This window comes from Pseudophryne corroboree, chromosome 10, assembly GCF_028390025.1.
Source record: "Pseudophryne corroboree isolate aPseCor3 chromosome 10, aPseCor3.hap2, whole genome shotgun sequence".
NCBI lineage: Eukaryota > Metazoa > Chordata > Amphibia > Anura > Myobatrachidae > Pseudophryne > Pseudophryne corroboree.
In genome coordinates, this window is record NC_086453.1 from 52,543,198 (window position 1) to 52,615,286 (window position 72,089).

Here is a 72,089-nt window from a genome sequence, read left to right on the forward strand (position 1 = left end):
CATTCCCTAGGCTCTCCTTAACATACTCATTCATGGCCGCAGTTTCTGGCCCGGATAATGCATATAACCTTCCCTTTGGCAATGTGGCACCAGGAATTAGCTCAATAGCACAATCATAAGGCCGATGGGGAGGCAGAATGTCCGCATTGCCCTTGGAAAACACATCAACAAAGTCCTGGTATTCCACGGGAATGAGTTCGGGAATGGCAGCAGCTATTCTGACGGGAAACGTAATACATTCCTTATTACAGATGGTACCCCATTGTGAAATCTCCCCCGACTGCCAATCAATGATGGGATTATGAAAGGCCAGCCAAGGGTGACCCAGAACCACTGGAACTGCTGGGCAATGGGTAAGGAAAAACTCGATCTTTTCGGAATGAAGAGCTCCTACCGTAAGTAGTATAGGGGGTGTACGGAGGGAAATAACCCCATTGGACAAGGGACTCCCATCTAAACCATGCATGGTGATACACCTACCCAAGGCTAACTGAGGAATACCTAAGGCTTTGGCCCACGTTAAGTCCATAAAGTTCCCTGCAGCTCCACTGTCAACAAAAGCCGACACCGAAGAACTGAGGCTGCCAAAGGAAACTTTAGCTGGGACTAAAAGGGAGTTATTCGAGGAGATAAGCTGCAGACCAAAGTGAACCCCCTCACAATTCACTTGGTCGAGGCGTTTCCCGACTTGTTCGGACAATTACGGGCAAAATGTCCCCTACCCCCACAGTACAAACAAAGACCAGAGTTTTGCCTTCTGGCTCTTTCTTCTGGAGACAGCCGGGAGAGACCCATCTGCATGGGCTCCTCTATGTCCTCAGGAATGGAAAATACACATGGAGTAGACCTGACAGGTGCTCCTTTTTCAGCCCTCCGCTCTCTGAGACGACGATCAATCTTAATAGAAAGCTCCATGAGTTTATCGAGAGTCTCAGGAGCGGGATACTGAAGGAGACTGTCTTTTATAGACTCAGATAAGCTGAGGCGAAACTGACTGCGCAGGGCTGGGTCATTCCAGCCACAGTCGTTCGACCAACGGCGAAATTCTGTACAATAAACCTCTGCAGGATTTCTACCCTGTCTGAGAGCGCGTAACTGACTCTCAGCGGATGCCTCTCTATCAGGGTCATCATACAAAAGCCCTAAAGACCCCAAAAAGGCGTCTACTGACAACAATGCCGGATCCTCTGCTTTTAAACCAAAAGCCCAGGTCTGAGGATCCCCCTGGAGCAAAGAAATAATAATTCCGACCCGCTGAGATTCAGTACCTGAGGAGATCGGTCTTAAACGAAAATAAAGTTTACAGGATTCTTTAAAATTAAAAAACTCCTTCCTATCACCAGAAAAACGGTCAGGCAAGTGCATTTTTGGTTCAGGGACTACCCTCGGGGAAGTTCGTAAAAGATCTTCCTGCGACTTCACCCGAAGGGAAAGATCCTGAACCATCTGAGTAAGTTCTTGAATCTGGCTGACTAGGAGCTGGCCAGGATTTGGCCCTAAACCTGTGGGATTCATGAGGCCGATAACTCTTACAAAACTGAATAAGGAAAAAATCAAACCCTGTTTAATTTTAAGTTTTGGTATGGCCGGTAATAATGTTATGATTCCAGTACTCCTGACCGGAGGAGATCTAATGACAATGGCCAGAGTACTGGAAGGGGAATGCTCGTTACGGGAGCTAGAAAGACTAGTTGCCCCTGGCGCCCTAACTCTATTGTCTCACCCGTGCTATCGAAAATCCCTTGCGAGACTATGGTTTCTTGAGCCCCTGGCAGCCACGTTTGAAAGGCGGATTATGTCTGCCCAACTCCGGTGCCCCCCGGTCTTAGTGAGAGACAAAGGGAAATCCGAGGCAGGATGATGACAAGAGGACCTCTGACTGACAACAGGCCAGGGGCAACAAGCTAACTAACCAAACCAGAAGTATGCGCGGAAAAACCGCCAGATAAAAGGACAACCAAAATCCACTAGTCCGTTACTCCTACCCAGCACCGCTGGATACCAGAGTGGATCTGTGGGAGCGGAATCCTCCGCAAAAGCTCCGGAACACAAATGATAAATAATAAGTAATAAAGCGGCCAAGCCGCAACACACGGCTACGCCGTGACTCACGACCACCACTGGATGTTTAAAGGTGCTCAGTCAGGACTCCAGGAACAGATGACGACTTCCGAGTACAGGACAACTGAGGACAGGAACGACCGGGTACAGCAGGACTGGAAACACTCTCAGCAAACAGATACAGCATGCAGGAAGCTATTACCGGCGTCTGTGAGAAGCCCTGGAAGTGTACTTAACAGGGAGTCCTCCAATCAGCTGTTCAGAGGCTGATTGGATTAAATGCCGTGCAGCTGCCTTGCTGCACGGCCAGGAAACAGGTGCCCTATTGTCACGATCCGGATACTGAGACACCATTTTCATTCTGGATGTATGTCCTCCATGGGCCTCTGCTGCCACTCCTGTCTCGCTGACCGCCGCGCGCCACTGGGCGCATGTTATTCTGCTACTGCGGCCTACATCGCAAGTGTTGCACCTTCCCTATAGTACTTAATTCCCCTTCTTTGTTTGTTCATGGGCGCAGTCATGTTAGACTCCAGTCACATGACATTATTCCTCCTATCCACGGTGCTGGAGCCTTGTCATAATTGCTCAGCCAATCCCTGCTATGCAGCAGGTATAAATATCCGGTCCCAGCTCCCAAAAGATCGTCAGTGCTTCCATTGTCATCTGTGATTCCAGCCTACAAGCATCACTACAGACTTTCTCCTGCAAATCCATTCTGCAGATCAGCCTGACTTCCCTGGTGATTACACTCTGCTGTGTAACCCGACTCTCCAGTGTTAACCCCCTACAGCCTACTTTGGATTCCTGTGTTTGAACTTTTGCTTTGCAGTAATCATCCTTCATTCTTCAGTTCCTGCGCACTCCAATTTCATTCCTCATCTTCCAGCGAACCACAGCTTCATTCCTCATCTTCCAGTGAACCCCAGCCTCATTTATTGTTTACAGGACTTTCTTCCATATTCCAGGTTACTGGCCTTTTCCGAATGTGAACCTAATTATCACGTGTGACTTTCTATTATTCTTTTGCACGTTATTTGACTTTTTATTTAATAAAAGCACTTAAGGAATTCCCAGTTGTCGTGGTCACGCCCTCGGGCATTCTTTGCTGCTGTCAATACATATGTCCAGGAGTCACATAGCTCCTCCTAAATTTAAGTACCCGTCAGCCCCTACAACTGAGGCTCCCAGTCACGGTCTCCAGCCCTCAGTTGTGACAGTAAGCACTGACCAAATGGATCCAGCCGGAGACCAGGCCCAAGCGCTTAGGCTGATTCAAGAATTGGCAACCCGCCTTGAACGTCAGGAGGCTGCTCAAGGCCATGTTGTTCGCTGTCTCCAGGATCTCTCCTCCCGGCTGGATGAAATTCAAGCGGCCCTCCGTGGATCAGGGGCGTCCAATGTGCCGACTCCAGCGCCTCCGGTGGTGTCCCCACCCACCATACCTGTTCCTGCTCCCTATCTTCACTTACCGACTCCTGCTAAATATGATGGATCCCCTAAAGCCTGCAGGGGTTTCCTAAACCAGTGCGAGATCCAATTTGAATTGCAACCCAGCAGTTTCCCTACTGACCGCATTAAGGTGGCATACCTTATTTCTCTACTCACTGGTGCCGCTCTAGACTGGGCCTCACCTATATGGGAAAGGTCTGATGTCCTGTTGTCATCCTATGCTAACTTCGTGGCAACGTTCAGACGAATTTTCGATGAGCCAGGTCGAGTGACATCAGCTTCCTCAGAGATCCTTCGACTGCGTCAGGGGACGCGAACTGTCGGTCAGTATTTGGTGCAATTCCAGACCTTGGCATCTGAAGTCTCCTGGAATGATGACGCTCTTTATGCAGCCTTCTGGGGAGGGCTATCCGAGCGTATCAAAGATGAGCTCGCTGCTAGAGACTTGCCTTTAACTTTAAACGAGCTCATTTCCCTCTGCACTAAGGTCGATTTACGGTTCCGTGAAAGGGCTGTTGAACGAGGAAGATCCACATTTCCCAGGATTCCTACTGTTTCCATTCCTCGTCAGCCATCTCCGTCTCGGGAGGAACCTATGCAGATAGGTCGCTCTCGTTTATCTCAGGCAGAGCGTAGTAGACGTCTCGCTGAGCGTCTCTGTTTGTATTGTGCCGAATCTTCTCACGTCATCAAGTCCTGTCCCAAGCGTCCGGGACAACCTCAAGTCCTAGCCCTCCAAGGAGAAGGTCAGCTAGGAGTGACGAATTTCTCTCCATTTCCAAGTAACTGCAATCTCTCAGTTTCTCTGCAGGTGGCTCCGCGTACAAAGAATCTAACTGCCTTATTGGATTCTGGAGCAGCCGGAAACTTTATTACAGAGAAGTTCGTTAAGCAGTGGTCTCTTCCCACTGAGAGACTGTCATCACCGATATCTCTAACTGCTGTGGACGGCAGTAGGATTCCTGAGGCGGTGATTACCTCCAAGACCTTACCTATCCGTCTGAAGGTAGGGGACCAGCATACAGAGTTGATTTCTTTCCAGGTTATCCCCAGGGCCACCCATCCTGTGGTCCTAGGCCTTCCATGGCTACGTCTGCATAATCCTCAAGTTGATTGGAAGTTGACCCGTATCCTGGCATGGGGTCCTTCCTGCTCAGAGACCTGTCTCCAAAAAGAGCTTCCAGTTCGCATATCCTCCTACAAGTCTTCTGATGTCCCGTCTCCTCTGTGCCAAGACTCCAAGCTACAGTTTTGTCCAGGGTCACCGAATCACAAGGCTGATGCCCTTTCCCGCTCTCGGGAGCAAGAAAATGAGTCTGAGTCTACTGACAAGCATTGTATTGTTGATCCAGTGGCGTTCTCCGCAGTGAGTATGGACTCTATGCCCCCGCCAGGGAAAAATTTTGTGAAGCCGGCTTTCAGGAGGAAGCTCTTGCATCGGGCACAGTCCTCTCGCTTTGCCGGACACACGGGCATACGCAAGACCTTAAAATTCGTCTCCAGGTCAAATTGGTGGCCGACCCTAAAGAAGGACATTGCTGAATTTGTGGCCTCCTGCCCGAAATGTGCCCAGCACAAAGTATCCTGCCAGTTACCCACTAGGCAACTGGTTTCCTTGTCTGATCCTCATCGTCCGTGGTCTCATCCCTCGATGGATTCTGTCATGGATTCCCCACTTCCGAGTTGGCACAAGTCTTCATCCAGAAGTTCCATTCCAGATGGCCAGGTAAACTTAAGAAGTGTCCTGGGGCCACTCCTAAAAGGGGGGGTACTGTCACGATCCGGATACTGAGACACCATTTTCATTCTGGATGTATGTCCTCCATGGGCCTCTGCTGCCACTCCTGTCTCGCTGACCGCCGCGCGCCACTGGGCGCATGTTATTCTGCTACTGCGGCCTACATCGCAAGTGTTGCACCTTCCCTATAGTACTTAATTCCCCTTCTTTGTTTGTTCATGGGCGCAGTCATGTTAGACTCCAGTCACATGACATTATTACTCCTATCCACGGTGCTGGAGCCTTGTCATAATTGCTCAGCCAATCCCTGCTATGCAGCAGGTATAAATATCCGGTCCCAGCTCCCAAAAGATCGTCAGTGCTTCCATTGTCATCTGTGATTCCAGCCTACAAGCATCACTACAGACTTTCTCCTGCAAATCCATTCTGCAGATCAGCCTGACTTCCCTGGTGATTACACTCTGCTGTGTAACCCGACTCTCCAGTGTTAACCCCCTACAGCCTACTTTGGATTCCTGTGTTTGAACTTTTGCTTTGCAGTAATCATCCTTCATTCTTCAGTTCCTGCGCACTCCAATTTCATTCCTCATCTTCCAGCGAACCACAGCTTCATTCCTCATCTTCCAGTGAACCCCAGCCTCATTTATTGTTTACAGGACTTTCTTCCATATTCCAGGTTACTGGCCTTTTCCGAATGTGAACCTAATTATCACGTGTGACTTTCTATTATTCTTTTGCACGTTATTTGACTTTTTATTTAATAAAAGCACTTAAGGAATTCCCAGTTGTCGTGGTCACGCCCTCGGGCATTCTTTGCTGCTGTCAATACATATGTCCAGGAGTCACATAGCTCCTCCTAAATTTAAGTACCCGTCAGCCCCTACAACTGAGGCTCCCAGTCACGGTCTCCAGCCCTCAGTTGTGACACCTATTAATTTAAATGGACCCAGCAACGGGGAACGCGGTCCGCCAGTGGCGTCCCCGTTGCTAGGGTCCGTGCGGCTCCGTGCGCCCGGCGTCTAGCGTTGCCAGGGAGCCGGCGGCTGTACGCGCACGGCGTCCCTGGTTGCTAGGCGCCGGGCCGCACCGACGAGCGGACCCCGGCGCCTAACAGAGTGATCATCTGCATCTCTTCTCCAGTCTCCTCTTGAAGTGGAAAAATAAAAAGCTGGCAAGTATGATTACAGGGGATGCGTGATGCATTGCATGGAGTGGAATTGTATGGAAGCCGCTGTGCTATTTTGTCTAATTAAAATCCTAGTGCAGCAGAAGGCATCTGTAGGAGATAGGTTCCTCCTGTTTGCATTAGCGAGGATCCGAGTGTTGTGTCTGAGGATGCTGCCTCACATTTGCTATGGTTACAACAAGCAGTGGTGGCTCTAGAGGTGCTGCTGCAGCGCAGTCTATAATTCAAACACGGGAACCACACCAACTACCAGTGAGTCCCGGCTTTTGATGTTCAGCAGTGTTCCGAGTGGCAGTTGGTGGCTCCCCTACTTGAATTTTGGACTGCGCTGCAGCGCAATCTCTGGAGCCGCCACTGGTTACAAGTACAGGCCGGCCTGTATAAGCTGTAGCTTACTGAGGTTGGTTGTCGGATCCAGACACCGGGGTCCAGGAAGTCTGCGTCAATCATGCCTCAGCTGACGGGGCTGTGAGCGACATCACAAGACCCGTTCTGCACATGCGCAGAGCGGTTCTTGTGCCTGTGCAGACCCCCAAATACAAAGAGTTAGCAGGGGCAGTGCTTAAAGTGGTCCTAGAGAGGTGGTTGAACTCCCCTCCCCCGGCGCCCATGCATTAAAGGTATTGCGTGCGCCGTTGGGCGTACGGCCCAAAAAAGGGGGCTTGGTCGCACAATAGTAATAATGCCAACAGTAGTAGCACCCCTAATACACATAATTCATACAGTAGTAGCACCCCGTAATAGACAATGCCCACAGCAGTAGCGCCCCTTATACAATGCCCATAGTAGTAGTGCTCCTTATGCAATGTCCACTGTACTGGTAGTGCCCACAGTGGTAGTGCCCTTTATATAGAGCCCATGGTAGTGGTGCCCCTTATGAAGTGCCCCATTTACATTGCCCTCATTAGTAGTGCCCCCATTAGTAATGCCCTTAATGGTAATGCCTCGGTGTAGTATTGCCCCCAGTAGTAATGTCGCCTTTAGTAATGCCCCCAGTCATTTAGCCCCCTGTAGTTTAGCCCCAGTAGTTATGCCCCCAGTGGTAATGCACTTGTAGTTATGATCCCAGTAGTTTACCCCCCCTTTAGTTTAGCCTCCCAGTGGTAATGCCCCCTGTAGTTTTCCCCTGCAGTTATGACCCCCAGTAGTAATGCCCCCCAGCAGTTTAGCCCCATGTAGTTTACCCCCAAGTAGTAATAGCCCCAGTAGTTTAGCCCCTGTAGTTATGCCCCCAGTAGTTTAGCCCCCTTGTAGTTTGCTCCCAGTAGTAATGCCCCCACTAGTTTAGCCCCTGTAGTTATGCCCCCCTGTTGTAATGTCCCCTGTAGTTTAACCCCTGTTGTAATGCCCCCCTGTAGTTATGCCCCCAGCAGTTTAACCCCTGTAGTTATGCCCCCCGCAGTAATGTGCTCCAGTAGTAATGCCCCCTGTAGGAATGCCTCCAGTAGTAATGTCCCCCTTTAGTAATGCCCCCAGTAGTTTAACCCCTGTAGTTATGCCCCCAGTAATAATGCCCCTGTAGTAATTCCCCCAGCAGTTTTGTCCCCTGTAGTTATGCCCCCAGTAATAATGCCCCCCTGTAGTAATGCCCCCAGTAATAATGCCCCCCTGTAGTAATGCCCCCCTGTAGTAATGCCCCAGCAGTTTAACCCCTGTAGTTATGCCCCCAGCAGTAATGTGCCCCAGTAGAAATGCCCCCAGTAGTAATGCCCCCTGTAGTAATGCCCCCAGTAATAATGCCCCCCTGTAGTAATGCCACCAGTAATAATGCACCCCTGTAGTAATGCACCCTGTAGTAATGTGCCCCAGTAGTAATGCCCCCTGTAGGAATGCCTCCAGTAGTAATGTCCCCCTTTAGTAATGCCCCCAGTAGTTTAACCCCTGTAGTTATGCCCCCAGTAATAATGCCCCTGTAGTAATTCCCCCAGCAGTTTTGTCCCCTGTAGTTATGCCCCCAGTAATAATGCCCCCCTGTAGTAATGCCCCCAGTAATAATGCCCCCCTGTAGTAATGCCCCAGCAGTTTAACCCCTGTAGTTATGCCCCCAGCAGTAATGTGCCCCAGTAGAAATGCCCCCAGTAGTAATGCCCCCTGTAGTAATGCCCCCAGTAATAATGCCCCCCTGTAGTAATGCCACCAGTAATAATGCACCCCTGTAGTAATGCACCCTGTAGTAATGTGCCCCAGTAGTAATGTGCCCCAGGAGTTTGCCCTCAGCAGCTTGCCCCTTGTAGTTAGCCCCCAGTAGCTTGCCCCCAGTAGATACACACACATAAAAAAAAAAAAAAAAACACCATACTCACCGAGCCGCACTCCCGCGTCCGGCCGCTGCTGTCCTCTCGGCGTCCGCTCCTGAGCACTATGAGAGAGACGTTATGACGTCTCTCCCATAGCGCGCACTCACTGAGCCGGAAGCCGGAGCTCAGTACTGAGCTCCTGCCTCCGGCTGCCGCTGTGAGAGAGAGAGCCGGGCGCCCGCTGGTAACACAATCTCAGCGGGCGCCCGGCATCTCCCTGCGGCGGCGGCACACAGCGGGTTAGGTGAGCCGGAGGAGACGGAACGCAAGTGGAACTGACGGAACGCAGTTCCGCCCCGTTCCAGCTCACTTTAACCCATGAGCAGGGGATTTGTTTATTAATAAAACTCTGTATAGGACACGTGGGCACTCACTGAGGCTAGAGCAGAGAAAATTCCGTACACAACGTAGGAAAGGGTTCTTCACAGTAAGGGCAATAAGGATTTGGAACTCCCTGCCGGAGAAGGTAATAATGACAGACTCTGTAAATGCATTTAAAAACGGATTAGACAGTTTTCTAGCTGAAAAAGGCATGCACGGCTATAGCATTTAATATATCGACATTATGTATATGGAAGTGATACCAAATATAGTTGTCAATAGGTACAAAACCATTATTTTGGTTGGTGCATTATAGTGTGCACTGCTTAATACGGATACAGGTTGAACCCGATGGGCATTTTGCCTTTTTTCAACCTCAGTAACTATGTAACAAACCATCGGGTATGCATGCAAATATCAATCAGACCCTGCATAAATAATTATTAATAAATAAAATTGAAAGAAATTATACCAGGAAAACCAATATTTTTCCTTGACATATACAAAAATGACTTGACTTTGCATGCTTTATTTTTTAGACAGTCCCGCTGTTACAAAGAAATCATTACACTGTATATTCCCTTATCTGAGACTTTATTTTGATTTTGCTCTCATATTCAGTCAATGTTATCACAAGGTCGGAATAACCGAACCATTGACTTTACACCTAAAGATGTCTCCTTTCTCTGAGAGAAGCCATAGGTAGCCATCATCATAGGATACGTGTCTGAACTTGCTACAAAAATCCAGTTTTGTCCATGATGTTCCGATAGGATTCCTAGCAGAGATGCTCTCCCTGAAATAGAGATTGATTATAGAACGTTGACATGATTATTGTAATAATAATAATAATATGATAGTTAGCTGTATATATAAAAGTAAAAAGTATGTATATATGTTTCTCATAAGCTTCTACGTGGCTTGATGATCTGGACCAAACTTAGGGCGCAATTCAGACCTAATCGCTGCTAGCGGGCGAACATCGATAGACTGCGCATGCGTATGCACCGCAATGTGCACGCGCGCCAGCAAACAACAACAGGCATCGTCGGACAGTGACAGGCTGGTGCAAAAAATTCAATCGCACAGCCATTCGCATGCTGAGTACCAGGAAGAGGGCGTTCGTGGGTGGTAACTGACCATTTTCTGGGAGTGTCAGGGAAAACACAGGCGTTCCCAAGCGTTATCAGGGAAGGTGAGTGACATCAGCTCCGGCCCCGATCAGCCTGTTCTCATCGCACTATAGGAGTAAGTCTTGGGCTGCGCACAGACTGCACACAGTAATAAAATCATTATTTGGTGAGTGAGGTGCAAACGGATTTGCAGCTGTCTGCTGACTGAGGGATTTTTTTGGCAGCTCAGCGTACACAATCGATCGCACACTTGCACGGCGAATATACACTCCCCTTGGGCGGCGACGATCTGATCGCAGCACAACAAATTTAGCAGCACAACGATCAGGTCTGACTCACCGCCTTGGAAGACATACCCTTTATTATCCAATTTAATATACTGGCGGGGTTTAAACTAAAATAATCCACCCCTTTCAAGGCCAGGGCCATATATTTGATATATATATATATATATACTGTATGTATATATATATATATATATATATATATATATATATATGTATGTACATATATATAAAATTCATGGGTCTGTTTGTTTGTTTGTTTGTCTGTACAGTTATGCATTCAGACACGGCTGCACCGATTGGGATGAAACCAACGCAAGGTGGTCAAGCTGGATCCTGGCTGGGTTTTAGGGGAGGTTAGGGTTCTGATCGGACCTCATAGCAGAATGCGTCGGGCCGAACTTTGACCCAGGGATTCTGGATGGATTTTGAGGAAAACTTCAAAGAGTGGTAACACTGGAAACCAGAAGACGTACTAGGGGTTTGGGGTCCTGGTCAGTTCTCACATTGGTGTACGCTGGGCAGAACTTTGACACAGGGAGCCTGTTCTGGGCCTTCCAGTGGATGGATTTGGATGAAACGTTAATGAACTGTAAAAGCTGACAGAATTAACCATAATTCAATGACCTGAAATACCCATAAATCAATGAACTAAAAAAACTGGCAGAAACGGAGGTGGGAAGACAAAAATATTGTGTACCCAAAAGCCTTGGAATAGCAACACTAATAACAGAAGGAAAACTTTAAACTCATCTGTCAATGGAAAAGAGATTATAAAACTAAACAGAAAGGAAACCTGGGGATTAGGGCTACTGGCAACACCCCAAAAACAAAAACGACACTGAGCAGCCGCCTCATGGGTGTGTTGGAAGAGCTGCTAAGCTACTAATTATTTTTAATATGTTGACAATTACATCCAACTCATTGATAACTTAAGAACTGAAAAATGTAAACCCGGGCAACGTCGGACACTTCAGCTAGTAGTAATAGATAAAAATGAGTTTGGAAGTCACCTACACAGGTAAGAGAAGGCAGGTATTTTGTGGACTGCGCCAGTAGTCATGAGAATAATGTCTATCACTGCCATCTGTGCAGAGCCGCAACAAGGGGGTGTGGGCTAAGGGCTCACTGCCCTAGGTTCTGGATTCGATGGGGTGCCGAGCAAGGCCCCACAAAATCAGTCCCTAGCCCCATGAGGCTCCGTTCCCTCAGGTGCGTGTGGCGAACCTGCCCACTTTCTGCACTGAGCTTTGGAGCATTCAGGGTTTGCTGGCACAGGAGCAGAGTTAATGTCAGAGGTGGGCACCTTGGTTATTTCTATCTGGAGGCAGGGAGTAGGGAATGGGACCCAGCTGCTGTGCGTACTCTATTTACACCCACAGAGGTGGCAGCCAGACGTGCATCCAGCACAGACATATCCCAGCATGCTTAGTGCCAGAACGCGCAGTCCCGGTGCAATTGGGGATGAAGAAACCAGCTACCAGGGAGCAACATAAGTGATATCTACGGCCGGAAGAGACAGTGCCGGGGTCAATGAGCATTACAAGGCAGTGCTGGTGAGAAGAGTTACTGCCTCTACTACCTACACATGCTGACAGCAGCATTGGGGGGCAAGATTACACCTCCCCAGCACTTATGGGACCCTACAGAGTCCTGTGCATGGGTAATATGAACACTCTTCTCCCCCCTCATTACCCCTGGTCACTCCGTCTGCTGGAAAGAAACAACTTCACAAAGGAAGCCCAGTGCTATACCTGTAGTACACATTGCCATCAGAGTTCACACCATACACAGAGCCGTCAGTACCGACTTCCACCATGACTAGACTCCCCGGTATGTTCTGCCATTGAATTCCCTGGCAGCTTGTGGGCTTCACATTGTAGCGGTAATATATATTGTTGTTGCTGTTCACTCCCCAACAGCCAAAGGGGCCACAGCTGTAATATTTCAGACTCCCATCTAGGTGGGTATATAAGAGAGCAGCAGATCTGGAAACGGTTTGTCCCTGGTCCAGGCAGTAAATTGAATCAGCCCCATTGGCACCTGACAGGAACTTGTTCCCTCCAGCATCCACCTGTTTCAGAAGACCTGCAGTAAGAGAGTGGATAAAGATTAGTGTGACGTGGGTACACAGACTTGAACATTTGTGCACTTCATTGGTCTTACAGACCTAACCAAGGTCACTGCTGTATAACCATAGTATGCTCTACAGCGTTCCTAAACTTTCAGCTCATATTGATTTGTATCATATCGAGACATTACAGAGCACAATGTCAAAGAATAACTTCAGATTCATTTTTTTTTTTAATTTGAGAGTAGTTTAACATGTCATTAATTCTAGTGGAAAACATAGCAGGTCTAAATGTAATAAAATCATGTTGGTTGTACTGTATATCAGGCTTCATCTTGCCCTCGTGGAGAACAGTGAGAGATATACAAGCCACGATTGGGGAGCCAGCCACTGGCGTATAACGAGTGCTGCGTGTGTGGTGCATGCGGCCCCCCTGGCCCACACTGCATACCCATTTTTCCAATACTTGTCCTCTGGAGTTCCGCGTTGGCAGCAGCAGTGCTGCAGAAACCATGGGAAAATGGTGCGGCAGCCATTTTCCCGGTGTTTCACGCATGGAAAATCACCAGGAAAAAGGCCGCCGCACCATTTTCCAGGAGACTTGCACATGCGCAATAGACTCTGGGACAGCGCTAGGGTCTCATAGTGACCCTAGTGCCCATAGTCTATTGCTCTGCCAGCTAGAGAGAAGAGGGTCCAGACAGAGACTGCACTCAGGCCTCTTTCTCTCTTGATGCACTCCTGGAACCAGCATGTCTTTTTTTGGGTAGCCTGACATGGATACTAGCATTGGTTTCTTCCATTTTGGGGTGTAATACTAAAGACTGCGTAGGTCACGAATGTGGCCGAGACAGCATAAACTCACCGGCTGGGCTATCGGCGCGCCTCTTAATGCATAACTCTGGCACGGAAGGGGTTACAGTTTTTGTGGGAGGAACGTAAGAAAAACTGCCTGGATTGTGATTGGCTGGATTCTGTATAGGGGCTGGTCTGACATACATATAGTCTTCAGACCTAAGACATCCTGCCTATTTCCTGGTTTTCCGTGAGACTGATAAGTGCTACTGCATTATTATTGCTTCATTAATTTTAAAAATCCTTTTTTTTCCTAACTATCTCTCTCTGGTTCTTTCGCTATTCTTCCTTCTATCCTCTCCCTGCTTTCTCCTATACCTTCTACCTTTCCTTTATGGGGCCCCCTCCTCACTCTCCTTTTTTGCACGGGCCGCCGGACCTTTGCGCAGCACGGCCTTCCCCGCCCGGCTCATGGACTCTGCTGTGGTCCGCGAGGCCTGGGGCAGACCCGCTGCAGCTCCTGTATGGGGAACTCAGGGCGCACGCGGCCGGGCTCGGCCTCCCGCCCGTGCTCCCCTGCGTCCTCGCTCTCCGTCTCTGGCACTGGCCGTGGCGGTGGACGGAGCGGCGGGGGTCCGTGGCATCTGAGGCGGCCTGACAGGGACGGTGTTCTCCCATCCCTGAAACCGCCGCACGTGGCGGCTGGCGGCCGCGCGAGTCGTGGGGGGAGTAAACAGCCCTCCCTCCCTGCGTCTCGGCGGCTCCCTCCCGCCAGGGGGGGCAGCCCCCATTTCTTCATATAGCCCTCATGGCTTAGTTTTACTGCACTGTCTCACTTACTAAGGGGGTCTTGTCACGCACTCTCCAGCGGGCTAGCGGGGGGTCGCGCGGCCGCCGGATGTGAAGGGTCTGGGCGGATCGCGCGTGCCGGCACTCATGCAATCACCAGGGGGGCCCATATGAGGCCTACTCCCTCTGGTGCTGCTACCTACATTCCCTGCTGGTCGGCGCCCTCCCGCGTCAGGGCGGGGCGACACGCCCGCTCTGCGGAAGGGCTGTTGCCTACGATCTACATTGCAGGTCCCGTCGGGCGGGGGCGTGCCGCGTCCGCCCACGGTGGGATGGGCCCCCTGGCCTCTCCTGCCGTGGTTTGGGACCCGTGGCGCCCGCCCCCTTTCCGTTTTGGCTCGCGTGTCGCTTAGTATTACCACCAGCCGTGGCCGTGCGACTCCTGCCGGTCTCAGGCTGGGGTCTCAGTTGCCGGTCACTCGCCCCTTCCTGGGGCGGCGTGCGCAGGCGGTGAGCGATCTGGCCCTCCCTATGTCCAGACGTCTCCTTCCGACGCTGCAGCGGATAGCCCTCAGTCCGACATTCCGCTTCCTCTCTCTAGCAGTGACGACTCTCCGGTTTTCCATCCTGAGGTCACTGCTTGGGATAGGTGGAGGTCTCGGCGCAGGCAGTTCGGCCGGGGTTTTCTCGCGGCAGGACGGATGTGCCGTGATACCTGACTGCGAGGGCTCATACGGGTCCTTGCTCCCGACGGGAGGTTTGCGAACCTCTCGTGGGGCGCTCGACTCGCGTGTCGGGTCTGATCTTAGAGCGCCTGCCGCGGCGGCCGCACCCTTGGTGGACGCCACCGTCTTGTCCGTCATTTGTGCCGCTGTCGTGTCGGCGGTGGCTCCATTGTTATCCCCCGTACCCGGGGGACTGGGGCGGCCCACTGCTTCTTTGGCGGATAGCATTGCGCGAACTCTTATCCCACTCCTGTCCTCTGGTGCGATGGTCGCCCCGCCAACACCGCTCCCGGCGGCTGCGGGACCAGTGGCACAATGTCTCTTTTTTCTCTCCAGCGTCCCCATCGTATCGGGAATGGCGTCGGTCGGTGCATCTACAAGTCGTCCGGAGGCTGCTGGCACGGATGGAGTTCCCTCTCGTGCAGGTGAGTCTTCACAGACCCTGACGGGTCCGAGGGGAGCGCGGTTGCCTCCGTAGCGGCTAGGGATCAAGTACTCAGTCCCGCTCCTCTAGCGAGGGTTACAGCGCGCATAGTTTTTCCAGCATGCACATTAGACACAGGCGCAGGCGTCGGGGCACGGACTCCTTTCTGGCCTCCACGGCGGTCTGCACGGTCAAGCGTCACAAATGACGCAAGCGCTGGTGTTCAACCTCTTCAGACTCGCAAGTGTCGTTCGAGTCGGACACCGTTTATTGCGCTACCACGGCGGTGCAACGTGGTCTAATGCCCCGGGACGGGATCCGTAAAGGCCAATACGTCAATATCTTCGCCCTCACTAGTGTTGATTGTTCAGCTTTCTTTTGGCTACGAAGAAACAGACAGGGCTGCGTAGCCGCTTTACGATCCTACCCTAATTGGGTTAGGTGCACGTTAATCTACGCGGCGTGTTATTTAGAGACACGCCCGGACGAGCACATGAACCTAGTGCGCTATCAATTCCTTATACACGTGCTGTACCAGGAGTGTAACGGGTCGGCTGGGCAAAGTTACTTTTAGGCTTCCGGCGCACACTGCTCGGCCGGGAGATCTCCATTTTCGGTAAAATGGATGTCGAATTGTGCTCGGAGCTGACACAGGGCTCCGTGAGCACCGAGGAGGGCAGTACGGCGAGACGGTGGCCAAAGCGGCCTGGCTCTCGTTCTGCTGCTTTTCGAGCGGGCCCATACCACACAGGGCATGGTTAATGCTTTGCTTTCCATAATGCCCAATGTTAGTTGGGTGGTCGGTGTCGTTTTCGTCGCTCCTGCATCGGATGTGGCGGAGCCCATGGGATCACGGACTGCACCAGTCCTGGGACACGGGGTAATTCCGGATCGCAGACCCGGCAGAGTCGGGTTTCCGCGGCCCCAGGCGCTGTCCTTGGCCCCCACCCCAATTAGGTTACTGGCGCTCATACCCTGGCTGCTAGGGTACCCGCGGCGGGTGGACGCCCAATTTTTGCTCTCGGGTTTCGCGTTTGGCTTCTCCTTACCGATATCTGGGCTAGTTGGTCCCGGGGCTGGTATGAACCTGCGTTCAGCTCGGGAGTTTCCGGTCGTGCTCCGGTCGTGCTCCGGCAGAATGTTCAGGCTGAGGTTTCGTTGGGCAGGAGGATAGGCCCCCCTTTTCGGAACCCCCCCCCCCCCCTTACCGGATTTGGTCTTGTCCTTCGTCGGGATAGTGCCCAAGAAGACCGCGAGCAAATATAGGCTCCTACAGCATCTTTCCTGTCCCCTGGGGTCATCCGTAAATGATGCTATCCCTGATTATCAGTGTAGGGTCATTTCCCTGTCCTTTGATTCGGCCATAGCCACCATTAGGTCCTTTGGAACGGGGGCCGTGATGTGTAACTTGGACATCCAGTCAGCAATTCGTCTTCTCCCTCTGCTCCCTTCGGCCTTTTGGTTTAGGGGTTTTATATTGGGCGATGGCTATTTCATAGATCGGTGCCTCCCTATGGGTTGTTCTCTCTCTTGCGCATACTTCAAGGGATTCAGTTCTTTCCTCCATTGGTGCCTGGAGCATGCGACGGGCGAACGGCGAATTTCGCACGGCTTGGATGATTTTCTTTTGATCAAGCCACAGGACTCAGATCGCTGCGCTCGCATGTTACGGAGGGCACTCGCCCTCTTCGCACGCTTCAGGGTTCCGGTGGTGCCTGAGCGGCCTTAGGGGCCCTCTGCATCCGTAGTTTATCTCGGACTTCAGATTGATTCGGTCGTCGGCCTCTGTAGGCTCCCTGTGGATAAGGTGTTACGTCTTCACGATGATATCCTTTATGCGCTTGCCGCGGGCAAGCTTACTCTCATGCAGACTCAATCCCTGTTGGGCCTGTTTAATTTTGCTTGCAAAGTTATCCCTATGTGTGGGGATTTTTTCTGTAGGAAATTGGTGCGGGCGACAGTTAGAATTCGACGCCCGCATCATTTTCTCAGATTGTCCCTCAAAATTAGTCGGGATTTACGTACAAGGGATGAATTTCTGGTTCGTTTCAGCGCCGTTTGTGTTGGGTGGGAGGCGGTCGTGTCTGGCACCTCCCTGGAGCTTTTCTTGGATGCCTCTGGTGCTTGCGATTAGCGAGCGCTTCACGACACACTTGCTGTTGCTGGAATTTTTTCCCATACTGGGCGCATTGGAGCTCTGGCGCTATGCCCTGCGTAACAAACAGGTGGTCTTCTGGTGTGACAATTTGGCCGTGGTTTTTGCCATCATCAGGCAGGAGTCCACATCCTTGCCGGTACTGCGGGTCTTCGCGCAGATAGTCTTGCTATGCTGGGTGAACAACATTACGTTGCGAGCCAAGCATGTCCCGGCCACGCGACACAAGATTGATGATACCCTTTCTCGCGGCGACTGGCAGCGGTTTAGGCAGTTGGCTCCTGCAGCTCTAATCCAAGGGGACTTCTGTCCTGCTTCTGTGTGCGGATTGGAGGATTTAGCCCACAGGTCTTTGGCTCCTGCAACTTTCGTGGCTTATCTGGCCGCTTGGGAGCGGTGGGGTCGCTACCTTCTGGAAGAGGGGCCATAGTGGTAAGACCCCTCACTAGGCAGATGGCCCATAGTTGCATTGGATTCCGGATGGTCAGGGATGGTGGCAGAAGGCCGATCCCTGCACATCTGGGCAGCAGGCCCTCAGGGATGGTGGCAGAAGGCCGATACCGGAACATCTCCTACATTTAGGATATTATTTCAATTATAATTTTGAGATATTTTCTTTTCATGTGCTGTCTGCTTTGTGCTATGTGTGCTAAATATTTCAACCATCCCTTAGTTAGAGAGGGAGTTTTTCATCCAAGTTTAGATTTAACAGGCCTTCCCCTCAGTCCATAAAAGCCGTCGACGTACGCCCCCCGACGGTTTGTGGTGTAGGATTCAGCGCTCACGATACGGGGATACGATACGGGGATACGAGGTTCGCCTCTTCATGGCGGCCTTTACGATGGCCTTCCACGGTGCGTTCAGGGTGGGTGAGCTGGTGTCCGTCTCTCGGACTTCTGCCTCGCCCATGCTGGCGGCCCACGTCGTCGTAAGGCCCCACGGTTTGTGGCATAGGATTCAGCGCTCCAAGACTGACGTAGTCAGCAGGGGGCTGTGGGTTCGAGTGGGTCGGGCTCGTGTGCGGGGCATTTGTCCAGTTATCGCGGCCCGGTCTTATTCGTCCGTACGGCCTCCAACGCCTTCCGGGTGGCTCGTCCATATTGACGGTTTCCTGTTGACTGCTTATCAATTTCGGTCGGTTTTGGGATGTTGTATTCTATACCTGGGTCTACCTCTGGACGACCATGGGACTCACTCTTTCCGCACCGGCGCTGCTTCAGCTGCTGCTGCGGCGGGTGGGTCCGAAGTCGACGTCCGGGCACTGGGTAGGTGGAGGTCTGGTGCAGTCAGACGCTATATCAGGCCTTGTCCTCCCAGTGCGCCCCTTTGAGGATTAGCTGCTCGTCGCAGTTGCACTTTGCGACTGCGGGGGCCTTGAGGAATTTTTGTTTTATCGTTGGTTTTAATTGCGGCTGTTGCCGGCTGGCGAAGTTTTGCGTTTTTGCCTCAAGTCAAATTGGGCGACCCCCCCCCCCCCCCTTCTCCCCCCTGTTAGGGACGCAGGTTAGGTTACCCCTTTTCTCCATACTATGTTTCGTTCATTAACCTCAGTCACACCCTTCTTTTGCAGGAAGGCGGTTAGATCCGCGCTTTATAGGGCTTGTCGGCCGTGGGTGGCAATGATCTGGTACATCGGGTCTTGAGGTCTTGTTAGCGTCGTGTTCTGTTTTTCTTTAGTTTTAGTTTACTTTAGTTTTTCTTGGTTCAGGTGGCGGTGGCAGGTTGGTAACCTGGCAGTTGGCCGGTTTCTGAACGGTTATTTTAGTGTAACTTAAGGAGTTTATTGTTAGTAAGTTCGGGTGAACTTTTAGGTATTTTATAGTCTTAGTATTAATTGATGGGCACCACCGTACCTGGTGGGGCCCATATGATAGACCATAAACGTGTGGATATTACGTGGGCCGAAGGCCCAATTTTTTACCCCATAGGGGCGGAGCGTACCTCCGTCCCTACAACTGTTGGTGGGCAGGGGTAGTGGCAGAAGGTCGACCCCTGGCCTTGGATTTTGGATTTCCGATGTCTGGGATGGAGGCAGGAGGCCGATCCCGGAACATCTGGGGCAGAAGGCCCCCTCACACATATGTTTTTATTGCTCGGGATGGAGGCAGGAGGCCGATCCAGAAACATCTGGGGCAGAAGGCCCCCTCACACACATATGTTTATTGCTCTATTTTGTCATGTAATTTTGGATCACCCGTATTAAGTTGTTTATCATGCTTAACCGTTCTTCTCCCCGCCACCTTAGTTAGAGAGGGAAGTCTGCATTTTTAGTTTTAGCATTAATAGGCCTCCCTCTCAGTCAAAATAAAAAGCTGACCCCTTTCACGCCAATTACGGTTGTTGTGTCTTTATTTACTAAGATAAGTGTGCTTGAGTGGCGTGTGAATGCATCTGACGTGTGAAGTTTATTGAACACTGATATTTGGTGTAAGTGTATGCTGTATGTGGATGGGCGTAAGGTACATCGTTGCCATTCACTTTGGCATACAGGAAGTGTTTGTTGCACAGGAATGGTGTCAGAAGTCTGGTCTCCAATGCATAGATCAGCTGGGTTTTTTTCGATGATGCCTTCACAAATGCATGGCTCAGGTTCAATAAGGAATGGTGCATATACTGCTCTGCAAGACTCTCAGACAAGTCAAAAAATGTACAGGCATATACCTTGTTTGACCTATCTGGGGCTGAGGATGTTGATAAGGCAGACACATTTGTCTATTCAGAAGGGAGGATCCAGAAACACAGCGCCGACCACAAAGTGCAGGGAGGAACCGATACATACATGTTCCGATATACAGTATGTAATATATGTGCTGGCTGGTTCCCCCGGGGATTGACATCGCTGTGGGCCTCTGGCACCATGCTGCACCCATGATTCTCAGCAAAAGGCATCACACTCCTTCTAAGTCTGCTCCCAGACTCCCATTGGCTAGTTTCACAGGAGTCTGGGGGCGGGCTTAGAAGAAGTGTGCTGCCTTATGCTGAGTCCAGGGTACCGCATGGCACCTGATGCACACGGCGCTGCAGATCCCCAGGGGAATCTGTACTGCCTGAACTTGGTTGGTACTACCACAACTGTAGCATGGTGGAAACACTCCAAATGGCCAAACGTACAAAAATTCTCATGTCAGAAATTGTAATTTATACGAAAATGATTTACAAATATGTCAGTATACTAGATTCATTGTCATGTATTATACTGTGCTGCTTTAGGGTGATGTTTTATGACCTGTAGGACTTGGTCATTTTTCTATAAAAAATTCTGGTGATCTTACCGGACACAAGCATCCAATTGTTATCTTGGAACTTGTAGATGTTGTTATTTTTGTTGACTCCCCAAACGCCGGCTGGGCCCACCGTCACATGGATGAGCTTTCCCGGAATCTCTTTCCAGTTATTATTCACCCAGTGGTAAATGGTGTCTTCATTATTCACACCGTACACTTCACCGGCACCAGCGTCCACCTGCTTCAGATTTCCAGGAATCACCGTGCATTGGAGTTCTGGGAGGTAGGCAAATAAAAAAATACATGGTGAGCAAGTCAATGTAATATAATGCCTATAATATACTATGGGGGGGGTGGGTGTCCAATTACCCGCGGTCAATGACTGCGGGTAATTGTATCGATGGTGAATATCCTATTAGCCCCAGCAGGCTCCTCCCCCAATGCCGGCACTTATCGCCTCAGGTACCCAAAGCATAATCCGTGATAAGCGGCTACTGGAGCCGTGATAACACATAGGAACGGGAACTTTTTCCTGGTCACATGTGTTTTTGCGTGATCGCAGGGCAGTTTTTGGCCGATGAAAATGGCTTGTAATAGGATACCACGATAATGACCATCTGTCATTGGGCCCGATTCAGGTTGGATCGCAATATGCGATCAAACCGCAAAAAAATGCTAAAAAAATGTGGGCGCATGTGCATTCGTCCGCATTTTCTGCGGGGCCCCGCAGAAAATGTGATCACCTCTGCCTGTCAATCCTGTGCGGGGGGGGCGGCAACGTTCCGTTTCCAAGACGGAGCATTGTGGGGGGCGGAGTTAGAGAAATAGGGCCAGCGATAGAGAAACTGTGGGCGTGACAGGGGCGTGATCGGGGTAGCTGCGTGATGTCGCAATTTCAGTGTGGTCAAGGGGGGCGTGGTCTTTTAGCATACTTAGCAGAATTTGCAATCCTTACTGAATCAGGGCCCTCATTCCGAGTTGTTCGCTCGCAAGCTGCTTTTAGCAGCATTGCACACGCTAAGCCGCCGCCTACTGGGAGTGAATCTTAGCTTAGCAAAATTGCGAAAGAAAGATTCTCAAAATTGCGAATAGAAATTTCTTTGCAGTTTCTGAGTAGCTCGGGACTTACTCTGCCACTGCGATCAGTTCAGTTAGTTTCGTTCCTGGTTTGACGTCACAAACACACCCAGCGTTCGCCCAGACACTCCCCCGTTTCTCCAGCCACTCCCGCGTTTTTCCCAGAAACTGCAGCGTTTTTTCACACACTCCCATAAAACGTCCAGTTTCCGCCCAGAAACACCCACTTCCTGTCAATCACATTACGATCACCAGAACGAAGAAAAAACCTTGTAATGCCGTGAGTAAAATACCAAACTTCTTAGCAAATTTACTTGGCGCAGTCGCAGTGCGAACATTGCGCATGCGCAATTAGCGGAAAATCGCTGCGATGCGAAGAAAATTACCGAGCGAACAACTCGGAATGACCACCCAGGTCCATTAATCACAATGGGGGTAATTCTGAGTTGATTGCAGCAGCAAGTTTGTTAGCAACTGAGCAAAACCATGTGCACTGCAGGGGGGGGGGGGGCAGTTATAATATTTGCAGAGAGAATAAGATTTGGGTCGGTTATTTTGTTTCTGTGCAGGGTAAATACTGGCTGCTTTATTTTTACACTGCAATTTAGATTTCAGTTTGGACACACCATACCCAAATCTAATTCTCTCTGCACATGTTATATCTGCCCCTCCTGCAGTGCACATGGGGGGTCGTTCCGAGTTGTTCGCTCGCAAGCGGATTTTAGCAGATTTGCTCATGCTAAGCCGCCGCCTACTGGGAATGAATCTTAGCATCTTAAAATTGCGAACGATGTATTCGCAATATTGCGATTACACACCTCGTAGAGTAGCTCCACACTTACTCGGCTTCTGCGATCAGTTCAGTGCTTGTCGTTCCTGGTTTGACGTCACAAACACACCCAGCATTCGCCCAGACACTCCTCCGTTTCTCCAGCCACTCCCGCGTTTTTTCCGGAAACGGTAGCGTTTTTTCCCACACGCCCATAAAACGGCCTGTTTCCGCCCAGTAACACCCATTTCCTGTCAATCACATTACGATCGCCAGAACGAAGAAAAAGCCGTGAGTAAAAATCCTAACTGCATAGCAAATTTACTTGGCGCAGTCGCAGTGCGGACATTGCGCATGCGCATTAAGCGGAAAATCGCTGCGATGCGAAGATTTTTACCGAGCGAACAACTCGGAATGACCTCCATGGTTTTGCCCAACTGCTAACAAATGTGATGCTGCGATCAACTCAGAATTAGGCCCAATGGGAGTAATTCTGAGTTGATCGCAGCAGGATTATTGTTAGCAGTTGGGCAAAACCATGTGCACTGCAGGGGAGGCAGATATAACATGTGCAGAGAGAGTTAGATTTGGGTGTGGTGTGTTCAATCTGCAATCTAAATTGCAGTGTAAAAATAAAGCAGCCAGTATTTACCGGTCACATGTGTTTTTGCGTGATCGCAGGGCAGTTTTTGGCCGATGAAAATGGCTTGTAATAGGATACCACGATAATGACCATCTGTCATTGGGCCCGATTCAGGTTGGATCGCAATATGCGATCAAACCGCAAAAAAATGCTAAAAGGATGTGGGCGCATGTGCATTCGTCCGCATTTTCTGCGGGGGCCCGCAGAAAATGTGATCACCTCTGCCTGTCAATCCTGTGCGGGGGGGCGGCAACGTTCCGTTTCCAAGACGGAGCATTGTGGGGGGCGGAGTTAGAGAAATAGGGCCAGCGATAGAGAAACTGTGGGCGTGACAGGGGCGTGATCGGGGTAGCTGCGTGATGTCGCAATTTCAGTGTGGTCAAGGGGGGCGTGGTCTTTTAGCATACTTAGCAGAATTTGCAATCCTTACTGAATCAGGGCCCTCATTCCGAGTTGTTCGCTCGCAAGCTGCTTTTAGCAGCATTGCACACGCTAAGCCGCCGCCTACTGGGAGTGAATCTTAGCTTAGCAAAATTGCGAAAGAAAGATTCTCAAAATTGCGAATAGAAATTTCTTTGCAGTTTCTGAGTAGCTCGGGACTTACTCTGCCACTGCGATCAGTTCAGTTAGTTTCGTTCCTGGTTTGACGTCACAAACACACCCAGCGTTCGCCCAGACACTCCCCCGTTTCTCCAGCCACTCCCGCGTTTTTCCCAGAAACGGCAGCGTTTTTTCACACACTCCCATAAAACGTCCAGTTTCCGCCCAGAAACACCCACTTCCTGTCAATCACATTACGATCACCAGAACGAAGAAAAAACCTTGTAATGCCGTGAGTAAAATACCAAACTTCTTAGCAAATTTACTTGGCGCAGTCGCAGTGCGAACATTGCGCATGCGCAATTAGCGGAAAATCGCTGCGATGCGAAGAAAATTACCGAGCGAACAACTCGGAATGACCACCCAGGTCCATTAATCACAATGGGGGTAATTCTGAGTTGATCGCAGCAGCAAGTTTGTTAGCAACTGGGCAAAACCATGTGCACTGCAGGGGGGGGGGGGGGGGGCAGTTATAATATTTGCAGAGAGAGTAAGATTTGGGTGGGTTATTTTGTTTCTGTGCAGGGTAAATACTGGCTGCTTTATTTTTACACTGCAATTTAGATTTCAGTTTGGACACACCACACCCAAATCTAATTCTCTCTGCACATGTTATATCTGCCCCTCCTGCAGTGCACATGGGGGGTCATTCCGAGTTGTTCGCTCGCAAGCGGATTTTAGCAGATTTGCTCATGCTAAGCCGCCGCCTACTGGGAATGAATCTTAGCATCTTAAAATTGCGAACGATGTATTCGCAATATTGCGATTACACACCTCGTAGAGTAGCTCCACACTTACTCGGCTTCTGCGATCAGTTCAGTGCTTGTCGTTCCTGGTTTGACGCCACAAACACACCCAGCGTTCGCCCAGACACTCCTCCGTTTCTCCAGCCACTCCCGCGTTTTTTCCGGAAACGGTAGCGTTTTTTCCCACACGCCCATAAAACGGCCTGTTTCCGCCCAGTAACACCCATTTCCTGTCAATCACATTACGATCGCCAGAACGAAGAAAAAGCCGTGAGTAAAAATCCTAACTGCATAGCAAATTTACTTGGCGCAGTCGCAGTGCGGACATTGCGCATGCGCATTAAGCGGAAAATCGCTGCGATGCGAAGATTTTTACCGAGCGAACAACTCGGAATGACCTCCATGGTTTTGCCCAACTGCTAACAAATGTGATGCTGCGATCAACTCAGAATTAGGCCCAATGGGAGTAATTCTGAGTTGATCGCAGCAGGATTATTGTTAGCAGTTGGGCAAAACCATGTGCACTGCAGCGGAGGCAGATATAACATGTGCAGAGAGAGTTAGATTTGGGTGTGGTGTGTTCAATCTGCAATCTAAATTGCAGTGTAAAAATAAAGCAGCCAGTATTTACCCTGCACAGAAACAAAATAACCCACCCAAATCCAACTCTCTCTGCACATGTTATATCTGCCTCCCCTCCAGTGCACATGGTTTTGCCCAACTGCTAACAAAAATCCTGCTGCGAACAACTCAGAATTACCCCCAATATCGGGCCATTTTCACCCGCCGAAAACGGATTGGATTTAATTGGATACACCTCTGTAGGAATATTTTTTACGTATTATTTGGCTGTGATTCACAATTAAAATGACAAATTATATTATCTTTCAATACTGTACTACGCATAACATGTACAACGTTTCATGCATAGTGAGTTGACTCTTTATAAAAGAGTCAATAAAAATTCTGGTCATCACTAATTATGTTCATGGGAATAATATTGTAACTATCTCTGGAATTCCAACTGCTTTGCAGATGAGATATGCACACTCTGCTGTGTTAACTTGATTGATAAAAAGAAGAATAAGAATAAGAATTTTAGGTTTCTTAGTACAAAAACTGGGTATAGAATTTGAACTAGACCTGTACAATATAATTTTGTCATTTTACATAGCAAAAACTAGATCCCCTTGTTTTGGTTTTGGGGGCGGATCATCAAGTGCTTTGATTCTGATTTGGTTAGGTTTAAAATCGATCAACAAATGATAATCATTGATAAAACCAGCTAAACTCATGTCATTTTTGCAATCTAAAACCCGAAATTTGGATTTGACAGTGGGAAGATCAGAACTGGGTTTTGGTTCTATTTGTATCTACAAAATTTGGATTTATGGAAAACCGAACCATACATCTCTAGCAAAAACAGGGCTTGCCCTACTAATGAAGCAAGACCAGCACCGATTCACAAAGTTATGTAGTCCAGACCCATTTTATTAAATTTGTTCGTTAATGGGAGATTTTCTGTCAGAGTTTATAAGTAGAGGCATTGTAGAGATTTGTTGGTGCACATTACCACTCTTCACAGTTTAACTCAGTATGCTACAAAGAGTTTATACTCTAATGCAGTGGTTCTCAAACTGTGTGCCGTGGCTCCATGGGTGGCCGCGAGGCTCTTGCAGGGGTGCCTTGGATTGGTGGTCCAGGACCAATTCAAATTATTTATGGTCAATGCAATAGGCAAAACCAGTGCTGGTGGCTGTCGATCATAAAATAAGTGGTCAAACAGAAGCAAATACCGTCCCTCACCACATAACTGAACCTAATATTTGTGGCCTAGGGGTGCTGTGAAAAAACCTTCTGATCCTTGCTTGGCGATGACTCTACCCCAACCCCAGCTCCTCACGAACTGGCATGGGAAAATTATCTGGGACATACTACAGACAATGATGATTGAGTTGACATTTGGGATAATGCTACTTCCAGTTCTATTTGTGTTAAAATCAAAGAAAATATTTATAAATTGTTCTACTGCTGGTACTATGTCCCCTCTCGTTTACATACCATGCTCCCTGATGCCTCGGATAGGTGCTGGAGGGGGTGTACAGATGTAGGCTCTTTTTTGCACATTTGGTGGTCCTGCCCAAAAATTGTAAACATTTGGCCGGAGCTTATTACCCTGCTCTCGCACCTCTTCGAGACCTCTATTTCTCCTGACCCTCAGTATTTTCTGCTCCCCTTGACTCTCCCTACCCTTAATCAGCCCCAAAATAAATTGTTCCGGCATGTAGTTTCTGCTATGACGTGCCAAATAGCAATGGACTGGAAAAACCTAACCCACTCCCCTATGCAGGTGATAATTTCCCGAATTTGATATGTATACAAATTGGAATATATGACTGCTGTTACCCGTAATTCCTCTAAACACTTTGACAAAGTTTGGGCTCCCTGGCTAACCTCCCAACAGGCTTCCTCCCCATTTGTAACCTGATAGCCTAAAATTGAGGCCTCCCTAACTTTTTGAATCTGGGGGCCACCCTTCTGCTTCCGTTTCGGTCTCCTTTTCCAGTTCCTTCAACTTAACTAGTTCTCCCTTCTCCTTGCTTTTCTCTTTTCTTTCTCTGACTGTTATTCTTTCTCCCATTCTCTGTTACCAGCTCTCTTTGACGGACTGCCACACCGTCGCCAAGAGGAATCCTTCTTGCTACTTTAAATTTCCAAAATTGGATCCAAATTTGTTGATGTTATAATTCATTGCAGATATTTCTGTAACCTAATTACTCAATGTTCTCGGTATGACTTGTTTATTGTTATATTTCTGTAATCCTCTCAATAAAATGTGTTTAAAAAAAAAGAAAAAGAAAAAACCTTGTTACTCTAGGGTGTCGTGATTTAAAAAAGTTTGAGAACCACTGCTCTAATGCTATATGTGACATATTTTTGCATTGTTGGTAAATAACCCTTGTGTGCAAAGGATGGCAATAGGTAATAGCAGTATACAGTTGTTAACAAAAAGGACATCTTAAATAAAGAACTCATAAGAAATAAGAATAAAACGAAATTCTGTACAGATTAATATACTGCTATTTAGAGAGGTTGACTAACGATCGGTAGACTATCTGCATTGTCTGTGTAATTTTTTTCTTGATATCCAGAACCTTACAAGTGAAAATTTAGGGTCTGATTCACAGCTGATCGTAGATGTGCAAAAATTAGCACATCGACGATCAGAAACTCTGTCATGCGGGGGGACGCCCAACACAGGGCTAGTCCAGTCCCCCCCCCCTTCCCCACCGCAGAGGTGCAAAAGCAATACACAACGGTGATGCTTTCGTACATGGCGAGTAGCTCCCAGCCTGCCATGTTTTGGGTGGCAGTGGCTGCGTGTGATGTCACGCAGCTGCCCCAGCAGCGGTCCAGACAGCGCCCCCCCCCACCGGCATTCTAATCCGCTGGTACGCCTCCTCCCGTCCCGCGACCCTCTATGCCTAAGGTGATTGCAGCAGTGAGATGCTTTTGCATCTTACTGTGTGCGCATATGCGGTGAGGCCACTGCGCGTGCGCACTACACATAGGGCTTCAGGGTGCGATCGGTGCCGTTGCAGCAATTGGCTCTGAATTAGGCCCTTACATCGCTAAGCGGGATAAAGTCATGTTACTGTGTATGGGAGTATATATATTTCCCCAAAAAGTTAACGTGAAGCAATAACCTGAATGATGGACGTGATAGTAAGGTCAAGACATTTTATTAATTAAAAGATCTATAAAAACAATAGAATCTCATAAGATATATAACAATAACTGTCAAGTAATACACTGGCTGCGATAAACAGCTGAAGGAAAATGGGGGTCTGTAGTGTAACCAGAGAATAACAATATCCGATTGTAGAAAAATGGCTGATCCCAAGAAAAAACGTTTGTGGTCTTTAAATAAAGATGCTGTACATTTGGGAGGCATCCAATGGTAAAATGCAGTTCCACTTTAGCATGTATCAGCTCATTAAATATGAAGTTCCTGCATAGGTAGAAGTACTGAACCTTAGTTAGAAGCCAGCAGTGATGTAGCTGCCAGATCTTTATCACTAATCCACAATGTAGCACCATCAGCCACTGGCAGCTGTCACACTCCAAGGAAGGACAGCCGGTGAACCATGGCTGGATTACCGGTAAGCCTTGTGGGTGCACGGGGCACTTAAGACAGGGGGGCCACGATGGAAGGAGGGTGATGTATAGTAGATTGTGCACACCTCCCAACATGTCCCATTCCAGGAGGGACAAAATGCTCTCTACCTGGACTTCCCACTTAATATATGATTGGCATCACCTGTGTTGAACTATTTAATTGATAAGAAAGGTACTTCAAATTAAGAAGGAAGTCCAGGTAGAGAGCATTTTGTCCCTCCAGGAAAAGGTCATGGTAGGAGGTATAGATTGTGTATATTAAATTTAAACCAATGGTGTATATTAGTTTCAACTAATAGTTTAATAATGCCTGTGTACTGTTTATAGCTTCACCTAATTGAAAGACAACTATTTTATAAACTTTTCTTATAGTGGAACAAAGACAACTTAACCTTAAAATACACATTGAAAAATAAAATAATTTATCTTGTCACATGCAAGAATATCAGCAGCCTCTGTACTACTTACACACTGGGACAGGACTCAGGAGGACTCTCCGTGTGTGTCTCTATCTCTAGACCCAAATGGTTTAGTTGCATAACAGGTTACACAGGACTCAGACACCCAGGCGGGGAGGAGGAGAAGCTGTGATCCCTGTGTCACTTACAGCTCTCTCCGGGTGTAGTATGGTATGCCGGCGGCCGGGCTCCCGGCGACCAGCATACCGGTGCCGGGAGCCCGACCGCCGGCATACCGACAGCGTGGCGAGCGCAAATGAGCCCCTTGCGGACTCGCTGCGCTCACCACGCTGCGGGCATGGTGGCGCGCCACGCTATTTTATTCTCCCTCCAGGGGGGTCGTGGATCCCCACGAGGGAGAAAAAGTCGGTATGCCGGCTGTCGGGATTCCGGCGCCGGTATATTGTGCGCCGGTATCCCGACAGTCGGCATACTGAAGACCACCCCTCTCTCCACCCTCCTATCTCTCCTCTGGTCAGAAAGCTCTGTCGGTAGCTCATGAAACATGATACTCCTGGGTCTCTGCCTGCACTGCACACTGTCCTGCTTGCATTCTGGCTGCTGGTTCTGCTGCTGTTTAAGAGGGAAAGCTAGTGATGTCAGTGTGCTCTGGCCGGGGGCCCTCCTGACAAAGGGGGGCCTGGGGTCACTGGCGTATCTATAATGGGTGCAGTGTGTGCGGTGCATATGGGCTCCTGAGTCCAGATGGGGCCCACACCACACACACTGCACCCATTTCTTCTATACTTACCTTTCCGGTGTCCATCGGTGACTGTGTGTGGGCCCCCTCCTCTCCCGTGGCCGTCACCGCCGCTGCTAGTGCACTGAGCACTAGAGACTCTGGCACGGCGGCCATTTTTTGGAGTCCTGCGCATGCGCTGTAGACTCTGGCACTGTGCCAGAGTCTCAGCGCTGACAGTGGCGGTGCCGTCTACAGGAGAGGAGGGGACCCACCACAAATGGAGTCTGCACACGGGTCCCCTCCTATCTAGAAACGCCGCTGCCTGGGGTACAGTATGCCCTGCATCCCCCCCCCCCCCCCCCTTCCTTAATCTGGCTATGCAGTGAACCAGCAACAGAGTTATGGGGTGCCCAAGACTCACTGATACGCATGGATAGCAAAGGCTAGCACGTCTGGTCCTTTCCTGCCCCCACCATGCCACCCACCGCCCCACCTCATTCCCAGAGACATGATAGAAACACAGAATTTGACAACAGATAAGAATCCTCTAGTCTGCCCTAAACACATGTACATGCACTCACATACACTCTACGGCTAATGTATGTCATTTTTTTTTATCAGGAGCCAATTGACCTACCAGTATATTTTTGGTTTGGGGGAGGAAACCGGAGCACCAGGAGGAAAACCACGCAAGAACAGGGAGAATATACAAACTCCACACAGTAAGGGCCAGGGTGGGAACTAAACCCATGACCTCAGTGCTGTGAGGCAGTAATGCTAACCATTGTACTGTCTATGCATTGCTGATTCAATTATTATGTGTGTATATATATTTATATAGGATGTTGTAAGCCCTGGGGTAACCCCTCCACATTCTAAAAACATGCCCTCACCCACCTCTCTTGATTGCAAATTGTGACCCGTCCTTGAGGCTCAAACTAAGGAGTTGCATGTTAGTAAAACTTTATCAAAAGGGACAGTGAAGCTTTATAACACCACCAGTAAATCCCGGACATGAGATCTCTGATATGAACCATAGCAGTAAAATACACTGTTCAGTGTTACCCTCCCACCCACTTCGCTCTGCCAACAGCTACCTCCTTTCCTTTTTCTATCCTTACCAGCCTTGCATCCAGCCTCCCATCATTCAAACCTGCCCTTATAACTCATCTCTTCATTGAAGCATAATTCTCAATGTCACCGTACCTCATCTGTTTGTTTTGACCACCCAGCCCATCTAGATTGTAAACCCAAGAGTAGAATCCTCTCCCCTCTCCGTTATTAATTATTATGTAATCTGAGCACTGAAATTATATCATACCTCCCAACATGACCCTTTCCAGGAGGGACACAATGCTTCTGGACTTTTCTATTAATTTATGATTGCCATCACCTGTGCTGAAACACATTTCTTATCCATTAACCTGTTCAACACAGGTGCTGGCAATCATAAATCAAGAGAAAAGTCCAGAAGCAGAGCATTGTGTCCCTCCTGGAGAGGGTCATGTTGGGAGGTACGTGATATCATTATGTATATATGTATGTTCTCTGTACCATTTGTACATATGCCCTTTGTTGTATATACAGTATATTAATCATTTGTATGGCGCCTGTGCGGCACCCTATAAATAAACAATCATATGAATTCCACTGAAGCTCTTTAGAAAAGTACAAAGTAAATAAAATACTTATTTCCCCACTGTATTACAGACAGCTGAAGCTACTCACACATCCTTAGGCCAGCTGGGCTGATTTATCAAACAGTGTTAACACCTTATTACCAGCATTAGAGGTATACTTATCACCATCCGCATCTGATGATGCAAGTGACAGGTGATAAACTCGACCAGACTTGCACTGCGATAATTGGGTACATCGCATCGATTTTTCAATTATCGCATACAGGGACAGCTTGCAGGTTATTTTTTCATAAAAAATACCTTGATGACCTGCTGCGCATACACCGCAAGGTACCCCCCCGTCGCTACTATCTCTGTGCCGCAACCTCCCCCCAGATTTTATACTTACCAGTCCAGGATCGGTGTCCGCTGCTTCAGGAGGCTGCCGGGGGCTGGGTCCGTCTTCTGCCCTGTCACCCCCGGTGTTGTAAAGTGCACTGCCGCTTTGCATCATCACTTTACTGCACCGGGGTAACAGCGCAGCATATGGGGGACCCGGCGCCCAGCAGCGCTCACCGGAGCAGTGGACACCTGCTCCCTGGACTGGTAAGTATGGGGGGTTTTTTACTTTTTTTTTTACACTGTGATCAGCTTGTGTGTTCATTGGAGCTGGCGAAATTATCACAGGGCTCACTGCGGTATTTTTTTTACTGTTTTTTTTTTTTTTTTTTATAAATTTGGCCACATCGCATTTTTCCATTATAAGTATGGGGAATGCAATGTGGATTACTTAAAAAAAATTACAATTAAAGTGTTTGGAGCAGTTTTTCATAAAAAATGCTCCAAATTCCCTTTAATACATTTGAGTTATACTTAAATAAAGGGAAAAGGGTGTGAAAACACCCTTTTACACATTGTTTTAGTAAAAATAATGTTAATAAACAGGCCCCTTAGGCTTTATGTTGCTTCCCCCTTATATTAAAGGGCGACGGCCTGCCATCTGACTTCTTACCACTGTGAAAGTGACAGTAAAAATGCTACGAATAATGTAAATTTGTCTTCAACATTAGGATAAATCTCCAATATATTTATTATACTAAAATTAATGTAATAAACTGCACATTTAATATAGTAAATATGTGGTGATAATTAGGATCAATTAGTACAGCATATAGGTTACAGTGAAGGAATATAAAGTTATTGATTGTTTATTACCAGTTATTTATATAGCTCACACATATTCTGCAGCGCTTTTACAGAGAATATTTGCCCATTCACACCAGTCCCTGACCCAGTGGAGCTTACAATCTATATTCCCTATCACATGTACACACAGAAACATTCACACTGGGGTTAATTTTGATGAGATCCAATTGACCTACCAGTATATTTTTGGATTGTGGGAGGAAACCGGAGTACCCGGAGGAAACCCACGCAAGTACGGGGAGAATATACAAACTCCACACAGTTAGGGCCATGGTGGGAATAGAACCCATGACCTCAGTGCTGTGAGGCAGTAATGCTAACCATTACACCATCTGTACTGCCAAAAGTTATTCTGGTGTACTGTAAGCACTGTACATCCATGACTACTAAGCAAATCATTTTGTACTGTAAATGAGGCAGAGTCCCACTTTTCAACAGTTAGGCCTGTGTAACTTCCGAGAACATAAATTGCTCCTCGTCACAGATACATAGGAACCCATTAATCCACAAGTTATAGCTATTTAGAACTCCTTGTATATGATAAATGGTGCTCCAGCCAATCAGCTCCTGTCATGTGTTTAAAAGATAACAGTTGGGAGCTGATTGGCTGGATCACCATTTATCATATGCAATGGGTTTTAAATAGGTGAAACGCATTGATAAATGGGCCTCATAATGTTTTCAGAGTCGAAGGAACTGCTAGAATAATATTGTGCAAATATTTGTTGCCTTATTATAATTTAATCACAACTGAGATCTAAGCTCTATAAATTGACTTTATTCCCTTCAAATTTCTCTCATTTTTGTCTCATGTCAGTAACACAAGTCCTTATTAGTAATACTGGATGTCTTTAGGAAGCGAGGAAAAATGGGGCAGATGTATTAACCTGGAGAAGAGATAAAGCAGTGAAGAGCGCAAGGTGATAATGCACCTGCCAATCATTACGGATTTGAAAAATGACAGTTAGGAGCTGACTGGCTGGTGCGTTATCACCTTCCACTTATCACTTCCTTATCCCTTCTCCAGGCTTAATACATCTGCCCCAATATTAGTTACATGATGTTCTTCTGGCGTATTTATAATGGGTGCAGTGTGTGTGGTGCACCCGGGCCCCTGAGGTCCAGAGGGCCCCACACCGCACACCCTGCACCTATTATTTTTAATACCTACCCTCCAGAGTCCCGCGGCGCAGCAGCAGTGCTGCAGAATTCACTGGGAAAATGGCGCAGTACCATTTTCCCATTTTTTTCCGCATGTGCAGTAAAAAAAAACACTGGGAAAATAGCCACTGCTCTATATTCCCAGAGATTTGCGCATGCACTCTAGACTCTGGGACAGCGCTAGGGTTCCCTAGGGACCCTAGTGCCAAGAGCTCTACAGCGCTGTCGGCTAGAGAAGAGGAGGCCCAGACAGAGCCTGCACACGGGCCTCCTCCTCTTCTCTACAAATGCCCCTGGTCTGAGGGCTCTGAGACCCATCTGTAACTACTACATGCAACACCAGCTTCTTTCTGTGGGTCCGTGTCCTTGTACCTGGTATCCGGGTGATAGGTTGACAGATAAAACAGATGATAATGGTTGACACACATATGGTCGACGGTGCTTAAGGTCGACAGGTTCAAATGGTCAACATGATAATGGTTGACACACATATGGTTGACACAAGTGTTTGTGATTTTTTAAAAAAATTCTACTTTTTCATACTTTACCATCCACGTGTACAACGATTGGGAATAGTAACCTGAAGCATGGAGAGTGAAGTGAGCCCGCAAGGGTACACGTTTCAACTAAATTGGATTTTCATTGGTTTAACATACAAAATGACACCAACAAATAAAAAACCTGTATCGACCATTTTTGTGTCGACCATTCCCATGTTGACATTTTCACTGCGTTGACCTTTCGTACCTGTTGACCTTTTCAGGTGCCTACCTTTTACATGTGGGCCAATTGACTGTTGACCATGTGCATGTCCACCATATGGGGTCGACGTAATGACTTTTGACCTAATGCTGGTCGTCCTAATGATCCACACCCCTTGTAACTCTAGATGGCCCATCTAGCAGTAACAGGAACTGCACTCAGTTTGAGCCCCCTGACAGATAAGCAGTCCTGGTAATACATCTCCATGTGGTGGTCATTAGGCCACTGCTGTTTGCGTCGAGGGCTCTGATTCAGAGATGTTTGCTTAAGGCAGCACCTCTATGTCTTTGTACACAGCGGCGGTGCTAAAATATGCAAAAGCCGCAGGATGCGTGTTGCGTAAGAAGACGCCCACTACTGACTACTGTGGCGTCCAAGGATGCAGCATCAGATCCACTGTATGACCAGAGGTGTAGCAAGGGTGGCTCCGGTGGAGCGCGAGCTCCAGGCGCCATAAAAGTTAGCGGGTGCGCTGCTGCCTGACCCACCCCCTCTGCCTCCACCCGCTATACTGTGGGCTGCTGTATAGGCAGTCGCAAAGCAAGAGGAGGAGAAGCAGAGGGGCACACACTGACTCAGAGACTAGGTAGGGAACAAGGGAGGCCAGAGGCGACAGTAGGAGACACTGCCAGCCAGCACATGCCGGAGCTCTGCCCACCCTCTTCACATGTTTTACTTTCTGCTTGAGGCTGTGCAGCAGGGTTACTTTTGTCCGGCTACATCTCTTTCTGCCCCGGCTGCTGCAGCACCTCTTTCTTCCCCGGCTTCTGCAGCATCTCTCTCAACATTGATGCTGCAGCACCTCATTCTGCCCCAGCTGCTGCAGCAGCACCCCTCTCTGCATTAGAAGCTACACAGTAGCATGTATAATCGGCTCTACTGTGGTGTAACGTGTATAAACGGCACTACTGTGGCATAACGTGTATAAGGGGCTCTACTGTGCGGTGTAACGTGTATAAGGGGCCCTACTGTGTGGTGTAATGTGAATGACGGACAATACTGTACAGTGTAATCTGAGTTGGTACTATTCTGTGGCCACTCCCCTACTGTTCCTATTTTAAACATGGGGACACCCAATGGAAACATTCGCCCTGAGATCCACAAAGTCTAGAACCGGTCCTGTCACCAATTTAGGATTTTGAAATATTTTTATTTCAAATGTAGCATTCCCCAGTTCAGTACAGGGGAGGGGGCGCCAAAACATACCCTTGCTGCAGGCACCATGACACCTAGCTACACCTCTGTCTGTGACCATCGGGCGGTCATCAGAATTCTGTGTAACCCTGAGATTACTCAGGTTGTCCAGCAAAACTACGCTGCCGGGGCTAGTGAAACTGCCGGCACTCCAACATTTCCTGCAAAAGTCCACCTTTCCGCTCCCAAACGGCTGCAGAATCACCTGACGTCTGCACCCGCACTGTGTCCGACGTTGCAGCATCAGATCTGCATGTGTGCAGTGCAGTACCTGTCCATGGCCCTCATTCCGAGTTGATCGGTCGCAAGGCGAATTTAGCAGAGTTACACACGCTAAGCCGCCGCCTACTGGGAGTGAATCTTAGCTTCTTAAAATTGCGACCGATGTATTCGCAATATTGCGATTACTAACTACTTAGCAGTTTCAGAGTAGCTTCAGACTTACTCTGCCTGTGCGATCAGTTCAGTGCTTGTCGTTCCTGTTTGACGTCACAAACACACCCAGCGTTCGCCCAGGCACTCCCACCGTTTCTCCGGCCACTCCTGCGTTTTTTCCGGAAACGGTAGCGTTTTCAGCCACACGCCCCTGAAACGCCGTGTTTCCGCCCAGTAACACCCATTTCCTGTCAATCACATTACGATCGCCGGAGCGATGAAAAAGCCGTGAGTAAAATTACTTTCTACATAGCAAAGTTACTTGGCGCAGTCGCAGTGCGAACATTGCGCATGTGTACTAAGCGGATTTTCATTGCGATGCGATGAAAAATACCGAGCGAACAACTCGGAATGAGGGCCCATGTGCAGATCATAAAACATCGGTGTAAAAATCGATTCAGCTAACAACTCTGAATCAGGCCCAGCGTGGAACTTGTGATGGGTGTATAATATCAGAGGGCACCTAGTTACCTTCATACATAGTGTAATATTTATATCTACAGCACAATTACATTCACTCGTGTACTTACTTCAGCAGGTAAGTAATAATATAACTATTAGATTTTTTAAACATTTCTGAAAAATATATTGCATAAGCATAACTCCACATCTTTTCCCCCAGAAATAATCCATCACTTCATTCACCGAATGGAGCCTGTAAACTGTACAACCCGAAACTTGTTATTTGTACGAAAACTTACTGTTGTTATTTTTACTGACAAGTTTTATGCAAGAGCAAAAAATTTTTATGTACAGAGTAATTAGTCTGCCATAAAACATGCTGTTTAGAAAACACAATAGTATTTTATTATTACTATGATAATCTTACTTCTAAAGTTCGGCCAATAAGTGTATAGATGGTCGGCAAACCTGGAGGAACCAATGATGACATCTCTTATAATATGTCCAGTGATTATTACCAGACGCTGCCACACAAGATAGCTAGTGGCTCCATCCACGGATTACACAGTCCTAATAAAATAATGTGATTTATAAGAAGAGTGAGGAGGTGATACAGTACCTGCAGCGGCTCCTGCACACACCAGGAATAGAGCGATAATATGTAGCATGGTGATTCTTTATCTGACTGGAGTGAAGTACAAGAACCATTTATAGGGTGATTCAGCCCCTCCCTGCATTGTGTGAGTATAACAATAACAAAGCTTGTCTGTATGACTAGTACTTACACAGCAAATATTTAATGTAGAAAAATAAGAGGAATATTTGCAGTAACAAAAATAAACATTTACAGGTAAAGGATTAGTCCATTTTAGTTGGCAAGTTTTAAATTAAAGATAATATCATACTTACCTACTTTGCTGTCTCCTCCTCCGGGAGGAGGCAGTGTTGTAGGTGCATGGGGGCGTGGCTGGTATCAGGATGGGCGTACTAGGGGCGTGGCCAACATAGTAGTGGACAGTCCGGATGCGTGGCATCAGGATTGCGTGATCGTGGCTCCGGCCTCCGCTATGCAGTGCCGAGAAAAGAGGCGCTGTATAGCAGGGGGCGGAGCTACGATGACGCGATTCAGCGCGAATTGGGTCATCGGACCGCCGACTTGTTCTCTGCTGCGGGCGGCCGAGGAGGGTCGAGGAGGGGCAGCACGGAAAGCGGGAGGCTTGCCTACCTTTCCGGGGGGCCGGGAGGGCCACCCGATTTTCGGCAGCCTCCCGGGCATTCCGGGAGGGTAGGCAAGTATGGATAATATATTCGTATTTGCAAATACAATTGCCTACCTACAGTATGTTGCATTATTGCTCACATACAGGGTCTGATTCTGAGTTACACATAGTAACGCATACAATAGATTCTATTGGCTGTCTGTGACTTTATGCAGATGGCGCTACAAACTCCTTCCCTTGTGTACAGACGTGCGGCCGATGTGTAAGGTCTGGGAGGCCCTCTGTTAGCACCCCTGCACGCTGTAATACCGATTGGTGCATTCTCACATGGATTGATTGCAGTTTCTCCGTCTGACCATGGCCTCTTATGCCACGCCTGTGACACTCCCATAACACGCCCACTTAATGGACCATTTATGTGTCACTACGCACCTCCCAGCAACCGCCTAGGAACACCCATCACTTTTATACTACATTTCTGATACCGTGTGTCTCATTCGCAACAGTGCATTTGTGTGTACACATTTTAGAAACTTTGCATATGCACAGTAGCAAAGAAAATCCCCCAACTACATGAACATGAGAATTGCGGCTCTTCATCAGGCCTGCAATCTCTAGTCCTGTACATCTAACACCAGTGGCTGGGCGACCACCATTGCAGAGAGTGTAACAGCTATGGTCCATGGAGGTGTTCCTAACTGAACATCTGCAGGCTCTGTATATGCTCAGGAGAGTACAGATGGCCATTTCATGGCTCAAATGGAAAACCATCAACGGTATGAACCATTGCTACCAGAGCTGCCATCAGAAATTATGGGGCTCGGGACTGACAAAATTGTCAGGGCCCCCCTGGGGGGTAGGAGTGATACAGGCGTTGGTCTGCCGCAATTCTGCTAAGTAATGTTGCTTGATAAATACACATGATAAATATGATGCTTCAGTGTGTTCCATATTAATTGATAGTCCATATTGTCGGTTGTTTTGTCTCCTCCGTGGTGGCGGCCATTTTCTAACCCATAGAGTAAGCTGTACACTAGTATAAAAAGCAACATGGATATTAAACTCCTTTGCATAAATCCATTTTAACCATCTTACAAAATTAGTATTTTGTAAATGAATACAGCTATGCACAATAATGTGCAGATCTCTTACCATTTTTTTTAAACTAAAATAATGTGAAAAATGGTGTTTTCACACCCTTAGCACATCATTTACTAACACCCGAATGTATTAAAGGGCTTTTGGAGTAGTGTTCATGAAAAACTGCTCCAAACCCTTTAGTTCACTTTTTTTTAGTAACCAAATCGCATTTCCGATACTCAGAATTATCTGGCCAAATTTACCAAAAAAAAAAAAAAAACAATCGTGAAAAAATACCTCAGTGTGCCCTGTGAGAAGCCGGCATAATCAGGGGGCTCACTGCAGAATCGGATCCTGTACTCTAGCACAGCTGATTACTGTGGAAAAAATAAAAACAAAAGTAAAAAAAAAAAATGTCACACTCATCTACCCAGGAACTGCTGATCGGTGCAGGCTGCCAGTCATCGGGGGTCCTGTGTCTTCCGGTGCAGTAAAGTTATGCTGTAAAGCGGCAGCTCACTTTACAGCACCAGAGGCATTGGCGTTTCCATAATGGGTGCAATGTGTGCAGTGTCCCTGGGTCCAGAGGGGGCCCACACCATTCACCCTGCACCCATTTTTTCATGCTTACCCTTTGGAGTTCCGCATCTGCACAGTAGTAAAATCAACCGGAAAATGGCCACCACGCCATTTTCCCGAGTACCTGCGCATGCGCACTAGACTCTGGGTCAGCGCTAGGGTCTCCTAGTGACCCTAGTGCCCAGAGTCTATTGCTCTGCCGACTGGAGAGGAAGGGGCCCTGCATCCATGACACAGTGCCAGAGCCTGCTGCGCTGTGGAAAGGAGAGGGTCCACCCAGAGTCCGCACACAGCCCCCTCCTCTGTTAAAACACCCCTGACCAGAGGTCACTGCATCAGGGAGCCCTGATAACCGGCAGCCCTCCAGGAGCTCTGACCACCGACCCCCAGGTGTTGGTGCATTTGATCAGCAGTGGGGAGGTTGTGGTGCGGGGGGTGTGGGTGTGTGTGTGTGTGGCGTTGCTGTGATAGAGAGGGGGGTGCCGGCAGCGGTGGTAAAGTTGGGGATGTGGCTGCAGAGTGGCATCACAGGGACAGATCTTTCTCGCAAGCTCTGTCCCTTCATGTGATAATTGATATATCAGTGTTATGTAATCAATTATCGCATTGCAGATTGGGCGATTTTATCACAGTACATCCGCTTCCTCAGATACGGATGGAGATAAATCAGCCCATTAATAGTAATTTCCGTTCACGTCTAATTCATACTTGCCTATTCTTCCGGAATGGCCGGGAGGCTCCCAAAAATCGGGTGGCGCTCCTGGCAGCCGCCCGCAGTGAGAGGAAAAGTGGGCGGGGAGATGACGCGATTCACGCCGATATGTGTCACTGTAGCAATTTGCAATGCCGGTAATGTGGACACTGCATAGCGGGGAGTGGGGCCGTGATGACGCATTTGCTTCTCCACACCCCCTGACTGCCCCCTTTTCCCTAGCCGCGCCTCCTGGTGAGCCAACCTGGCTGCTTCCTCCAGGATGGAGCAGCCAGGTAGTCTGCAAGTATAGTCCAATTTAAATAAATATAAACTACAATTAGTGTTATAGTAGTTACTTGCCTAGTGCGTCACATAATTCTCTGCAAGCCAAGAAGCCACAGAAAAGCACAAGTAACTTAGGGGGATATTTACTAAGCAGTGATAAGAGAGGAGAAGTGAGCCAGTGGAGAAGTTGCCCCATTAACCAATCAGCAGCTCTGTATAATTTTATAGTATGCAAATTATAGATGTTACTTCAGTGCTGATTGGTTGCCATGGGCAACTTCTCCACTGGCTCACTTCTCCGCTCTTATCACTGCTTAGTAAATTCCCCCCTTAAATTGTGTATAAACAGATGGGTCCACGGTTATCTTGACTAGTTTTCTGCGCCTAGGCACAACATTGGTTATTAGCATAAACCCTTCATCTATTGTTCTCAGCTACAATACAATACAGAGAACAATACAGCAGGGGATTAAGTCATTACAGCAGGGGATTAAGTCATTACAGCAGGGGATTAAGTCCGACTGGCCAGTCTCAGTTAATCCTATTAAAGGTCAAGATAAACGTGGACCCATTTGTATATATATATATATATATATATATATATATATATACACATAGGATAGATTGCTGTATGCCCGGCACTCACTCTTAACGGTTATAGGTGCTACGGTGCCCTCCTGGAGGCAAATGCCTCTGGATACTGGTAGGGAAAGAAGGCGGCACTGAAGCAGGCGTCTTAAACAGGTAACCTCGTGGTCAGTTTATTCCGACATGTTTCGGGGTAATCACCCCGTCCTCAGGGTCATCATAGCCCAAACTGAACCAATAAACATACATATATACAGACACAAACTAACAATCAAGACAAAAATCCTACTCACCTGCTCCACGGCGCCATTCTGATCCGCCGGACGCCCAGCAGCGCTTCCGCGTTGCCCTCCGGTGACGTCATTAAGCTGTGCCAGGACCCGGCTCCCATGGAAACCACCGGACACGCTCTCTGTTCACTCAAGGTGCAGCTGCGGACATCACGCTGCCGGCCCGTGACGTCGTATGGCTGCACGGGGCAGGATGGTATCTAAGCAACCTGAAACCAAAACAAAAATATGATCAAAACGGAACATACAAATACAGTGCAACATTTAACCAATATACCAACTTGTTCTAACCCACACTAACCATAACTTGTACAGCTATCAAAGACCATATGCAATAAACATGCTGATGGGGAAAACCCGCAAATATGTATAACTTTATAACAATGTAGCAATAATGGTCTCATTAATATTAATGTTAATCACATAAAACACTGTAGGCCCAAATTTTCATTGAGCCCCCGTGGCGATAAGGTGCCCAATTTAAAGATCCACCTGGATTCTCGCTGTAAAAGAGCTCTATCTCTGTCCCCCCCTCTCAAAGTTCTGGGAACATGATCAATTAATATGGCCCTAATGCTAGCCACCCCATGCTTAAACGCCAAACAGTGGCGTGCAAAAGGTTGGTCACTGCTGCCTTTTTCAAACGCTTTTTTTATAGCGCTTCTATGTAAGGCCATTCGTTCCCGAAACTGACGTACTGTTTTGCCCACGTAGGCAAGGCCACATGGGCAAGTTAATAGGTACACAACATGGATAGATGTACATGTTAAGCGGTGACGGATAGATAACTTCTTACCAGTGAGGGGATGATTAAACGTCTTACCTGTTATTAACGTGTTGCAGGTAGCACACCCCAGACACCTAAAACACCCCAGTTTAGTTCTGAGGAAATGAGTTTCCAGTGTGCCTGTCATGCTTGAAACATCTAATTTGACTATGTGATCTCCTATATTCCTTCCCCTAGTGTGACTGGGTAAAAGTGAAGTATTGGCTAATGATGACAATGCCCCCTCCGTTTGGATGATGGGCCATAGGGCTTTAGCCCGACGTACCCTCCTGGTACTAGCTACATTGTATCTATTCACCCAGGGGTGAATAAACTGTCGGAATAAACTGACCACGAGGTTACCTGTTTAAGACGCCTGCTTGAGTGCCGTCTTCTTTCCCTACCTATATATATATATATATATACCAGCATATAGAAAACGTGAGGATAATTGAGCTTATTTATCATCTAAATTAAAACCTGGCAACTGTATCTCATAATATAACTGCAAAAATGCCCACTTGGTGTAAGGTATACTAAAGGGCAGCTGACACAGGTTTAAGATAATTGGGGTGCATGAACAGAGTTTGTGGCCACAGTTGATGGTTAACTCATTAACTGTGGCCACAAACTCTGTTCATGCACCCCAATTATCTTAAACCTGTGTCAGCTGCCCTTTAGTAAATGATTAGCCAGTGTCAGGTGACTAGTCTACCTTTAAAAGCCATGCAGTTCATGGCAGGTATACCTTACACCAAGTGGGCATTTTTGCAGTTATATTATGAGATACAGTTGCCAGGTTTTAATTTAGATGATTTGGTGATAGTGTAGGACCTGCATGAAGGTGGGGTACCGTGGAGCGGTATGCAGGCTTCCGTGCATTGGCCAATTCACTAACTAAACCCCCATCGTTTATTCATTTATCCAGAGATGTTGTGAGGATAATTGAGCTTATTTTGGTGAGTGCTGTACTTTATGTTTCTATATTTTTGAGTAGGTGGCCATGGGCTACATGCACCCCACCCTATCAGTGGCGAGTGCGGATACTGCACCCCACTTCTGGGGTGGCGAGTGCTGTGGTTTTCTATATGCTGGTATATTTTAGGGTTAACCCTTGGTTAACTCATTAACTGTGGCCACAAACTCTGTTCATGCACCCCAATTATCTTAAACCTGTGTCAGCTGCCCTTTAGTAAATGATTAGCCAGTGTCAGGTGACTAGTCTACCTTTAAAAGCCATGCAGTTCATGGCAGGTATACCTTACACCAAGTGGGTATTTTTGCAGTTATATTATGAGATACAGTTGCCAGGTTTTAATTTAGATGATTTGGTGATAGTGTAGGACCTGCATGAAGGTGGGGTACTGTGGAGCGGTATGCAGGCTTCCGTGCATTGGCCAATTCACTAACTAAACCCCCATCGTTTATTCATTTATCCAGAGATGTTGTGAGGATAATTGAGCTTATTTTGGTGAGTGCTGTACTTTATGTTTCTATATATATATATATATATATATATACAGGTTGAGTATCCCTTATCCAAATATTCCGAAATACGGAATATTCCGAAATACAGACTTTTTTGAGTGAGAGTGAGACAATGAAATCTTTGTTTTTTGATGGCTCAATGTACACAAACTTTGTTTAATACACAAAGTTATTAAAAATATTGTATTAAATGACCTTCAGGCTGTGTGTATAAGGTGTATATGAAACATAAATAAATTGTGTGAATGTAGACGCACTTTGTTTAATGCACAAAGTTATAAAAAATATTGGCTAAAATGACCTTCAGGCTGTGTGTATAAGGTGTATATGTAACATAAATGCATTCTGTGCTTAGATTTAGGTCCCATCACCATGATATCTCATTATGGTATGCAATTATTCCAAAATACAGAAAAATCCGATATCCAAAATACCTCTGGTCCCAAGCATGTTGGATAAGGGATACTCAACCTGTTTATATATATATATATATATATATATATATATATATAAAACTGTGGGTTTTGACTACTTACAGTGGCAAGTGGATAAGAACAGATTAAAGAAACTTAAATTAAAGGAATTCTTTGGGAACAAAGATCAGCTGGGTAATATCTGTGTCACATGTTCCTAAACTGATGAAACAATTTAAACATAAATCGATATTTGAACCAAATTCAAATAATGCCACCATTAGCCCATTCATTAGAATTCTAGATCAAGATGTAAAAAGTAGAGATGTGCACTTGAAATTTTTCGGGTTTTGTGTTTTGGTTTTGGGTTCGGTTCCGCGGCCGTGTTTTGGGTTCGACCGCGTTTTGGCAAAACCTCACCGAATTTTTTTTGTCGGATTCAGGTGTGTTTTGGATTCGGGTGTTTTTTTCAAAAAACACTAAAAAACAGCTTAAATCATAGAATTTGGGGGTCATTTTGATCCCAAAGTATTATTAACCTCAAAAACCATAATTTCCACTCATTTTCAGTCTATTCTGAACACCTCACACCTCACAATATTATTTTTAGTCCTAAAATTTGCACCGAGGTCGCTGGATGACTAAGCTAAGCGACCCTAGTGGCCGACACAAACACCTGGCCCATCTAGGAGTGGCACTGCAGTATCACGCAGGATGGCCCTTCCAAAAAACACTCCCCAAACAGCACATGACGCAAAGAAGAAAAAAAGAGGCGCAATGAGGTAGCTGTGTGAGTAAGCTAAGCGACCCTAGTGGCCGACACAAACACCTGGCCCATCTAGGAGTGGTACTGCAGTGTCACGCAGGATAGCCCTTCCAAAAAACACTCCCCAAACAGCACATGACGCAAAGAAGAAAAAAAGAGGCGCAATGAGGTAGCTGTGTGAGTAAGATAAGCGACCCTAGTGGCCGACACAAACACCTGGCCCATCTAGGAGTGGCACTGCAGTGTCACGCAGGATGGCCCTTCCAAAAAACACTCCCCAAACAGCACATGAAGCAAAGAAGAAAAAAAGAGGCGCAATGAGGTAGCTGTGTGAGTAAGATAAGCGACCCTAGTGGCCGACACAAACACCTGGCCCATCTAGGAGTGGCACTGCAGTGTCACGCAGGATGGCCCTTCCAAAAAACACTCCCCAAACAGCACATGACGCAAAGAAGAAAAAAAGAGGCGCAGTGAGGTAGCTGTGTGAGTAAGATAAGCGACCCTAGTGGCCGACACAATCACCTGGCCCATCTAGGAGTGGCACTGCAGTGTCACGCAGGATGGCCCTTCCAAAAAACACTCCCCAAACAGCACATGACGCAAAGAAAAAAAGAGGCGCCCCAAGGTCGCTGTGTGACTAAGCTAAGCGACACAAGTGGCCGACACAAACACCTGGCCCATCTAGGAGTGGCACTGCAGTGTCACGCAGGATGGCCCTTCAAAAAAATACTCCCCAAACAGCACATGACGCAAAGAAGAAAAAAAGAGGCGCAATGAGGTAGCTGTGTGAGTAAGATAAGCGACCCTGGTGGCCGACACAAACACCTGGCCCATCTAGGAGTGGCACTGCAGTGTCACGCAGGATGGCCCTTCCAAAAAACACTCCCCAAACAGCACATGACGCAAAGAAAAAAAGAGGCGCAATGAGGTAGCTGTGTGAGTAAGATAAGCGACCCTAGTGGCCGACACAAACACCTGGCCCATCTAGGAGTGGCACTGCAGTGTCACGCAGGATGGCCCTTCCAAAAAACACTCCCCAAACAGCACATGACGCAAAGAAAAAAAGAGGCGCAATGAAGTAGCTGTGTGAGTAAGATAAGCGACCCTAGTGGCCGACACAAACACCTGGCCCATCTAGGAGTGGCACTGCAGTGTCACGCAGGATGGCCCTTCCAAAAAACACTCCCCAAACAGCACATGACGCAAATAAAAATGAAAGAAAAAAGAGGTGCAAGATGGAATTGTCCTTGGGCCCTCCCACCCACCCTTATGTTGTATAAACAGGACATGCACACTTTAACCAACCCATCATTTCAGTGACAGGGTCTGCCACACGACTGTGACTGAAATGACGGGTTGGTTTGGACCCCCACCGAAAAAGAAGCAATTAATCTCTCCTTGCACAAACTGGCTCTACAGAGGCAAGATGTCCACCTCATCATCATCCTCCGATATATCACCGTGTACATCCCGCTCCTCACAGATTATCAATTCGTCCCCACTGGAATCCACCATCTCAGCTCCCTGTGTACTTTGTGGAGGCAATTGCTGCTGGTCAATGTCTCCACGGAGGAATTGATTATAATTCATTTTAATGAACATCATCTTCTCCACATTTTCTGGAAGTAACCTCGTACGCCGATTGCTGACAAGGTGAGCGGCGGCACTAAACACTCTTTCGGAGTACACACTTGTGGGAGGGCAACTTAGGTAGAATAAAGCCGGTTTGTGCAAGGGCCTCCAAATTGCCTCTTTTTCCTGCCAGTATAAGTACGGACTGTCTGACGTGCCTACTTGGATGCGGTCACTCATATAATCCTCCACCATTCTTTCAATGGTGAGAGAATCATATGCAGTGACAGTAGATGACATGTCCGTAATCGTTGTCAGGTCCTTCAGTCCGGACCAGATGTCAGCATCAGCAGTCGCTCCAGACTGCCCTGCATCACCGCCAGCGGGTGGGCTCGGAATTCTGAGCCTTTTCCTCGCACCCCCAGTTGCGGGAGAATGTGAAGGAGGAGATGTTGACAGGTCGCGTTCCGCTTGACTTGACAATTTTGTCACCAGCAGGTCTTTGAACCCCAGCAGACTTGTGTCTGCCGGAAAGAGAGATCCAAGGTAGGTTTTAAATCTAGGATCGAGCACGGTGGCCAAAATGTAGTGCTCTGATTTCAACAGATTGACCACCCGTGAATCCTTGTTAAGCGAATTAAGGGCTCCATCCACAAGTCCCACATGCCTAGCGGAATCGCTCCCTTTTAGCTCCTCCTTCAATGCCTCCAGCTTCTTCTGCAAAAGCCTGATGAGGGGAATGACCAGACTCAGGCTGGCAGTGTCTGAACTGACTTCACGTGTGGCAAGTTCAAAAGGTTGCAGAACCTTGCACAACGTTGAAATCATTCTCCACTGCGCTTGAGACAGGTACATTCCACCTCCTATATCGTGCTCAATTGTATAGGCTTGAATAGCCTTTTGCTGCTCCTCCAACCTCTGAAGCATATAGAGGGTTGAATTCCACCTCGTTACCACTTCTTGCTTCAGATGATGGCAGGGCAGGTTCAGGCGTTTTTGGTGGTGCTCCAGTCTTCTGTACGTGGTGCCTGTACGCCGAAAGTGTCCCGCAATTCTTCTGGCCACCGACAGCATCTCTTGCACGCCCCTGTCGTTTTTTAAAAAATTCTGCACCACCAAATTCAAGGTATGTGCAAAACATGGGACGTGCTGGAATTTGCCCATATTTAATGCACACACAATATTGCTGGCGTTGTCCGATGCCACAAATCCACAGGAGAGTCCAATTGGGGTAAGCCATTCCGCGATGATCTTCCTCAGTTGCCGTAAGAGGTTTTCAGCTGTGTGCGTATTCTGGAAACCGGTGATACAAAGCGTAGCCTGCCTAGGAAAGAGTTGGCGTTTGCGAGATGCTGCTACTGGTGCCGCCGCTGCTGTAGTTGTCAAGGCCTCAGTTATCCGCTTTGCAACAGGATGACTGCTGTGATATTTCATCTTCCTCGCAAAGGACTGTTGGACAGTCAATTGCTTGGTGGAAGTAGTAAAAGTGGGCTTACGACTTCCCCTCTGGGATGACCATCGACTCCCAGCAGCAACAACAGCAGCGCCAGCAGCAGTAGGCGTTACACGCAAGGATGCATCGGAGGAATCCCAGGCAGGAGAGGACTCGTCAGAATTGCCAGTGACATGGCCTGCAGGACTATTGGCATTCCTGGGGAAGGAGGAAATTGACACTGAGGGAGTTGGTGGGGTGGTTTGCGTGAGCTTGGTTACAAGAGGAAGGGATTTACTGGTCAGTGGACTGCTTCCGCTGTCGCCCAAAGTTTTTGAACTTGTCACTGACTTATTATGAATGCGCTGCAGGTGACGTATAAGGGAGGATGTTCCGAGGTGGTTAACGTCCTTACCCCTACTTATTACAGCTTGACAAAGGCAACACACGGCTTGACAAATGTTGTCCGCATTTCTGTTGAAATACTTCTACACCGAAGAGCTGATTTTTTTGGTATTTTCACCAGGCATGTCAACGGCCCTATTCCTCCCACGGACAACAGGTGTCTCCCCGGGTGCCTGACTTAAACAAACCACCTCACCATCAGAATCCTCCTTGTCAATTTCCTCCCCAGCGCCAGCAACACCCATATCCTTCTCATCCTGGTGTACTTCAACACTGACATCTTCAATCTGACTATCAGGAACTGGACTGCGGGTGCTCCTTCCAGCACTTGCAGGGGGCGTGCAAATGGTGGAAGGCGCATGCTCTTCACGTCCAGTGTTGGGAAGGTCAGGCATCGCAACCGACACAATTGGACTCTCCTTGTGGATTTGGGATTTCGAAGAACGCACAGTTCTTTGCGGTGCTTTTGCCAGCTTGAGTCTTTTCATTTTTCTAGCGAGAGGCTGAGTGCTTCCATCCTCATGTGAAGCTGAACCACTAGCCATGAACATAGGCCAGGGCCTCAGCCGTTCCTTGCCACTCCGTGTGGTAAATGGCATATTGGCAAGTTTACGCTTCTCCTCCGACAATTTTATATTAGATTTTGGAGTCCTTTTTTTACTGATATTTGGTGTTTTGGACTTTACATGCTCTGTACTATGACATTGGGCATCGGCCTTGGCAGACGACGTTGCTGGCATTTCATCGTCTCGGCCATGACTAGTGGCAGCAGCTTCAGCACGAGGTGGAAGTGGATCTTGATCTTTCCCTAATTTTGGAACCTCAACATTTTTGTTCTCCATATTTTAATAGGCACAACTAAAAGGCACCTCAGGTAAACAATGGAGATGGATGGATACTAGTATACTTATGGATGGACGAGCGACTGCCGACACAGAGGTAGCTACAGCCGTGGACTACCGTACTGTGTCTGCTGCTAATATAGACTGGATGATAATGAGATGAAATTAATATATATATATATATATAATATCACTAGTACTGCAGCCGGACAGGTATATATATTTATTATGTAATGACTGATGACGGACCTGCTGGACACTGTCAGCTCAGCAGCACCGCAGACTGCTACAGTAAGCTACTATAGTAGTATGTATCAAGAAGAAAGAGAAAAAAAAAACCACGGGTAGGTGGTATACAATTATGGATGGACCAGCGACTGCCGACACAGAGGTAGCTACAGCCGTGGACTACCGTACTGTGTCTGCCGCTAATATAGACTGGATGATAATGAGATGAAATTAATATATATATATATATATATATAATATCACTAGTACTGCAGCCGGACAGGTATATATATTTATTATGTAATGACTGATGACGGACCTGCTGGACACTGTCAGCTCAGCAGCACCGCAGACTGCTACAGTAAGCTACTATAGTAGTATGTATCAAGAAGAAAGAGAAAAAAAAAAACCACGGGTAGGTGGTATACAATTATGGATGGACCAGCGACTGCCGACACAGAGGTAGCTACAGCCGTGGACTACCGTACTGTGTCTGCTGCTAATATAGACTGGATGATAATGAGATGAAATTAATATATATATATATATAATATCACTAGTACTGCAGCCGGACAGGTATATATATTTATTATGTAATGACTGATGACGGACCTGCTGGACACTGTCAGCTCAGCAGCACCGCAGACTGCTACAGTAAGCTACTATAGTAGTATGTATCAAGAAGAAAGAAAAAAAAAACCACGGGTAGGTGGTATACAATTATGGATGGACCAGCGACTGCCGACACAGAGGTAGCTACAGCCGTGGACTACCGTACTGTGTCTGCTGCTAATATAGACTGGATGATAATGAGATGAAATTAATATATATATATATATATATAATATCACTAGTACAGCAGCCGGAAAGGTATATATATTTATTATGTAATGACTGATGACGGACCTGCTGGACACTGTCAGCTCAGCAGCACCGCAGACTGCTACAGTAAGCTACTATAGTAATATGTATCAAGAAGAAAGAGAAAAAAAAAACCACGGGTAGGTGGTATACAATTATGGATGGACCAGCGACTGCCGACACAGAGGTAGCTACAGCCGTGGACTACCGTACTGTGTCTGCTGCTAATATAGACTGGATGATAATGAGATGAAATTAATATATATATATATATATATATATATAATATCACTAGTACTGCAGCCGGACAGGTATATATATTTATTATGTAATGACTGATGACGGACCTGCTGGACACTGTCAGCTCAGCAGCACCGCAGACTGCTACAGTAAGCTACTATAGTAGTATGTATCAAGAAGAAAGAGAAAAAAAAAACCACGGGTAGGTGGTATACAATTATGGATGGACCAGCGACTGCCGACACAGAGGTAGCTACAGCCGTGGACTACCGTACTGTGTCTGCTGCTAATATAGACTGGATGATAATGAGATGAAATTAATATATATATATATATAATATCACTAGTAGAGCAGCCGGAAAGGTATATATATTTATTATGTAATGACTGATGACGGACCTGCTGGACACTGTCAGCTCAGCAGCACCGCAGACTGCTACAGTAAGCTACTATAGTAGTATGTATCAAGAAGAAAGAGAAAAAAAAAACCACGGGTAGGTGGTATACAATTATGGATGGACCAGCGACTGCCGACACAGAGGTAGCTACAGCCGTGGACTACCGTACTGTGTCTGCTGCTAATATAGACTGGATGATAATGAGATAAAATTAATATATATATATATATATATATATATATATAATATCACTAGTACTGCAGCCGGACAGGTATATATATTTATTATGTAATGACTGATGACGGACCTGCTGGACACTGTCAGCTCAGCAGCACCGCAGACTGCTACAGTAAGCTACTATAGTAGTATGTATCAAGAAGAAAGAAAAAAAAAAAACACGGGTAGGTGGTATACATATACAATTATATATATATTATATACAATTATATATATATATATATTAAACTGGTGGTGATTAATTAAACTGGTGGTCAGGTCACTGGTCACACTATCAGCAACTTGCAAGTAGTACTCCTAAGCAGACAATCACAATATATACTGGTGGTCAGTGTGGTCAATGGCAGTGTGGCACTCTGGCAGCAGAGTGCCAGCAAAAGTGTGCACTGTACGTTAAAATATGTACTCCTGCTCTCAGACTCTAACTGCTCCCCACTGTCTCCCCCACAAGTCAGATATACAGTCACACTATCACTTCAGCAAGTAGTAGTACTCCTCCTAATGCTCCCCAAAATTACTAAAGTAAATAATACTGTGTCTCTCTCTACTCTAGTCTCACTCTCTATAAACGGAGAGGACGCCAGCCACGTCCTCTCCCTATCAATCTCAATGCACGTGTGAAAATGGCGGCGACGCGCGGCTCCTTATATAGAATCCGAGCCTCGCGAGAATCCGACAGCGGGATGATGACGTTCGGGCGCGCTCGGGTTAACCGAGCAAGGCGGGAAGATCCGAGTCGCTCGGACCCGTGTAAAAAAACCTGAAGTTCGGGCGGGTTCGGTTTCCGAGGAACCGAACCCGCTCATCTCTAGTAAAAAGATCTGCAAAGTAAACAGGTACCACCCTAATCTCACTCCTTTGGAAAGGGAAGGTATTAGAACTCTTTCTTAAAATAAAAATCTGTTTATAAGACCAGCGGATAAGGGTGGGGGGATAGTCTTCCACAGTGCTTACAGTGGTCCTAGAGAGGTGGTGGAACTCACCCCCCGGTGCCCATGAAATAAAGGTATTGCACACGCCTCCCCAAAAAAAGGGTGTGGTCTAAAAAAGAAGGGGGCGTGGTCACACAATAGTAATAATGCCCACAGTAGTAGAACCCCTAATACACATAATGCCCACAGCAGTAGCACCCCTTTTACAATGACCACAGTTGTAGTGCCCCTTATGCAATGTCCACTGTACTGGTAGTGCCCCTTATATAGAGCCCATAGTAGTGGTGCCCCTTATGCAATGCCCCCAGTAGTAATGCCCCTTATATCCCCAGGAGTGATGCCCCTTATGAAGTGCCCTCTTTACAATGCCCTTATTAGTAGTGCCCCCATTAGTAATGCCCTTAATGGTAATGCCCCAGTAGTAATGTTGCCTGTAGTAATGCCCCCAGTCATTTTGCTCCCTGTGGTTTAGCCCCAGTAGTAGAGCCCCCAGTGGTAATGCCCCTGCAGTTATGAGCCCAGTAGTTTACCCCTATTTTAGTTTATCCTCCCAGTGGTAATGCCCCCAGTAGTTTAGCCCTCATGTAGTTTGCCCCATGTAGTTTAGCCACCCAGTAGTAATGCCCCAATAGTTTAGCCCCTGTAGTTTAGCCCCATGTAGTTTGCCCCAAGTAGTAATGCCCCCTGTAGTTATGCCCCCAGTAGTAATGCCCCCTGTAGTTTAGCCCCCAGTAGTTTAGCCCCTGTTGTAATGCCCCCAGTAGTAATGCCCCAGTAGTAATGCCCCAGTAGTAATGCCCCTGTAGTTATGCCCCTGTAGTTATGCCCCCAGTAGTAATGCCCCCAGTAGTAATGCGCCCCTGTAGTCATGCCCCTGTAGTTATGCCCCCAGTAGTAATGCACCCCTGTAGTCATGCCCCCAGTAGTAATGCGCCCCTGTAGTCATGCCCCCTGTAGTAATGCCCCTGTAGTCATGCCCCCTGTAGTAATGCCCCTGTAGTTATGCCCCTGTAGTAATGCGCCCCTGTAGTTTGCCCCCAGTAGCTTTCCCCCTTATAGTTAGCCCCCAGTAGTTAGCCCCATGTAGTTTGCCCCAAGTAGTAATGCCCCCAGTAGTTTATCTCTTGTAGTTTAGCCCCCAGTAGTAATGCCCCCTTGTAGTTTAGCCCCCCTGTAGTAGTGTCCCCAGTAGTTTGCCCCAAGTAGTAATGCCCCTGTAGTTATGCACCCAGTAGTTTGCCCACCTTGTAGTTTGCCCCTAGTAGCTTGCCCCCTTTTAGTTTGCCCCAAGTAGCTTGCCCCCTTGTAGTTTACCCCCAGTATCTTGCCCCCTTGTAGTCTGCCTCCAGTAGTTAGCCCCCTGTAGCTTGCCCCCAGTAGTTAGCCCCCTGTAGCTTGCCCCCAGTAGTTAGTCCCCTGTAGCTTGCCCCCAGTGGTTAGTCCCCTGTAGCTTGCCCTCAGTAGTTAGTCCCCTGTAGCTTGCCCCCAGCGGTTAGTCCCCTGTAGCTTGCCCTCAGTAGTTAGTCCCCTGTAGCTTGCCCCCAGTGGTTAGTCCCCTGTAGCTTGCCCTCAGTAGTTAGTCCCCTGTAGCTTGCCCCCAGTAGTTAGTCCCCTGTAGCTTGCCCCCAGTGGTTAGTCCCCTGTAGCTTGCCCTCAGTAGTTAGCCCCCTGTAGCTTGCCCCCAGTGGTTAGTCCCCTGTAGCTTGCCCTCAGTAGTTTGCCCCCCTGTAGCTTGCCCCCAGTGGTTAGCCCCCAGTAGTTTGCGCCCAGTGGTTAGCCCCCCTGTAGCTTGCTCCCAGTAGTTTGCCCCCCTGTAGCTTGCCCCCAGTGGTTAGCCCCCAGTAGTTTGCACCCAGTGGTTAGCCCCCCTGTTGCTTGCCCCAGTAGTTTGGCCCCCTGTAGCTTGCCCCAGTAGTTTGGCCCCCTGTAGCTTGCCCCCAGTAGTTTGCCCCCCTGTAGCTTGCCCCCCAGTAGTTTGCCCCCAGTAGTTAGGCCTCCTGTAGCTTGCCCCCAGTAGTTTGGCCCCCTGTAGCTTGCCCCCAGTAGTTTGGCCCCTTGTAGCTTGCCCTCAGTAGTTTTGCCCCTTGTAGCTTGCCCCAGTAGTTTGGCCCCCTGTAGTTTGCCCCCAGTAGTTTGGCCCCCTGTAGCTTGCCCCAGTAGTTTGCCCCTCTGTAGTTTGCCCCCAGTAGTTTGGCCCCCTGTAGCTTGCCCCAGTAGTTTGCCCCTCTGTAGCTTGCCCCCTAGTAGATGCGCTGTACAGTCACACATATGTTTATAAATAAAGAAAGCACCATACTTACCAAGCCCCACTCCCACGTCCGACCCCTGTGATCCTCCTGGCGTCCGCTCCCCAGCACTATGAGAAGTCATGACGTATCTCTCAGTACTGAGCTCATGCCGCCGGCTTCCGCTGTGCAGGGAGAGCCGGGAGCCGCTGGTAACACAATCTCAGCGGGCGCCCAGCATCTCCCTGTGCGGCGCCGGAACACTTCGGGTGAGGTCATTATAAAGCAGAGATTCTTCGCCAACTGAATGACAGTACTACATATACCGTTCTAAAGGGAGACCCCACTGACTTGTTTAAAAGGGAACTTCAGGACTGCCGACGTATGGCTAAGGATATGCATATCTTACATGAGGATTTGTATGATCTACTTTTGCCTGAGTTTCCTATTATCTATATTACTTCTGAGAGACAATACCTCACTTCCGCCAGACTGCCAGAATCTAAAAGATGTTTACTCGTAGCAAACACAAATACATGGGCATGCGAGGCAGACTAAACAGGTTATCTTGGCCAGCATCCATCAGCAGATAGTGCACATCTAAAATGAGCACAAGATCTAAGCACAGGGCAAATGCAGTCAACTGGCTAGTCACTCAAGATCACTTCCGACAGCACCACCAGTCCTAACATTATGCTTCTGCCCATACTGTCAACTCATTATTATTGCTCTGTATATTTTATATTGCTCAAGTATATGCACATACGAGCCTACAGTATGGGTATCTTTTACACCAAAAACATTACACACACACAAACAAACAAACAAACAAACAAACAAACAAACAAGTATTAGACAAATACATAAAAAGTGCTTGCAACTAACAGAAAGTGATTATGAATAATCAATAGCTAAAATAAAATATCAATCACTAATAGTCAAAGATCCCAAACTTGTTGGAAAAAAAGTAGAAAAAAAAAAGAAAAAGTAGAAAGTCAGATGTGACACTCACCTGAAACAGGTACAAAAGTCAATTAGAAAAAATTGGCCAATAGTAACTTCTGATGAAGCGTTTAATAAGATGCAGAAAGCCCCACTGTTACTGAGTGTATCAAGGGGACGCAACTTGAAGGATATGCTCCTGAGACCAAATATGCGTCCAGATAAGCCAGTTGAGAACCAATGGCTATCGAAACAAATGGTTGCTTTCGTTGTTTAAAATGTACAACTTGTAGAGCACTAATAGTTGGTAACTACTTCTGTCATCCACAGAGTGGTGTAAAAATATATCTTAAACATCACTTGACCTGTACGCTTGATCACATTGTGTATTACCTAATTTGCCCATGTGGATATATGTACGTGGACAAAACAAACAGGATTTCCGTGAGAGGATGAACCAACATAGGTCATCAATAAGATTGGCATATTGCACAGGTAAAACTGACAAACCGGTTGCAGCTAATTTTTTGAAATATGGACACCAGATCTCAATGTTGAGATACATGATAATAGATTGGGTGCTCCCACTTGAACGCAATGGGGATTGTGGGCAGTGGTGCAAGTATGTGGGTATGCTCGGGTACGGAGTACCCTTAAGAATTTGGCAGCGGGTACGCAGTACCACCTGCCACACACTTTGCAATTGCCACAATTAGAATGCGCCACACAGCAACAAGACCATGGTGCTTGGCAGCATGACGGCTCCTCCCACTTTGTCAGGGTTACTGGGAGTGCGACAGTGGCTGTATTTTCCTGTTATAATGGAGGCATTACTATATATTGTTATTAAATTGGGGGTATTACTATATATTTCTATTATACTGGAGGTATCATGGGGAGATCCTCTTAAAAAGGGAGCTCTACTGGATTTTTCGATTGGACACGTTAGCTCCGTAAGGGCTCAATGAACATAGGGGGTAATTCCAAGTTGATCGCAGCAGGAATTTTGTTAGCAGTTGGGCAAAACCATGTGCACTGCAGGGGGGGCAGATTTAACATGTGCAGAGAGAGTTAGATTTGGGTGGGGTGTGTTCAATCTGCAATCTAATTTGCAGTGTAAAATAAAGCAGCCAGTATTTACCCTGCACAGAAACAAAATAACCCACCCAAATCTAACTCTCTCTGCAAATGTTATATCTGCCCCCCCCCCCCCCCCTGCAGTGCACATGGTTTTGCCCAACTGCTAAAAAAATTTCCTGCTGCGATCAACTTGGAATTACCCCCATAATTCCTTAGTGATTTTTATCTAGTGAGACCTGTTAAGCGACCATAAATGTTGATACTCGGCACATTAAAAGCGAGGAACTTTTGGAGATCTTTGACTGTTAGTGATTTATATTTTATTTTAGCTATTGATTATTCATAATCATTTTCTGCTAGTTGCAAGCGCTTTTTATGCATTTGTCTAATACTTGTTTGTTTGTACTGCCTGTGGACAATACTGTTTCTCAGAGCCATAACTAGACTTTTTGGAGCCCTGTGCCAGAGAGAGAATTGGCGCCCCCCCCCCCCTCCCCCCCCTCCCAATTTTCCAATAGTGGGGAAGGAAAAAAAAAAAGATTGATCCCTGAGAAAGCCCATGCTATGATGCCCCTTCTCGCTATTTTATCCTGCATAAAAACTATGAACACTCTATGAAGCTACTGGTACTTTGTAAAAAAAAAATAATCAGCAATGCAATTGAGCAGATCTTTGTAGTGTGCTACATAGATCTGCTCTTTTCACAAAGAACAAGGTAAGCTTCAAATAGTTAGAATTATCTACCTTTCTATGCAAGGGCAGATATTTTAATGGATAGATTGTCTGACAGTAATGCCACAAGCAATGGGTTCGAATCCCGGGTATGTCAGCATCTTCAAATGTAATAAAGGACAGTGTGACTGAATAACAAAGAAATCTCAAATGGAGTTCAAGAATGTTGCATAGGTATTGGCGACAGAAGGGATCAGGGTAGGAGACGGGTGGTCAGGAGATGTTGGGCTTCAAAAAAGTTGGGATAGCTGCATGTGAAAGTAATTAAAACAGATAAATGACAAGTGCCACCAACAGCGCCCCCTACCCTGCAGCGCTGTGTGCAGTGCCCCTTCCCCGCACACAGCTAGTTACGGCCCTGTTGTTTCTACTGTATTATGCTTGTATCATCCTGGATCGGTTCTCCCAAGAAGTTTGTTATTTCCACTTTATCTACATGTTTACCTGCTTTGCCCCCTTTTTTTAATTATTATTCTAGGGCTGGGGCAAGCCTGGAGTTTTCACCTTGTTCTCAGTTTGGTGAACTATTTACTTACAGTACTTGTACTATGGGGGTAATTCCAAGTTGATCGCAGCAGGATTTTTGTTAGCAATTGGGCAAAACCATGTGCACTGCAGGGGAGGCAAATATAACATGTGCAGAGAGAGTTAGATTTGGGTGGGGTGTGTTCAATCTGCAATCTAAATTGCAGTGTAAAAATAAAGCAGCCAGTATTTACCCTGCACAGAAATAAAATAACCCACCCAAATCTAACTCTTTCTGCACATGTTATATCTGCCTCCCCTGCAGTGCACATGGTTTTGCCCAATTGCTATCAAAACTCCTGCTGCGATCAACTTGGAATTACCCCCTATATACATACCTGAAGTATTTTGTTGACGATTTTGTAAGGATCCATTTTTATTTGGATCATCGGTAATGTCTTCCCCCTTTCTCTTCCCCATATTTTTCCCCCGTTTGGGTCTTGTCTTGTTCTCTTTGTGTCCTTCTTTCAACACCGTATTCTGCAGATGTAGCGCTTCCAGTTCTGAGGTCTCACCTTGCACCCCTCTATTGGGCTGATGGTCATCATTGTGAGTCACATCATTATTTTGTATTTAAATGTCCATTTTAAAATTTTGCACGTATAATGTTGGAGGATTTCATTCTCCGGCTAAACGCAAGAAAATATTACTTTATTTATCCAGATTGAATGTTGAGGTAGCTTTTCTTCAAGAATCTCATCTCATTCCGTCAGAAATTCTAAAACGTAATACTTTAGGTTGGAGGGTGTTAGCGTCAGCCCCCTTTAATGCTAAAGCTCATGGAGTGGTTATTTTAATTAAACAACAATTGCAGGTAGACCTCCACTCCACCCAACCAGACCCTGATGGTAGGTTTCTCATTGTTGATGTTACACTCAATGCCACTCACTTCCTCCTTTGTAACGTCTATGCCCCCAACGTTAATCCGCAACCCTTTTTTCTTAATATTGCCTCTAAATTGCACCCTCACTCTCATAAACAGCTGATACTTACGGGCGACTTCAATTCTACTGTCTCTAACACACTTGACAGGAATTCTAGTACCCGCTCTAGGCGTCTAGTCCCTAAGCATGGCTTATTCTATTTGATGAAACAGCTACATCTTGTTGATGTCTGGAGGGCTTGTCATCCATTAGACCATGATTACACCTGCCTGACGTCAGCCCATGGCTCTCTAGCAAAGATTGATTACTTGCTTATGTCTGCATCTTTGTTTAATAGAGTACAGGACTCCAAAATTGAAGCAATATCTTTATCTGACCATGCGATCTGCTGGATGACACTCACTATACCTTTATTGATAAGGGCCCCATTAGATAGTGGTGCTTTCCATCTCACCTTTCCAGTTCCATTCAAATTTGAAATATGCTAGAGGCCTCCTGGATGGACTTTACGCATGATAATACTGTTTATGTTGAGGAAACTCCACTTTTATTTTGGCAAGCATCCAGACACATGCTAAGGGTCTCTCTTATCTCTTTCACCTCTAAACACAAAAAGGACACTCAAGCTTGCTACCTAGAATCTCAATCTAAGCTTACTAACGCTTACCAGACGTTTAAACGAAATCCCAATCATTCTACTAAAACAGCATATTATGAACAGAAGTCTTTATTCGATAAACTTCTTTCCCAAATTGAATCTAGAATGTCCTTTATGTCTCAACGTAGATTCCACAAATTTGGTAATCGGTCTAGCCGATTGCTTTCCAATCTTTTACGGGGACAGCAAACTCCTACAATAATTCGAGCCTTAACGAAATCGGACGGTACAGTGGCACGTACTGGTAGTCAGATATCTGAGGTTCTACATTCCTTTTATTCCTCTTTATATTCCCAACCTTCTATAGATGAACAAAAGAAACTCTCCTTCAGGAATTCTCTTCCATCCCCCACTCTCTCTTCTGCAATTTCCCTGGCCCCTGGCCCTGACAGTTCCTTTTTTAATTTGTTGTTGAAAGGAACCCCCCCCCCCCCCCCACACACACTTTATTTAAATTTGGCGATAATTAAAACTTAGCATAAACCTGGCAGAGACCCCATGGGCTCTAGTTCTTATAGGCCCATTTCATTATTAAATACGGATTATAAACATTACACTAAGATTATGGCGGATTGGATTAAGCTTTTCCTACCTACACTAATACAGGAAGATCAGACAGGATTCATTTAGGGCCGCCACTCTGTAGTGAATGTGCATAAAATTCTGGCTGTGATGCAGTGGTTGGAGTCATCTGGGAGCTCGGATCCATTTGCTCTTCTGTCCTTTGACGCCGAAAGAAAGGCATTTGACCTCGTTACATGGAATCATTTATTTGATACTATGCACAGGTTTGGGTTCCCGCATGACTTCATTCATGCACTAAGGTTCCTATATACAGATTGCTCATCCCAAATTATTTCCAATAATTATCTTTCCTCCCCGATTTCCCTTCATAGAGGAACCAAGCCCCTCTCCCCTCTTCTATTTGCCATAGCCCTAGAACCTTTAGAAATTGCTTTGCGCACAACACCCGCCATATTCTGGAATCACAATTAGGACGACCGAAGTCAAACTTAGTCTCTTCGCTGAGGATCTGTTACTGTTCATCTCGATGCCCCAGACTTCTATCCCTGCAATTAATCAGGTCCTGGATCATTTTAGTTGTTTTTCAGGCTTTAGAGTGAACTATGATAAATCTCGTCTCCTCCCCTTGTGCTCTTGACGCTCTTTATTCCCCTCTTCCCCTACGATGACACAGTTCACCATATGCCGATCCCCACTTAAATACTTAGGAATCATGATCCCCTTAAAATTGGATGCCCTTTATTCTAATAATTTTCATCACATTTATTCCACTGCGGAGAGATTATTGAATGGCTGGATATCATTGCCTCTGTCTTTGTCTGGCAGGGTTGTGGTCATCAAAAATATTGTGTTCCCCAAATTATCTTCTGTTCTCCAAATGCTCCCATTGCAACTAACTAAATTTGACTTGCAATGGTTTAATACACTATTTTACGAGATTTATATGGTCGGGGAAGAAACCATGAATCTCTTGCTGCACCCATTTTTTAAATACTCACCCCCCTGGAGTGCCATGCAGACATCAGCAGCACTCCATCATTTGTTCTGCACATGCGCAGTAGAGAAATCACTGGGAAAATGCCCGCCATGCCATTTTCCCGGTGATATGCGCATGCGCAGTAGAGTCTGAGCCCTCTAGGGCTCAGACTCTCCAGCACTGCCGGCAGAGAGGAGGGGGCCCGAATGGAGAAGGCAGCACATGGGGCTTCTCCTCTCTTAAAGCGCCTCTGCATGCAAGAAAATACATATGGTAGTGTCAACACTACATATGTGGAAGAAGACAGCTTCCCAGCACCAGTATCCGACAATGTTAAAATGCTCCAGTCCGGTATATAGGCTGCAGAAGCACAGCATGCTACACTGCTGCTAGCCTGCAATGGTTGGATCTATAGATATATGAAAAAGGGGAGAATATAATTGAATTTTTTTTTTAAATAAATATAAATATATATATACTAGGTGTTTCATCGCGCCCTACGGGCGCTCTTCACACTGTCGCAAGGGGCTACACCCCTTTAGCCCTTGCATGCCTATATGGGGTTCAATATTTGTATTATATGGAGTATTACCTGCATTCCTTTGTTAGTGGTTAAATATTGCACAATGAAAGGGCGTGCGATGGTGAAGGAGGCGCAGCCCCTTGCGACGGCGTGAACAGCACCTGCAAGGCACGATGTACAGAATGAGCGGGTGCGGGGGGGACTGCGGATGGGGGAGGGTGTCTGTAGATGCTGCAGGTGGAGGGGGGGGGGCAGATGCGGGGGGGCCCGGATGGGGAAGGGTTGGGACGTGCTGCGGGTGGGGGAGAGACAGAAGAGTGGGGGATGTAGATGGGGGAGGGGTCCGGAGGTACTGCAGGTGGGGGAGGGGCGGGGGTGCCATGGGGGAGGGGCAGGTGCAGGGATGTTGCGGATGGGTGAAGGGTACCGGAGGTGCTGTGGGATGGGAAGGGGCGGGGGTGCCGGTGGTGGGGTAGGGGGTCCGGAGGCACTGCGGTGGGGGAGAGGCAGGTGCGGCGGATGGGGTCCGGAGGCACTGCAGGTGGTAGAGGGGCAGGTGCGGAGGTGCTGTGGGTGGGTGAGGGGGGGACTACGAATGAAGGAGGGTGTCTGCAGATGCTGTGGGTGGAGGGGGGCAGGTGTGGGGGGAGACATATATGGGGGGTGGATGGTGGAGGGGGTCTGGAGGTGCTGTGGGTGGTGTGGGAGTGGGAGCCGCTGGTGGTGTAGGGGGTCTGGAGGCACAGCGTGTGGGGGAGGGGTGGAGTGCTGCATGTGGTGGAGGGGAAGGTGCGGAGGTGTGGTGCATTAGGGAGGGGTCTGGAGACGCTGCGAGTACTGTACCTGCCAAAAAGGTAGTTGGAGGGTATGCAGTAACAGGGCCAGGACAGGGGTGACGGGGCCAGGACAGGGGCGACGGGGCCAGGACAGGGGCGACGGGGCCAGGGTAGGGGCGGCAGGACCAGGATTTGGTTGACAGGGCCAGGATGGGGGTGACATGGCCAGGATAGGGGTGACAGGGCCAGGATAGGGGTGACAGGGCAAGGACAGGAGTGATAGGGCAAGGACAGGGGTGACGGGGCCAGGACAGAAATGACAGGGACAGGATAGGGGTGACAGGGCCAGGGTAGGGGCGGCAGGACCAGGATTTAGTTGATAGGGCCAGGTTAGGGGTGACAGGGCCAGGATAAGGGTGACAGGGCCAGGATAGGGGTGACAGGGCCAGGATAGGGGTGACAGGGCCAAGATAAGGGTGAAAGGGCCAGGATAAGGGTGACAGGGCAAGGCCAGGGGTGACAGGGCAAGGCCAGGGGTGACAAGGACATGACAGAACACAGGGCACGGGAGAGATTGGTATTAAGGACAGAACAGTGGTGACAGACAGATGTGTTTTACCGGAGTCACTGCTCCTGGCTGCTGCTGTTCCACTCCAACTTGTTGGGATCTGCTGCTGGTGGAGACTTGGCATGGCTGACGCTCTCAGGCTGGAGTCCTGCTTCCTCTGCCCGTCCGCATCCCTCCCCCCCACTCCTCAGTCACACACCGCGGACCTCGCGCGGCTTCCGGGCACTGTGGTAAGGGGAGACTGGGAGTGACTGGTTAGCCCCCAGGAGACGCTGAGGCTGGAGGGAGGAGGGGGTCATAGCATGCACGCGGCGCGGACCTCGCGGCTGCCAGGCACTGTGGTAAGGGGAGACTGGGAGTGACTGGTTAGCCCCCAGGAGACGCTGCGGCTGAAGGGAGGAGGGGGTCGGAGCCTGCAAGCAGCGCGGACTTCTGCAGCGCTGCCCGCCGGCTAAAGTGTGTGAAGGAGCTGGGCGCACCTCAGTGCGGGCAGCAGCGCTGCAGCTAGCGTTGGGGGTTGCCGGGGCTGGAGATAACAGAGGCAGTACGGAACCTGCACAGCGGCAGGTGCCCCACAAAACTGCAGCTAAAAAGCGTGGAGTGTGCCAGAAAGTGACGCTCCTCCGCGTCAGAGAGACCCTGCTGAGTATGCTGATGTGGGGGGGTCAAGTACACAGTAAGCCGGTACCCGTCTGTCTGTATGCCGTACCCCCTCACACACCCCCATACCTCCCAACTGTCCCGATTTTAGCGGGACAGTCCCATTTTTTTGGGTCTGTCCCACTATCCCACCCGCGGGCCGCAGTGTCCCGTGGTGGGTGGGTGGAGGTGGGTGGGGCAGTTGGGAAGCTCCTGTACTCGCTGTTCTGCTTAGCATGCACACAGCGTCTATTTAGTGGAGACAGAGGGAGAGGGGGCATCAGGGGGTACGGATTAAGGGTGGGCCCAGGGGGTACGTACCCCGGGCCTCACAGTTTTAGGGTACCCCCCGGCTGGAGTAGCTCTGTCCCAGCTCTGAAGCTCCCCCGTCCTGCCAGTAACAGCGGCAGCATTGTGCTGCTGCGCAGGGCCGGCTCCAGGCCTACTAGCACCCTGAGCGAGAAAATTTAAAAGTGCCCTCCCCACCCATGCGCGCGCCGAAGGCGCACGCGCTCCTGGAAAAGTGGGCGTGGTCTCTGAAAAAGTGGGCGTGGTCTCACCCCCCAGCAGTGCCAGCTACACATGACATGCCCTCCAGCAGTGCCAGCTACACATGACATGCCCTCCAGCAGTGCCAGCTACACGTGACATGACTCCCAGCAGTGCCAGCTACACATGATAGTGTTCACTTTTTAGGGCAGGTTGCTGATCACAGGGAGGGCACATTTTTAAGTTAGGTGGGCAAAATGATGTACATATTGTAATGCTTGTTGTTCCCATTTCCACACGCTAAAACATGGACAGTGCGCGCCAAAGGCGCGCAGCAAAAATTTAGGGGAGTTACTTCGTGGGGAAGGTGCGTAGCCACATTATAGTGGCAATTCACATTACACCACACAGTAGTGCAGCTAATACACATTGCACCAGGTAGAACCTCCTATAAGAGCACGTTAGACACATTGCGCCAGGTAGAGCACTGAGACACACTGCCCAGCCACAGACGCCTAGCGGGAACACTACATGATATGCCCCCTAGCAGTGCCAGCTACACATGACATGCCCCCCAGCAGTGCCAGCTACAGGTGACATGCCCCCCAGCAGTGCCAGCTACATAAATGGCCACACAGTTCCAGATGGATAAATGCCCCCACAGCGCAGATATGCCCCCACAGTGCCAGATACATTAATGCCCTCACAGTGCAAGATATGCCCCCACAGTGCAAGAAATGCCCCCACAGTGCCAGATACATAAATGCCCCCACGGTGCCAGATACATAAATGCCCCCACGGTGCCAGATACATAAATGCCCCCACGGTGCCTGATACATAAATGCCCCCACGGTGCCTGATACATAAATGCCCCCACGGTGCCAGATACATAAATGCCCCCACGGTGCCAGATACATAAATGCCCCCACGGTGCCTGATACATAAATGCCCCCACGGTGCCTGATACATAAATGCCCCCACGGTGCCTGATACATAAATGCCCCCACGGTGCCTGATACATAAATGCCCCCACGGTAAATGCCCCCACGGTGCCTGATACATAAATGCCCCCACGGTGCCTGATACATAAATGCCCCCACGGTGCCTGATACATAAATGCCCCCACAGTGCCTGATACATAAATGCCCCCACAGTGCCTGATACATAAATGCCCCCACAGTGCCAGATATGCCCCCACAGAGCCAGATAAATGCCCCCACAGTGCCAGATAAATGCCCCCACAGTGCCAGATAAATGCCCCCACAGTACCAGATAAATGCCCCCCACATGCCCCCACAGTGCCAGAAATGCCCCCCACAGAGCCAAAAATGCCCCCTGTGTGCCAGAAATGCCCCCACAGTGCGGATCCCCCCCCAAAATACCTGCGGCGATGGGGAGGAGTACTGGTGTCCGCCTGTCCGAGTGCGGGAGTGCTGGCGGGCGGCCGGGCGAGTGAGCCTGGGTCTGGGTCTGGGTCCGGGCGGGCGTGCGGCCACTTGCGTGCGCTATGCACGTTGCGCGGCGCCGGCGTCTGACGTTAGACACCGGCGCCGCGCAGCGCGCACACACGGCGGGACGGGCCAATGCTATGCTGCACACACAGGGCCGGCTCCAGCATAGAATATGGCGGCGCCCATTAAGGGTGGCGCCCTGCGCGGCCGCTCTATTCGAACATGCCTAGAGCCGGCCCTGCTGCTGCGTGTTGGCAGGTCTGTGGTGTTGCAGGGAGGCAGCAGCCTCCCCGCTGTCTTCTGCCTGTGCGGGTGTGTAGGGGGGAGCAACCACCCCATCTGGATTTACCCCTAGCTGAGGGGCCAAAATCCCATTAAAAAAACAACAGGAATTTGCATAAGGGGCGTGGCCACGAGGGCGCAATTAGGCCACGCCCCCAAACCCACAGCAATGAGATAGGGTTCCTGTGTCAAGTGCCCTGGGCCCCCCGGACTCATAATCCGCCGCTGGGGGCATGCCAGCAGCTCACAGAGCGCTGGGCATGCCCCCTCACTGACTAAATCAGGGGCGTGGCTCGCGATCGCGGGTCCACCCGCGAAGCCACGCCCTCTTTCCCGTTGGTCATGCCCCCTTTTTGCTGTGCGTGTGTCCCTCCTGCCTGAAGAAAGCTGGGAGGTATGCACCCCTGCCTGTGCCATGCCCATGCCATCTGCTCCTGCTCCAAGTTTCCTATAGATTTGCCCAGATCTGTGACTCATTTGACTAACTCCGCCCAGTGTTTTGACTCCGCCCAGCGTTAGCAAATGAAGCACAAAGTCACAGATCTGGGCTATTATATAGGAGATATATATATATATATATATATATATATATATATAAATATCACATATATTAGACAAAGCCCCGTCCTCAGGGCCAGATTATAAGGAGGGCGGATGCAATGGTCACCCAGGGGCCCCCAAACATTGCGGGCCCCCATAGTGGTAGTAAATATTGCCCTGTCCTGGACCATTCCCGGCAGCTTTGCAAACATGTCACACACTGTGACACTGCCAGTTAATGCATGCAGGCCGGGAGGGTTGTCAGCTTTATTTGTGGGGTTAGGGGGTCAGTGGGGTTGTCAATTTTATTGAGGGGTCTGGGAGTGCAAGGGGGTTGTCAATTTATTGGTGGGGTTGGGAGAGGGGTAGGGGGGATAGTTACTTTTATTGGTGGGGTTGGGAGATGGGCAAGTGGGATTGTCAGTTTTATTGGGGGGGGGGGTTAGGGGCGGGGTGGGGGTTTGTCGATTGTATTGGTTGGGGCCCTAACAATTCATTTTCCTCTGTGTGCCCTTTTTGCGGCACTGCCTATACTGCATTCTAATTTGGAGATGCACTGCTGTATCCGAGCACAGCCTGAGGGGTGCCCCCTGGATGGAGTGGCTGCTGACTGCACCTGGTGCAAGAGGAGAAGTTGCCAATAGCAACAAATCAGATTGTACTTATCGTTTATCTACAACAGTGGTTCCCAACCTCAGTCCTTAAGTACCCCCCAACAGTTCAGGATTGCAAGTGAAATAATTTGCCCCACCTGTGGGGCTTTTAAAATGTGTCAATGACTAATGAGTACACCTGTTCAACTGCTAGGTGACCTGGAAAACATGAACTGTTGGGGGTACTTGAGAACTGAGGTTGGGAACCACTGATCTAGAACCTTCTAGAACTGGCATTCCCAACCACGGTCCTCAAGGCACACCAACAGTGCAGGTTTTAGTGATATCCAGGCTGCTGCACAGATGGTTAAATCAAAATAACTGAGCTACTAATTAAGTCACCTGTGCTGAAGGCTGGATATCACTAAGACCAGGACTGTTAGTGTGCCTTGAGGACCGTGGTTGGGAATGCCTGTTCTAGAAGATAATAGCTGGAATCTGATAGGTTGCTATTGGCAACATCTCCACTTCTATAAACCCACACATTAGTAAATTTACCCCTTCCTGTCTTATCCGGTCTTTTCTCTCCCAGGGAAAAGATGTGTCACACAAATTTTGCAGGACAAACTCCCAAAAACATAATTTTCAAATTTTCCTCATTAGTTTAGTATCCCCCATATGTATTATCAGGGGTCACAGCAGTCGTCATAGGTTTCTGAGGGTGCAGCGATCTGGCTGCTTGTATCAGGCTCCTCGAACCTAACATCATCTTTTGCCACAATATCACAAAGTGGCCGGCAGAGAGATCCATAGAATACCTCTCCGATTGTGACCAATTTGCACATGTGCAGCAAAGACGGTCACACACGCGCATACCTCCCAACATTTCCAAATCTACAAGCGGGACTCCTGCACGCACCCGCCCGAAAGGGGGAGTGGTCTAAATGAAAGGGCGTGGCCTTGTGGCAGTGCTTGTCATCACTAAAGGGGGCATGATCAGCGCTCTGTGAGCCGCTGTCATGCCCCCACTCCCTCTGTCTTCACTTAATAGACACTGCGCCGTATGCGCACAGCTTCTATTCTCGGCTTCTCTGCTTAGCAGGGCAGCGACAACATGAGCCTCCCAACTGCCCCCCCCCCCCCCCTCCCCACCACCGCGGGACACTGCGACCCGCGGGTGGGACAGCGGGACAGTCCCAAAAAGATGGGACTGTCCCGCGAAAATCGGGACAGTCTTGAGGTATGCACAAGCATTACAGCAGCCGAGTCAGATGCTCAGAAGTCAAAACTTCCCCAGGACAAACGTGATCATTAATACATTTTGCCCCCCATTGAATTTGCTCTTGTATAGAAAGTTACTTTGTTCTTTGTGCACAGAAAATGCACAACTTTCATCAGGAAATAGCGGAACTCGGCTGTTGCTTTTTTTTTTTTTTTTTAAATAATGTTTTTTTTTTTCATTTTATTGAAGAAACATACATAACATAAAAAAACTATACAATTGCAGTAAGTACAGTACCTCGGTAAAGGGACACAACAAACTTACATGTACTTTAGAAGTCAAACCCATTTGCAGGAAGATCGTTGTCTCGAGGCGATAAGATCATAGCAAACAAACTCCCTTAAATTGCTGACATATTGGGGGTAAGTCAGAGTTGATCGCAGCAGCAAATTTGTTAGCAGTTGGGCAAAGCCACGGGGGTCATTCCGAGTTGATCCCAGCAGCAAATTTGTTAGCAGTTGGCCAAAACCATGTGGGTAATTCCAAGTTGATCGCAGCAGGAATTTTTTTTAGCAGTTGGGCAAAACCATGGCCCTCATTCCGAGTTGTTCGCTCGGTATTTTTCATCGCATCGCAGTGAAAATCCGCTTAGTACGCATGCGCAATGTTCGCACTGCGACTGCGCCAAGTAACTTTACTATGATGAAAGTATTTTTACTCACGGCTTTTTCTTCGCTCCGGCGATCGTAATGTGATTGACAGGAAATGGGTCTTACTGGGCGGAAACACGGCGTTTCAGGGGCGTGTGGCTGAAAACGCTACCGTTTCCGGAAAAAACGCAGGAGTGGCCGGAGAAACGGTGGGAGTGCCTGGGCGAACGCTGGGTGTGTTTGTGACGTCAACCAGGAACGACAAGCACTGAAATGATCGCACAGGCAGAGTAAGTCTGGAGCTACTCTGAAACTGCTAAGTAGTTAGTAATCGCAATATTGCGAATACATCGGTCGCAATTTTAAGAAGCTAAGATTCACTCCCAGTAGGCGGCGGCTTAGCGTGTGTAACTCTGCTAAATTCGCCTTGCGACCGATCAACTCGGAATGAGGGCCCATGTGCACTGCAGGGGAGGCAGATATAACACGTGCAGAGAGATTTGGGTGGGTTATTTTGTTTCTGTGCAGGGTAAATACTGGCTGCTTTATTTTTACACTGCAATTTAGATTGCAGATTGAACTCACCCCACCCAAATCCAGAGCCGGTCTTAGGCATAGGCAAACTAGGCAAATGCCTAGGGCATTTGGTATGCTTAGGGGCACCAGCAGCTTTTGCTGATTAAAATGATATGCGGCATGCCTATATTCTGTGTGTGACTGCGGCTGTATCTGCATACGAAATGCTTCGTTGCAGTGTATTCATGGAAATCACTGTAATGTAGCATTTCGTATGCAGATACAGCCGCAGTCGCACACAGAATATAGGCATGCTGCATATAATTTTTATCAGCGGAAGCTGCTAGTGCATCCTAGCCACACAGTAATGCAAATAAGATGCATTTTCATAAACAAAAGGCGCCCAACGTTAGCAGAGCTGCCAGCTGACTCATGCCAGGCATCTCCTGCAGAACTAGCGGTGGTGCTAGGGGGCACCAGCCAAAATCTTGCCTAGGGCATCATATTGGTTAGGGCCGGCTCTGCCCAAATCTACCCTCTCTGCACATGTTATATCTGCCCCTCCTGCAGTGCACATGGGCCCTCATTCCGAGTTGTTCGCTCGCAAGCTGCTTTTAGCAGCATTGCACACGCTAAGCCGCCGCCTACTGGGAGTGAATCTTAGCATCTTAAAATTGCGAACGAAAGATTCGCAATATTGCGAAAAGACATCTCTGTGCAGTTTCTGAGTAGCTCGAGACTTACTCTGCCAGTGCGATCAGTTCAGTGCTTATCGTTCCTGGTTTGACGTCACAAACACACCCAGCGTTCGCCCAGACACTCCTCCGTTTCTCCAGCCACTCCCGCGTTTTTCCCAGAAATGGTAGCGTTTTTTCCCACACGCCCATAAAACGGCCTGTTTCCGCCCAGAAACACCCACTTCCTGTCAATCACATTACGATCACCAGAACGAAGAAAAAACCGTGAGTAAAATACCTAACTGCATAGCAAATTTACTCACAGTGCGAACATTGCGCATGCGCACTAAGCGGAAAATCGCTGCGATGCGAAAAAATTTACCGAGCGAACAACTCGGAATGACCCCCATGGTTTTGCCCAACTGCTAAAAAATTTCCTGCTGCGATCAACTTGGAATTACCCCCCATGTGCACTGCAGGGGGGTAATTCCAAGTTGATCGCAGCAGGATTTTTGATAGCAATTGGGCAAAACCATGTGCACTGCAGGGGGGGCAGATATAACATTTGCAGAGAGAGTTAGATTTGGGTGGGTTATTTTGTTTCTGTGCAGGGTAAATACTGGCTGCTTTATTTTTACACTGCAATTTAGATTTCAGTTTGAACACCCCCAACCTAAATCTTATACCGCTTTCACATTGCAAACCCGGTAAGGACACTGCATTTGAACACGCGTCCGACCCAGGTCTGAACAAGCTATACCCCTTTCACATCGCGTTTTGGAGCCAGGTTATTACCAGGTTATTCCCGTGTTGGTGCCTTTCCCACTGAACCCGGTTCACCCATATAAAACAGTGTGATGTCACTTTAAATGGACTTTTCTGCCTCACATATGACGTTTCACAGTGACTTTGTGATAGTCTCAGCTATGCTTTTATTAGAGATGAGCGGGTTCGGGTTCCTCGGAATCCGAACCCCCCGAACTTCACCCATTTTACACGGTTCCGAGGCGGACTCGACTCTTCCCGCCTTGCTTGGTTAACCCGAGCGCACCCGAACGTCATCATCCCGCTGTCGTATTCTCGCGGGATTCGTTTTCTATATTAGGAGCCGCGCGTCGCCGCCATTTTCACTCGTGCATTGGAGATGATAGGGAGAGGACGTGCAGCGTTCTCTCAGTTGTGTTCAGTGTGCTGCAAATATCTGTGCTCAGTGTGCTGCAAATATCTGTGCTCAGTGTGCTGAAAATATCTACGTTCTCTGCCTGAAAAACGATCCATATCTGTGCTCAGTGTGCTGCAAATATCTGTGCTCAGTGTGCTGAAAATATCTACGTTCTCTGCCTGAAAAATGCTCCATATCTGTGCTCAGTGTGCTGCAAATATCTGTGCTCAGTGTACTTTATTATGGGGACTGGGGACCACCAGTATTATATAGTAGGAGGACAGTGCAGAGTTTTGCTGACCAGCGACCACCAGTGTTATACGTTCTCTGCCTGAAAAACCCTCTATATCTGTGCTGCATTGTAGTATATAGTAGGAGTACAGTGCAGAATTTTGCTGACCAGTGACCACCAGAATTATATCAGTACGGTACAGTAGTCCACTGCTCTACCTACCTCTGTGTCGTCAAGTATACTATCCATCCATACCTGTGGTGCATTTAGTTGTGCGCAGTAGTAGGAGGACAGTGCATAATTTTGCTGACCATCAGTATATAATATATAGCAGTACGGTACAGTAGGCCACTGCTCTACCTACCTCTGTGTCGTCAAGTATACTATCCATCCATACCTGTGGTTCATTTTAATTGTTGTGCGCAGTAGTAGGAGGACAGTGCATAATTTTGCTGACCACCAGTATATAATATATAGCAGTACGGTACAGTAGGCCACTGCTCTACCTACCTCTGTGTCGTCAAGTATACTATCCATCCATACCTGTGGTGCATTTTAGTTGTTGTGCGCAGTAGTAGGAGGACAGTGCATAATTTTGCTGACCACCAGTATATAATATATAGCAGTACGGTACAGTAGGCCACTGCTCTACCTACCTCTGTGTCGTCAAGTATACTATCCATCCATACCTGTGGTGCATTTTAGTTGTGCGCAGTATATATAGTAGGAGTACAGTGCATAATTTTGCTGACCACCAGTATATAATATATAGCAGTACGGTACAGTAGTCCACTGCTCTACCTACCTCTGTGTCGTCAAGTATACTATCCATCCATACCTGTGGTGCATTTTAGTTGTGCGCAGTATATATAGTAGGAGTACAGTGCATAATTTTGCTGACCACCAGTATATAATATATAGCAGTACGGTGCAGTAGGCCATTGCTATTGATATATTACTGGCATATAATTCCACACATTAAAAAATGGAGAACAAAAATGTGGAGGTTAAAATAGGGAAAGATCAAGATCCACTTCCACCTCGTGCTGAAGCTGCTGCCACTAGTCATGGCCGAGACGATGAAATGCCATCAACGTCGTCTGCCAAGGCCGATGCCCAATGTCATAGTAGAGAGCATGTAAAATCCAAAAAACAAAAGTTCAGTAAAATGATCCAAAAATCTAAATTAAAAGCGTCTGATGAGAAGCGTAAACTTGCCAATATGCCATTTACGACACGGAGTGGCAAGGAACGACTGAGGCCCTGTCCTATGTTCATGGATAGTGGTTCAGCTTAACATGAGGATGGAAGCACTCAT

General features: G+C 48.0%; 1 protein-coding gene across 1 annotated transcript; it reads right to left on the minus strand.

Annotated features, from left to right (window-relative positions):
* Positions 1-9,568: 9,568 nt before the first annotated feature.
* Positions 9,569-37,309, minus strand: LOC134965964 (fish-egg lectin-like). The gene is made up of 4 exons (XM_063942399.1): positions 37,208-37,309; positions 20,704-20,931; positions 12,227-12,560; positions 9,569-9,851 (listed from the first exon to the last, which is right to left on the minus strand). The coding sequence occupies exons 1-4, from the start codon at positions 37,254-37,256 to the stop codon at positions 9,686-9,688; spliced, it is 777 nt and encodes a 258-aa protein (XP_063798469.1). The 5' UTR covers positions 37,257-37,309; the 3' UTR covers positions 9,569-9,685.
* Positions 37,310-72,089: the final 34,780 nt, after the last annotated feature.

Bases quoted from the DNA above. Each gene is read 5' to 3' on its own strand.
- LOC134965964 (XM_063942399.1), bottom strand. From the start codon at position 37,256: ATGCTACATATTATCGCTCTATTCCTGGTGTGTGCAGGAGCCGCTGCA. The intron at 20,932-37,207 runs GTACTGTATCAC...CCTACCTCCCAG, and splicing joins GTGTGCAGGAGCCGCTGCAG to AACTCCAATGCACGGTGATT. The intron at 12,561-20,703 runs GTAAGATCACCA...CTCTTACTGCAG, and splicing joins CAATTGGATGCTTGTGTCCG to GTCTTCTGAAACAGGTGGAT.